Here is a 62379-nt window from a genome sequence, read left to right as displayed (position 1 = left end):
CTGTCTCTCTCTGTCCCAAAAATAAATAAAAAACGTTGAAAAAAAATTAAAAAAAAAATAAAATAGAGGCACAAAGAACTTATTTCTTTTTTTTTTTTTTCAACGTTTTTTATTTATTTTTGGGACAGAGAGAGACAGAGCATGAACGGGGGAGGGGCAGAGAGAGAGGGAGACACAGAATCGGAAACAGGCTCCAGGCTCCGAGCCATCAGCCCAGAGCCTGACTCGGGGCTCGAACTCACGGACCGCGAGATCGTGACCTGGCTGAAGTCGGACGCTTAACCGACTGCGCCACCCAGGCGCCCCTGTGCCTCTATTTTAAACATAACTTATAGATTACTGATTTTAAAGACTTGCTCAGCAAGACAAATTTTAACAAGTTAAAAAAAGATTCTTAATTTTTCTTACTATTTTTTTTTTTTTTAATTTTTTTTTCAACGTTTTTAATTATTTTTGGGACAGAGAGAGACAGAGCATGAACGGGGGAGGGGCAGAGAGAGAGAGGGAGACACAGAATCGGAAACAGGCTCCAGGCTCCGAGCCATCAGCCCAGAGCCTGACTCGGGGCTCGAACTCACGGACCGCGAGACCGTGACCTGGCTGAAGTCGGACGCTTAACCGACTGCGCCACCCAGGCGCCCCTCTTACTATTTTCTTTATGGAAGTGTGATTTCAGTGAAAAGTTTAAAATCTGTTTACTTTTGAAAAGTGAGATAAAGAAATGATTGTATCTAAACTGGAAATAACTTTATCGACTTTCCTAAAATATTTTCCAGTTGAAGTCTGTCTCTTATGGGGAAAAATCATAGATCATAACTTTTATTTATTTTACTTATTTTTAGTGCTCACTTCGACAGCACATATACTATTTATTTTTATTGAGATATAATTGACATATTATATTGTATGAGTTTAAGATGCACAACAGTGTTGACTCTACACCTTTGTATACTGCAAGATGATTACTACTGTATCATTCACTAACACCTCCATGCTGTCACATAATTATTATTTTTTTGTGGTGAGGATAGACTGACATTTTTAAAATGTATTAAATGGAGGGCCACCTGGGTGGCTCAGTCAGTTAAGCACCAACTTTGGCTCAGGTCATGATCTCGCGGTTCATGAATTTGGTTCGTGAGTTCGAGCCCCACATGGGGCTTGCTGCTGTCAGCGCAGAGCCCCCTTAGGATCCTCTGTCCCCTTCTCTCTGCCACTCCCCGGCTTGCACTGTCTCAAAAATAAATAAACAAAAAAAACCCACAATAAAGTGTATTAAATGGAAAGCAGTAGTTACTGCAAAAAAACCCAGTATATTAAACTCTGCTATGAAAGAGGGACAATAGTCATTAAACAATGGTCAGCTTTTGCCAGTGGTATACTCCTTGGGAATTCTCTGGCAATTTAGAGAGAACATTAACTCTCCCAAGCCTGTAGGATCCCATTGGTAAAGAAAACAATGATTGATTTACTGAATGGCACCTAGCTAAATTCTAGGACTTAGGGTAAATATGTAAATGCTTGTGAGTCTAGTGACAGGCAGGGTATTTAGTCTTGACTTAAGCCTTTTCCCCACTGCTTTAAGAAGGCAAAGTACAGTTTCAACAGTTACTCATCTCAGCTGGTCTGAGGACCTGGTCAAGACACTGGCTAAGCCTACTGTTGTATAACCTTCTTTCATTGTCTGTTCTTGACCATGTCCCTCGTTGGGCCTTCCAAGTAGAAAACAGCTTACTGACACTTCTTTACACTTCATATTCAGAAACAGGAAGTGCGTACCTTTTTATGTAATGTAAATAATTATGGCTCCACAACTAAATTAATTTATTAAATAGCGTACACATTTAAGGTGTGCAACATGATGATTTGAGATATATACACAGTGAAATAAATACTACAGTCAAGCTATTTAACACGTCCATCTCCTTACAGTTACCATTTCCACAATTTACTTTAAATCAATTCCAGCTACTTTCAAAGTTCAAGTTTCTAACCGAAACTTTTACAGTTTAAAACCCTTCCTTCAGATACTTCTAGCAATAGGAACAACAACAACAACAAAAACCCACTCCTCATGCACTGTAAGACTTTTCACATACTCCTACAAAAGCTTTTTTTCAAACTGCAAAGAGCTTTCTAGGGCTTTTCCAATTTTATTTTATTTTTATTATTTTTAAAAAAATGTTTATTTTTGAGAGAAAGAGAGAAAGAGTGTGAGCAGGGGGGTTTGCAGAGAGAGAGAGAGGGAGACACAGAATCCGAAGGAGGCTCCAGGCTCTGAGCTGTCAGCACTGAGAATGACACTGGGCTCAAACAAACTGTGAACCACGAGATCATGATCCGAGCGGAAGTCGGATGCTTAACTGACTGGGCCACCCAGGTGCCCCAGGCATTTCCAATTTTAAAAAGGATTTTAAAAATAATAATCTGACAGTATCAAAGGTAAGAAGAAGAAAGTAAAATTCAGAGTATAATGCCTCCACTCAGAAAAAAATCCTATTTACATCTGGGCACATAAATACATCTATTTTTAACTAAGTAAATTCACAGTTTACATGGAGTTTTTACCCTACTTCATATGTCAGGCAATAGGTTTATTAATGACTCATTTTGCACAAAATCAAGTCTCTTTTCCCCACAAGGTCAGTATAATGGGTTGAACGGTGGCCCCAGAAAAGGTATGTCCAAGCCCTAATTCCCATATATGGCCTCATTTGTAAAAACAGGTCTTTGTAGCTACAATTAAGGATCCTGACATGAGATAAACCTGGATTATCTGGGTGGGCACCCAATCCAATGACAAGTATTCTTATAAGACAGAAGAGGAGAAGGTCATGTGAAGATGGAGGCAGAGACTGGAAATATGCAGCCTCAAGCCAAGGAATGCCTGCAGGCACCTGAGACTGACTGGAAGAAGCAAGGAAGGATTCTCCCCTAGAACCTTTAGAGAAAGTGTGGTCCTATTAACACCATGATTTTGCACCTCTGACCTCCAGAACTGTGAGAGAATAAATTTCTCTGTCTTTTTTAAAGATTTTATTTTTAAGTAAATCTCTACACCCAATGTGGGGCTGAACTCACAACCCTGAGATCAAGAGTTGCATGCTCCACCGACTGAGCCAGCCAGATGCCCCATAAATTTCTCTTGTTTTAAACAACTGCATCAGAGGTAACTTGTTATGACAGCCCTAGCAAACCAATATAGTCAGCATTCCAAACTTCCCTACTATAAACCAGGTCTGCTCCCCAGCCTCACTTTCCTGTTCTTCAGCTTTTGGCTCGTTTGCCTCATATCATTCCTATATTGCCTCAAAGTCACTGCATATGCTGTTTTCAGTGCATGGATTGCTCTTCTTCAGTCTTGAAATACCTCCCCAAGACTTCGGGTAAAAATTCAGTAACCCTCTAGCCCTGTTTGCCAACCACTATAAGGCCCCCTCTCCTTCAGCATAGAGCTCTTACCACAGCCCTTGTCATCGTCTATGTCTTTATTAGTTTTTAGATTCTCCCTCCCTACCAAATTGTAAGCTCTATGAGACTAGGAACGCTGACCACACCTCCTCATCCCTTTTATATTCCGTGTAGTCCTGTGCCTACTGTGCCAAAGTAATTCCTTTTTAAACGAATGGCCACTGTTCCAGAAGCGGTTCTAGACCTTGGGAAACTCTCACAGCCTTTGAGTCTGAGCTATGTAGGGTCACCCTATTATTTATCCTCCAAAATCTACCACTTCTGAGAATAAAAAGGAGTGTTATCAATAATTATAAGTTACCTGGGGGTGCCCGGATGGCTCAGTGGGAAGAGTGCATGACTCTTGATCTCGGGGTCATGAGTTCGAGCAACCATGCTGGGTGTAGAGATTACTAAATAAACAGAAACATATAAAAATAATAATTAACAAGTTACCTTGTTACAGTGCTGGGTAATGCCAATGAGAAGAGTAAACCTGAAAGCAGAAGTGTAACTAGAAAGGGCTGGGCTACATTTTGGAGCAAGGTAAGGAGGATACTTTAAATTTGCTTAATCACCAGGGCACCTGGGTGGCTCAGTCGGTTGGGGAACCAACTTCACTCAGGTCATGATCTCACAGATCTTGAGTTCAAGCCCCCTATCGGGCTCTGTGCTGACAGCCTGGAGCCTGCTTCGGATTCTGTCTCTCTCTCTCTCTCTCTGCACACCTCCCCCTCTCACGTTCTGCCTCTCTCCTTCCAGAGCAAATAAAAATTAAAAAAAAATTTTTAATTTGCTTAATTGCCACTGCCTTTTCACTGCTTTCTTCTACATCACGTCCTCATTTGCTCATTCGTTTATTGTTGCACCCTCTCTCTACAATAAGGGTTGGGACTTGGCCTGTAGTGTTGCTATATCCCACACCTAACACATTCCTGGTGCATAGTAGGCACTCAGTAAATATCTAAATGAATGTATCCACAGCTGAATAGTGTGCCCTAAGTGAAGAATCAAAACACAAACAAAACCCCCGAATCCTCACAATTTTAAAGCCTTATTAGGCTCAGGGCTAAAGGAACCGTAGGCGGAACTAGTGCCAAGGTCTTGGGCTGAGGATGTAAGGATGAAGGCCCCACGGGCCATCGGCTGTTCAGCAGTTGAACTCTACCTTCACGACCACCCACTCCGACGACTCCCAACACCCTCTCTCCGGATCCTCTATCCCCCGCCTCAGTTTCAGCTCCTAGGACCCCGCTGGCCTCCGCCCTCCTGACACTCTCTGACCCCAAGCGCCCCCTTTCCAGACCCCTCGGACTCCAGCCTCCAAGCTCCCCTCCTTCCCGGATCCCCGCGTACCTCGGCACCGCCCCATCCCCAGATCTTCTCGGAACCTGGGACCCTTCCACACCGCCCCCTCCCAGATCCTCTCTTGCACCGCCCCTTTCTTCTCAGATTCCCTCGGTCTGCGGGACCCCGCGCCGTCTTCTCCCCGGATCTCTTCGGACCCCGGGACTCCCGCACAGCCCCCTCCCCGGACCTTGGCAGACCCCGGCACCGCCCCCTCCTCGGATTCCCTGGATCTTCAGGACCCCGCGCCTCCCCCTCCCCGGATCCCCTCGGCTCGGGCTCCGCCCCCGCGCGGTCTGCACGGACAAGCTCGCGCCGCGCAGCGCCCCCCCGCCCCGCGCCCGCCTCTGCGGCTGCGCGCTCGCGGGGCCGAGGCCGAGGGGAGGGGGTCGCGCCGGGGGCCGGCGGAGCTGCTGTGGCGGCAGCGGCGACTGAGAGAAACGGAGCGAGCCTGGCGGCCGCGGGCAGGCCCAGAGGCAACGGAGGAAGCGGCCATGTCGCGCTACACGAGGCCCCCCAACACCTCCCTGTTCGTCAGGAACGTCGCAGACGCCACCAGGTGAGCGGCGGCTGCGGCCGCAGGTTGGCGCGCGGGGGAGGGGCCGGGTAACGGCAGCGTCGCGGAGCCGGGTCGCGGCCCCCGGCTGTGCCCGGCGCCTGCCCGGCCTCTGGCTGGGCCTGTGCTTTCCGCGGAGGCGCCCTTCCCGGGAGCGGTGCGAACCCTCGGGCTGCTCCAGGCCGGGGCGGGACTCGCGCCTCCCCTCTCCCGGCCGGCGTTCCGCCCCGGCGCAGCGCACCCCCGGGGCCGGGCCCCGCGCCCGGGAGATCGGTGCCCATCCTCTGCTTGAGGACCCGCGGCGCGCAGGCTTCTGCTTTCCCTGTAGCCAGGGTGCCTCCCCGCCCCTGGCCGAGAGTGTTTTCCCTCGGGCCAGTGCCTGCGATTCGACTCCTTTGTCGCCGTGCCCCGATAAAGCTGCGCGTCTTGTGTCCTAGATGAAGAGGAATTGGGGATGGTGAGAACGTATTATAAAATAATGCGTAGTACCTTGGGCCTTACTCTTCCCGTTCTCTGAGTGTGGTCTACTTACAAGGGATGCTGGTTACATTTTGCTGCACAATACAAAGGATGGCTTCAGTGAAAGAGATTTATGTTTTTCTATAAAGTTCAGAGTGCAGTGTAAACACCCATGATAACGGTTTGGATAGACTTCCCTGGTCCAGTGAGATGCTCTCGGTCCACACATCCCCCTCCCCGCCTTGAGAATTCTTGCCTACATAGTGCTTAAACATAAATATTAAGGAATGACCTCTTCATCATAAAGCACTTTCTCCCTTAACAGGAGCCAGAGGGAATGAATGATAGAGGGTGGGATAGGGGCATAAATAGACGTTTCCATTTCACTGGTTTTACCTAATTTATTCGCCGCTCAACCTTTTTAGGTATGCAATATCATCTTTATAATACACAAGGAAAACCTGAAGCTTAAGAGTTTTAATGATTTAACTGGGGCTTAATGGCTTCAAATATTCAAATATTGGAGCCCTTGACTCCAGAGCCATCTGGAGTTATCATTGTCGTTTACCTTTGAGGAGTAAATGTTCAGTATTTTTTTATTTGATCCCTTCTATTCTGTATGTCACAATTATAGAGTGTGGGTTAATATACCTTAATGACATCTAAAAGATGCGTGTGTTTATATTTCTCCTCTCAACCTGTTTATCAATACATAGAAAACAAATATTTATAATTTGGGTAGAGTAAAAAAAAAAAAAAAAAAAATCCTACAGTTAAAGACCACCTGAATCTAAATAAGCATCTCGTCTCTCTAGTGTGTCTACAAAAAAGAGAGAGAGAGAGGTTTCCAGTTCCAGTAGCCACAGGGGCTAGCCAGGGTAATATGAATGAGTAAAGTTGTTGGGTTATAAGGCACAATAGGATGGTGTGGATTGTAGCAAATAGAAAAGAACTCATGCCATATAAAGGGGATGGCAACTGGTACTACTAGCTGCAGCTAATTACTACATAGACATTTGGACTTGTTGCCACAAAGTCCTAATTTTCTAAAGAAACTGAAACCTGTGTTTGTGTAAACTCTGTTCCAAAATGCTGGCATTTATTTAATTGAATTATATGAGATTCCTGTTTTTGTAGATTTAAAAGCTGTAAAATATTGGCAGTTTTATGTTTCAGCACACCTTGAGGCCAAATAAAACACATCACATGACACATGTTTTCTGATCTAGATAATCCACCATGAGTAATCAAGACTGAAAATTGAGATTTATTGATTTCTTTTTCCAGTTTTTTCACCACTTTTTAGTACTGCCACTGGGGGCAATCATCTAGATTTGTATTAATGGAATAATAATCGCTGACATTTGTTGAGTATTCACTATGTGTTAAACACTGTACTAAACATTTTGCATATATTATCTTACTAGATTTTCCCAATAACCCTGTAATGTATGTTCTTTATTAATCCCATTTCACAGATTAGAAACTGAGGCTTGGAGAAATTAAGTTTCTTATCTAAAATTGCCCAGCTGCTGAATAGTTTTGTGAAGGTAGAATCATTACGTGTAACTTATATTAAAAGCTTTTTTGTACAGGGTGGCATGCAGTGTAAGTTAACTGGTAATATGGCAACTATAACAAAGCCAAATTTTATTTAAAATACTTCTTTGTGCCCCTCCCATGTGCGTGCTCTATCTCTCTCTCTCTCACACACACACACACACATAAAATAAATAATACAAACTTTTAAAAAATTTTAAAAATGGGTACCTACGTGACTCAGTCGGTTAAGCACCCTCTTTTGACTTCAGCTCAGGTCATGATCTCACGGTTCGTGAGTTCAGGCCCCACACTGGGCTCTGTGCTGACAGTGCAAAGCCTGCTTGGGATTGTCTCTCTCTCCCTCTGTCTCCCTCTCCCGTGTGCTCTCTCTCACACAAAATAAATAAACAAAAAAAATTTTTTTTGAATGCTTCTTTGCAGTAGCCATTTTAATATGTGCCATAAAGCACAAGACATTAAAAGGTATTATGGCTTAGCTTAAATTTTTTTTGGAATGAAATTGAGTATCAAAACTAAAGAAAGACTTGGGGCGGTTGGGTGGCTCAGTTGGTTAGGTGACCGACTTCGGCTCAGGTCATGATCTCACAGTTTGTGAGTTCGAGCTCTGTGAGCTCTGTGTCGGGCTCTGTGCTGACAGCTCAGAGCCTGGAGCCTGCTTCGGATTCTGCGTCTCCTTCTCTCTCTGCCCCTCCCCTGCTCACGCTCTGTGTCTGTCTCTCAGTAATAAATAAATGTTTAAAAAAAAAAAAAACTAAAGAAAGACTTAAAAATACATTTTAGGGGTGCCTGGTTAGCATAATCAGTGGAGCATGTGACTCGATCTCACGGTTATAGGTTTGAGTCTCGCGTTGGGTGTAGAGATTACTTTAAAAAATTTTTTGGGGCGCCTGGGTGGCGCAGTCGGTTAAGCGTCCGACTTCAGCCAGGTCACGATCTCGCGGTCCGTGAGTTCGAGCCCCGCGTCAGGCTCTGGGCTGATGGCTCGGAGCCTGGAGCCTGTTTCCGATTCTGTGTCTCCCTCTCGCTCTGCCCCTCCCCCGTTCATGCTCTGTCTCTCTCTGTCCCAAAAATAAATAAAAAACGTTGAAAAAAAATATTAAAAAAAAAAATTTTTTTAAACTTTAAAAAAAATTTTTAAAATACATTTCATGCTGTTTTAATTTGTATTATTTTTCTTTTCACTGGTGAAACAAGATCTGGTTCAGGAAGAATATTACTTTTAATATCTTTGCTTTTGCACTATGTAGAAGAATAATTTTTTTTAAATGTCAGATATAGTTTTCTAAGGGAACAAAGTAATGTCCAAATCCCAAATATAACATTCTCATTTTGATGCATAACATCATGTTAGGTTGGGAAGCAACCGTCAAGTACCTCGTTTGACATAATTAGTAGCATTCTTTGGTTACAGTGTGTATGAGACTATATTGATATTGATGGTGATACGGAAAAAGCATTAAACAGAATTCAGCAAGATTCATGAGAAAAAGTGTCAGCAAACTGGAATAGAAGGGAACTTCCCCAGCCCAATAAAGGGTACCTATGAAAAGCCTATAGCTAACAAGATACTTAATGGTAAAAGCCGAATGCTTTTCCCCTAAGATCAAAACAAGCCAAACATGCCCACTCTTACAACCTCAATTCATCATTTTGTTGCAGGCCCTAACCAGTGTAACAAGGGAAGAAAAATAAATAAAAAACATAAAAATTATAAAGATAGAAGCAAAACTTGTCCCTATTCTTAGGTGACATGTTTATGTAAACCTTAAGTAATGAGTTAGTAAGTTATCAGAATACCAGATAAACTTACAAAAAATCTGTTTCTATATATTAGCAGTAAACAGTTGAAAATGAAAAATTTAAAACAATTTCATTTGCCTTAGTATCAAAAAAACAGAAATAAGTTTAACAAGAACAACAACAAAACATGTAATAAAAACCTTTACACAAAAAACTACAATATAGTGCCAAGAGAAAGAAGACAACATAAATTGATATACCATGTTCTTGGATTCGAAAACAAAATGCTAAGTTATCAGTTCTCCCCAAACTGATTATATTATAGATTCAAGACGTTCCTGATCAGAGGCTGTTAAAAAAATAGAAACTGGGGGCACCTGGCTGGCTCAGTCAGAGTATGCCACTCTTGATGTTGGGGTTGTGAATTCGAGCCCCATGTTGGATGTAGAGATTACTAAAAAAAATAATAAATAAATTTGAAAAATACATGAAATAGGAAGTGACAAGTTAATTCTAAAATATATTGATATGGAAAGGATCTAGACTAGCCAAAATAATCTAGGAAAAGATCACTGAAGTTGGAAGACTCACCTGACATAAGACCTACTAAAAATATATAGTAATCAAGAAAGTGTGATATTGGCCTAAGGATGGACAAATAGATTAATAGAACAGAATAGAGAGTCCATAAATAATCCACACTTACAGAGTCAGCTGATGTTTAACAAAGGTACCAGTGGAAAAAGGAAAAAGGAAAATCTTTTCAACAAATGGACAGTGCATACTGGGGAAAATGAACTGCAGCCTATACTTCACGTCACAATTTGAGCTGGATCATCAATTGAAATGGAAAAGATAACAAAATAAAGCTTTTAGAAGAAAACATAGAAGAATGTCTTTATGACCTGGGGATAGGCAAAGATTTCTTATAGGACAAAGAAAGCAATTACCATAAAAGAAAAAAGAATATTGAAAAATTAGATTTCTCTAATTTAAAATTCTTGTTCATTAAGAAATGCTATTAAGAGAGTAAATAGTCATGCTACAGACTGAGAGAAAATATTCACAAAACATACACAAAGCAATACAAAGGACTTTTTTTCAGAATATGTAAAGAACTTTTACAACTCAGTAGTGAAAGAGACAAACATTAAAAATGGGCAGAAAGCTCCAACAGACACTTCACAAGGAAAATTAGCACATGAAAAAGTGCTTGAGATCATTTGTGATTTGGAAGTGCAAATTAAAACCACAGTGAGAGGGCTCCTGGGTGGCTCAGTTGGTTAAGTATCCAACTTTATTCAGGCTCAGGTCATGATCTCACTGTTAGTGAGATCAAGCCCCATGTAGGGCTCTGTGCTGACAGCGACCAAGTCTGCTTGGGATTCTCTCTCCCTCTCTCTTCCCCTTCCCCTTGTTCTTCTCTCACAAGATAAATAAACATTAAACCAAAAAAAACCACCACAGTGAGATTCCACCTAACTCCCACTTCAATGGCTAAGATAAAAAACAAAAAAACCAAAAATCTGACAACCTAGAAAGTGCTAACAAAGATTAGCCTAACTGAAACTCATACATTGTGGGTGGGAGTATAAAATGGCACAACCACTTTGCAGGACTGTGGCAGTTTCATAAAAATTACAGTATATAAAAATTACACATCTTCTTTAACCCAGAAATACTGCTGGTAGGTATTAACAGGAAACAACTGACCCATAACACATGAAAATATGTTGCACCTAACTGGTTGTTAGGTAAATTAAAATTAAAACATTAAGATACCCATTCACTTTATATGCTTCAGGATGATAAGAATTAAAAGTGTTAATGAGGAGGTGGAGCAGTGGAATTCTTATGTAGGTTTTGAGGAGTATAGGTTGATTTGGTCACTTTGGAGAACATGTAGTTCTCTTCATGTAGTTCAGTAGAAGCTGAAGATCAGCGTGCTCTCCGGCCCACCAGTTGCATTGTGATGCATCCCAGGAATCTAGCAGAGCTCTGCATGGCACTTGTATCATAACATATGCTGCAGCATAGTTTGCAGTTTAAAAAACAGATAGCATCTTAAATGTTTATCCACAGAAAGATGGATAAGTAAATTTTGATTTATTGATAATACCAATACAGAGTTAAAATGAGTGAACTAGGGCTACATAGAGAAATTTCAAGGGAGGAGAAGGAGTAAAATTATATAAATAGTCTGATACCATTTATATGAAGTTTGACATATACAAAAACATGTAATTAGGGATATATTAATTTACAGTAAAAATACAAAATTATGCAGAGGAATAATAAACACCAATGATTGTCTCTAAGGTAGAATAATACATCTTGTTTCTAAAAAAATCACTGAAAATGATGACAAATATTGAGATATACTAAATCTTGGTGGATACATAAGTGTTTATTGTATTCTCTATTTTCTGAATGTCAAAATAGATGACACCAAAAATACAAAAATAAATGAGAGCAAAACAACAGCTAATAGCTGTGGCAGTGGTGACAATGGGAGCCAGCTCTTTTGGAAGTTTGGCTTCTTCAGGTTTCTGTCACCCTTGGCTTCTGGGATTCCAAGCCTCCGTGACACACATTGCCCCAGCCTCCATTACACCATCTAGGATCCTTTTCCTGTCAGACACTCACATTTGTTGAAGGGATTGGTTGCCTCAGAAAATTCATTTGAAGTCTAGCTTTGCTGCTGGCTATATGTACCTCTGGGCAAGGTAACTTCTCTCATTCTCATTCTCCTTGACTCTTAAATGGTAACTCAATATTTTGAGTGCCTACTTTGTGCCAAGCAATGATGCTAAGGTACACTGGTGAAGACACCTGCTTTAAAAGTGATTCTCAACCCTGATTCTCAGAATTGCCTGTGAAACCCTTAAAAAAACTAAACCTACCTGGGGCCCACCAGGGGAAGTACTAATTGGGTCCAAGGTTAATGCATCAGGCTGGAGTACCTGTTTTTATAACATCTCCTTCACAAATGATTCTAATACTCAGGAATGGCTGAGAGTCATTACCCTGTTGTCTTGTGTTCTGTGGTAGCAGGAATGTTGTTCTCCATCACATCGCTACAGGCTGGCCAGAGTAGGTGCTCAGTAAATATTTGTTGAATGAGTAAATGAAAGAAAGACATTGTCACTACCCTCCAAAGATAATAGTTTCAGGGAAGGCAGACAATTAAACATTTTAGATTAAGTATTAAATGAAAAAAAGTACAATAAAGGATGTCATGTCAGTTGCACTGTGTGGTGAATTCACATCTCTAGCTTTAATCACTGACTTTTAGTCTTGAAAGGAAAATAAATTTATTTAATAATAATTTTCAGTTGTTTACATAACTCTTTTTTTTAAAGATTTTATTTTATTTTTTTGAGTGATCTCTGCACCCAACATCGGGCTCGAACTCACAACCCCGAGATCAAGAGTTACATGCTCTACCTACTGAGCCAGCCAGGCCCCCTGTTTACCGAGCTCTTACGGATGTTCAGCCATCACCTCAAATCCAGCATTTCTTTTGCCTCTCTCCTCCCTCATCAATCTAACTTCTCTTTTCCAGCGATCTCATTTTTGTCATGGACACTGTCTTTCTTCCATTTGCCCAAGCTAGCAGCTTTGCAGTCATCTTTGAGTCTTCTTTCTGCATAATATGTTTTGAAGGACTCTTATTTCTTCTGGGCCACGTTTTGTGCTCATAGCTTGATGCTGAATCTCTAAGATCTCCATGAGGCGGTACGGTGCAGTGATTCAGAACACAGACGAGTGTCAGGTTGTGGATGTTTGATTCTAGTTCTATCATATGCTGGCTTGCTGACCTTAGGTGAATTCATCTGTCTGTGCCCTCACCTTTAAACAACCATAAAATTGTTAGCATTAAGGTGAACAGTAGCTGGATTGTAAATGTACTCTAATTGTCAGCTATAAATGCTAAGTATTTTGTCTCTTCAGTTTAAGTTGTTGCTCCATGAAGACAAATAAGCTAAATATTCCTTTGGTGTCCCCTTTTTAGTACCTGTCACAGTAGAAGGCATATAGGAGGCTTAAAAATACTTATCAAATTTAAGAATATGGTAGTTATTTTGCTTTATGTTTAATAGTAAAACAGTTTTCTTTAAAGCCTGAGAAATAATTTTAGGACTTCTTTAGCAGCTAATCCTTGCCATCTGAAAACAAAATTAACATAAACGTGAAATTATAGTGAGGCAAATGAATGTGTTCTTAATGAAATAGTTAACAGAACTTTTTATATTGACAATTGAAATATCTTTTAATAAAAGTCACTTTCAAAGATGGATAATAACTTTCCTTGGTCATTTTTTCCCCAATCCGAACAGCCACCTGGAGTGCTTATAAAAATACAGATTTCCAGCCCCTAATGCAGATCTTTTAAATCAGAATCTCTACAAGTGAGGCCTGAGGATTTGCTTTCTTTTTTCCTCCTTCCTAAACCCTGGGTGATTATTATGACAATTTTAGATAATACTGGTCTAGATAATACTTTCTTTTGAAGGTTTCAACTGGATTTCCGTAGGCAAAATATTTTAATACAGCTATTCATATTTCTTTGCCTTATTTCTAAAACACTTCAGGCCTGAGGACTTGCGCCGTGAGTTTGGTCGCTATGGCCCTATAGTAGACGTTTACATTCCACTTGACTTCTACACCCGCCGCCCAAGAGGATTTGCTTATGTTCAATATCCTTTGTTTTACTGTGTGCATATGAATGTACTGTATATCTGTGCAGATATGCATGTGTATTCAGGAGCATATGTTATGAGATTAATATTGCCTAATTAAATGTGTTTATTTCTCTATCTCAGAAAATCTAAAGCAGTCCACAGTAGCTGGCAAGCACCCCCCAGTTTGAACCAACCTGTTAGCTAGAATCCAAGCATAAACCAAGCAGGCAAGAAAAAAGGCACCTAAAGTTCAAGCATCAAGGAGTAAAGAGGGAGGGTGGACACAGATATAAAGACCTGGAAGAGGGGAAGTCTTTATCAAGCAAAAGACAAAGCCAACACCAGGTTGAGACTTCGGCTTTCCTACATTTATTCAGAGTTCCAGAGTCAAAGCCAAGTCTGATTTTGTTGGTTCTGCGTCTCTTATAAAGTCCATCTTGCAAGCCTTAAAGAGTAAAGGTCAAGGTTCAAGATCAAGTGACATTGAGGTAATTGCCAAAGTCTCATTTTGTATTGCGTTTCTTGAGCTTTTTCTGTTTTCTATTTTTAAAAAATTAAACCCGTGAACAACCTCCTGAAAAACAGCTAGTCATTTTCTATAGTTTATTTCCATTTTAGTCAGGTTTAATATATAATTTACGTAGGTAAGGAAGTTTAGTGGGGTATTACAAACCAATATATGTAACTCCAGATGTTCACAGATTGCTTTTGTGTTTTTTTTATAATTATATCCCAAGTAATAAAAACATAAAAGTATTTTAAAATAGTAGGTTCAAAAGTAAATATCATTTTTAAAGGTGTAATATTTTAAGTTACATGTATCTTTGCAGTTTTGTTTATAGTAAGTAATTTTTCCTAAATGTCATAATCAAAAAGCCTTTTAGTGAAAGAGTAATTATAATTTCAGAATAAAGGCTTCTGTATGATGAAAAACCTGATGAATCTTTTACCTGAAAGAAGGGAGAGCCTAAACAATTTTTTTTTTAATCCTAGCCAGTGTTGGACTTATTTTTTTCTCATAACATGTTCTTTCACATTATAAATGCATACTGCAGCTACACTAATGTGTGCATTAGAAGTGTAGTTACACGTTTGTTTCTGTTCTTACTTTTAGATGGATTCTTCTAAATCATAAGGGGACATTTTGTTTTCATAATAAAAGTGAAATTTCTGATTTTATATATATATGTGTGTGTATATATATATATATGAGCTTAATAACTTGGAGTTGTTTTTTCCTATTAATTTCATGTCACATGTAAATAATTCTATAAAAATAATATTTTTACTTGATATCTGATGTTCAAAGTATCCTTAACAGCTAGTCATATTTGAAGATGTTCGCGATGCTGAAGATGCTCTTTATAACCTCAATAGAAAGTGGGTATGTGGCCGTCAAATTGAAATACAGTTTGCACAAGGTGATCGAAAAAGTAAGTGTGACTAAACATTAGATCTTGTTTATTCAGCAGAATGAGTTTTAGCTCTGACAGATTTTTTTTTTTTAATTTTAAATTCTTTCAGAAAAGAATACTATTTGAATAGCTGTTACTGAGGTTTTCAGGTAATAAATTATTTCATATTCTAGCACCAGGCCAAATGAAATCAAAAGAACGTCACCCTTGTTCTCCAAGTGATCATAGGCGGTCAAGAAGCCCCAGCCAAAGGAGAACTCGAAGTAGAAGCTCTTCATGGGGAAGAAATAGGAGACGATCTGATAGCCTTAAAGAGTGAGTACAAAATACAGGAGGATTGAAAACTTAATTTTCTACTTTTTCTGGAAAACATTTTAAAGGGTTTTCAAAAACAGGCCTCAGAATCATTTTGTTTAATATACATAAAGGTCAACTTTTTTAAAAACGATATGCTCCTCTCTATTTGAAGTGTATTGTTATTTAACTTGAGTATATTGGGTACCTTCCAGTGTTTTTATTTCATGACAGACTTAATTTTAACCTTTTTAAATAGAAAAGTAATATGTACTGAAGAAAAAACAAAAAATTTTAAAATGTATACTTGACATATAAAGTGGAACTAAAAAAAATAAAGTTTTCCTAACTGAACAGAATAATTAAGAATTTAAGTTCGGGATGACTAAAAACTCATAAGAAATATAATCACTTGTGACAGGAGATTGAACTTAAAATTAATGTAAATCAATATATTTATAAAAGGTAAGTTATTTTCAAAAACAAATTATAAGTATGGTACTATTCTAAGAAGACATGAAAATAGTAAGTTTTTTCAGAAAAAAGATATTTGCAGGTTATTTATATTGCTAGCCAGGACTTTGTTTCTGTTAGAATAATAGTAAATCACTAATAATAAAAAATAATTAAAAAAATAGTAAAACACAATGAAAATTAATTAACTTGAAGTTATTTAAATAATAACTGAAATTGTATTAGCATTCTTAAATTCTTAAATAATTGTATTTATCTTGAGTTTTAGTGCTGTAATTTTTTCATAGACATGTAGAATTTTAAGGTAAATTTTCTTTAAGAATGATCAGCTTTGGGGTTCAGTCAGTGGAACATGCAACTCTTGCTCTTGATCTTGGGGTCATAAGTTTGAGCCTCATGTTGGGTGTAGAGTTTACTTTTTTTTTTTTTTTTTAATGTTTATTTATTTTTGGAGGAGAGAGAGACAGAACATGAGTGGGGGAAGAGCAGAAAGAGAGGGAGACACAGAATCCCAAGCAGAGTCCATGTCAGCACAGAGCCTGACATGGGGCTCGAACCCACAAACCATGAGATCATGACCTGAGCCGAAGTCGGATGCTTAATTGACTGAGCCACCCAGGTGCCAAGTGTAGAGTTTACTTTAAAAAAAAAAAAAAAGAGAGGTGCCTGGGTGGCTCAGTCAGTTAAGCATCTGACTTCAGCTTAGGCCATGATCTCATGGTCCATGAGTTTGAGCCCTGCATCCAGCTCTGTGCTGACAGCTCGGAGCCTGGAGTCTGCTTCAGATTCTGTGTCTTCCTCTCTCTCTGCCCCTCCCCTGCTCATCCTTATCTCTCTTTCTCAAAGATAAATAAACATTTAAAAAATGTAAAAAAAATGATCAGCATTTACACGAATATCCTTTTTTCTGTGAGAAATAAGAGCACTCCTGGGCCACATGTAGTACACCTAAACTCTATATAGGCCCATATAACTTAAGATCAAAGATCACCAGGGCTGCTCACTTTCACTCTGATCCCTCCGTTCCTCAACTCCAAGAGCCTAGCCAAGAAAAAGCGCAGTGTATGGTATATGTACCAGAGCTAGAGAGTTAATCTTTGCCCCAGGTTCCCAGATTTAAAAACACGACTGTGGAGTGACCTGACTCCAATCCCTCCAGCCAAGTGGAAGTCAAAGATAGGAAGTGAGAACTACATCTACCTTCTATGAGTTTTTAATATCCAGGAATCCTGATTGCTAGAAAATATGGCCCTGTCAGGGCTCTAGGATCTTACGTAGCAGTTCAGTACTTCTCCTTGTGTGTGAAAAAATATGTTGATTTGGCCCATCCTTAGGGAGGCATGAAGCAGGGAGGAAGCCCTAAGCACCTTTTATAATCCAGGAAAACCCAGTCAGGATTGAGCCATTACCGAGATTGGTGAAGAAATATTTAGAAACAGTCCTATCTGGAACATGATCTCTTTTATCATATTTTCTCTGATAGTATAAGAATATAAAACCTCCTTTGCATCTATGGAGAACAGTCAAGTTTGTCCATGGCTAAGGGAAAGCCATTTTCCCATTGATTCATTATTTGAGATTTAGCTCTGATATATAGTTTCTATATTTAAAATACAAAATTATATTTATAGAACTTAAAACATAGTGAAAGCAAATCAAGATTTTAAAAAACTTTTACATGCCTTATATATAGGAAAGCCACACTGATAACAGTGGTACTGCTTCTGACTTTACGGAGGATATAAGGAAGTAATGTTCAACAGTTTACATTACTATGAATTTTATATTTATATACTATACACATATATATTATATATATGTATACATATAACTATACATATGTAGAAACTATACATATATATTTTAGCATAAGTTTAGAATGATACAGGTGGTATGTATAAAATGAATGAATTATTTATTTATTATTTTTAAATGAATGATGTTTATATCAAAGATTAAAGGAGGTATAATATTGTGCCTAACGCAACAACTGTTGTAACTTAATAATATCCATTGGCCCTTGTGAAGAAGACAAGTTTGTGAAAGAAAAAAGAAAAGTAAATTGCACATTTTATTCATTAGGAATGTCAGTTGTTTCCCAAATGTATTAGAGCCATAGTTAACCAGTTTTTCTCCTGATTAATCAAAAAACGGCAAATATTCACATCATTTTATGCCTCCTAGTAAAAGTAAAGTATAACACTTAGCTGGAGAAAATTTAACAATGTCTATTGGGGCGCCTGGGTGGTTTAGTTGTTTGAGTGTCTGACTTCGGTCAGGTCATGATCTCCCAGTTCGTGGGTTTGAGCCCCACATAGGGCTCACTGCTGTCATTGCAAAGCCTGCTTCAGATCCTTTGTCCCCTTTTTTCTCTGTCCCTCCCGCACTTGTGCTCTCAGTCTTAAATATAAATAAAACATTTAAAAAATAGGTTATAGTATAAAAAAAAATGTCCATAAATTATCCCAAATCATCATGAAGTATCAGGAATAGAAAGAACCACATCTTCTTGTAACAATGCTGTTTTGCTTTGTACTCATCATAAGATCATTGCTTGATCTCTCTGACCTCAGTTTTTTCCATTTGTAAAATTATAGTATAGAGAATGCAAATCTTACCTAGTTCTCATGACATTCATAAGGATCAGATTTTGTGTGTGCATATGTGCATGCGTATGAATGAAGTAGTGTATGTATAAGCCTAACATATACTATAAGTAAATACAGTATAAGTGCTATTATCTTAGACTAAAATGAGGTCTCTTATTTTGTCTTTAGTGGATATGGATAAAAAAACAAACTAGTGGGGCGCCTGGGTGGCTCAGTCACTTGAGTCTTATTCTTGATTTCAGCTCAGGTCTTGATCTCACGATTTGTGAGTTCGAGCCCCACGTTGGGCTCTGCGCTCTCAGCATGGAACCTGCTTTCGATCCTCTGTCTCCCTCTCTCTGCCCTTCCCTTACTCACATTCTTTCTCTCCAAAATAAACACTTAAAGAAAATTATTCTATCAAGAATGTTACTTGTTAAATGCATTAAGAAGCCGACTGGGAAAGCTATCACTTTGTTAACAGTTTTACTTAAAGTAATAAAACCTTTGTTATATAAGCAAAAGAAAAAAAATTACTCTATCATTTCTTGATATTTATAGTCAGCTGTCAGTCTTAATGTTGCTCCTTTACAGGTAATGTATCTTATTCTCCAGGGTTTACTGAGCTGCTTGAAATTGTGAGTTGATGCTTTTCATTAGTTTGGGAAAATGCTAGGCTATTATCTCTTCAAATATGGCTTCTGCCTCGTCCATTTTTTCTTTTTGGCTGTGTGACTGTGTACATATCTCTTAGGCTTTGTTCTGGATTTCTTAAAATTCCTTTTCTCTCATTGTGTTTCAGTATATATGTTTTTCTAATAATCTGTTTTATAGTTCAGTTCACTTTTTCTTCTGTATATTGATTGCTGTTAAATTTATCTAGTGACTTTTACATTTCAGATATATATTTTCAGTTCTTAAAATGTCCATTTGTTTCTTTCTACAGATTCCAATATTCTGTTGAACTTCTCCATTTTTTAATCTGTTTTGCCTGTCTTCTTATTTTCTTGATAGGACATTGGTCGTAGTCATTTTTAAAAATTCCTGTCTGAATAATGCCAATATCCAAATTACTTTGGGTCTGTTTTTTTTTTTTTTTTTTTTTTTTTTGTCTTGTATTTCCTTAGCTTTTAGTCATTTTTATCTATTTTTGACATATTTCATGGATTTCTTTATTGGATGTTGGACATCGTCGATGAAAACTTGCAGTGCTTTGGATGATATCCTCCAAAGGAAGTTTCTTCTAGTAGGTGGAGGAGTATTGGCAGATCACCTTGATCTTTTCAAGGCTTGTTTGAGGCATTGTTAAGACTGATCGGTAGGATATGGCCCTTCTGGGTTCTTAATTGAAAGCCTGGGTTGTTACTCAAGGCTCTTTGACCTTTTGGGGGTTGAACTCCAGCCTCTCTCCCCAGCACTGTGTGTCTGATAGAATTTCATCTTAATTCTTGAATCTTCCATCTGCTCTTTTTCTTGACCTCTAGGAGTCTCATCCTTTATGTGCACAGCTTAAAAGATGGCCAGTGACTTGAAGAGAATTTGTAGGCAAATTTTAGGAGATTTCTTGACTGCCATTTTCTCATCTCTGAGATTTTGCCTCTTTAGTCCCAACCATTTTGGTAGTCCTGAATCCTAATTTGTCTGTTAATATGCTTAGTCAAATAGCCATTTTCTGTTTGGGTTCAGTTCCACCATGCCAACATTTGGAACATGGTCTTTGTAAAAGAGCCATGGTTTGTAACCCCTCAAGTTCTGCTAGGGTTGGTTGGTTATTCTCTAATACCTTTAAACAGTTGTTTTATAAATGTTGTTTAGCTTCTTTATATAGCTGTTTTCCGTGGGAAGATTAGTCTAATACAAGTTGCTCTATCATGGTGGGATTCAAAAGTCCTGCATTTGGTTTTGGTTTTGGTTTTGGTTTTTATAAGCATTATTTAATAAACTTTAAATAGTTACTTTCTCTCTTTTTTTTAATCTTTTTTTCCCTTCAGATTTTCATACCTCTTAGGAGTTGTATAACCCAGATTTATTATGCAGGGCATTTTTCAGAACTGACCTGTATCATAAGATAAATCTAGCAAAGTAAAAATCTTTTGGTCATACATTCTAGTATAACAAATATTACAGACTTGGTACTTACATTTGAACTAAAAGCATGCATAGCAAAATTAAAATTGTTTCTTTTAGTTTATCCAGTGAAATCATAACTAATATTATGTAAAATGTATACATTCCTAAAGTTGCTGTTTCTAAACCTATTAAATGTTTTTGTGTGAAATATATACTGTTAACATTATGGATATTTGCAGGTCTCGACACAGGCGATTTTCTTATAGCCAATCTAAATCTCGCTCCAAATCACTACCAAGGCGGTCTACCTCAGCAAGGCAGTCAAGAACTCCAAGAAGGAATTCTGGTTCTAGAGGACGGTCAAGGTCCAAGTCGTTACCAAAAAGATCCAAGTCAATAGGAAAATCACAATCAAGTTCACCTCAAAAGCAGACTAGCTCAGGAACCAAATCAAGATCACATGGAAGACATTCTGACTCCATAGCAAGATCCCCTTGTAAATCTCCCAAGGGGTATACCAATTCTGAAGCTAAAGCACAAACAGCAAAACACTCTCATTTTCGATCACATTCCAGATCTCGGAGTTATCATCATAAAAACAGCTGGTGAACAGCAGCAGAAGAGTGCTACATAGTCTTGAATATAAGTCATTAAACCTCTCATTATGCTAAATAAAAATTCTTCAAGGCTTATAGAAAATGTGAGTTACTTTGGGCATGTGCAACAAATAAAGTCTCTCTAGCTTTGGGTTAATAAAGATTTGGTCTCAATTTAAAGGGCCCATACCACAAATTATGATGTGTCTGATGTCACCATTTTATGGACCATTTTTTGTTTACCTTGTGGCAGAATGGTACTTTTCAAAAGAAATGGGTAAACTGAAATTAATGTAGAAAATTCTACTTGGATATTAAGTATTAGTAATACTGATACATTTTACATAAAGATTTTTTACTTTAAAGCACTTTTACTTTCATGTAAAAAATAATGACTGTATAATTGCAAAGGGAAGACTTAAACTATTTGACACCTTATGTCTCTGTTGTATCTTCTCTTTAAACTTGGACCAATTCCTAGTGGCTATTAGTTCATATTACAAAATTCTGACATTCCTGAAAGAAGAATCTATATAGAGATCAAGAATTCAAAAGATACATTCTCTCCTGAGCTCAAAAAAGCTTTTATTTTTACCATGTGGAACAGTATAAAGTTGACATTAAATTACATCCTGTACTGTGTTCATTCACTTCAGAAATATCAAAACATATAAAAAATACTGAATTTTGAATGGTTGGAGACTACTCTAAAACTTGTATACAGCACTCATAATCCAAAAATACTCATATTAAGCCTTATACATTTGAAGAGTAGTGGTACATTTTGTATAAAAATCATATTTTATAACATGATTTCTACATACCTACTTTTCATCTACTGAATTCTTCTTAGAGCTCTAGCTCAAGACTTTAAATTGTGTAGAATAAGTCCTATTATTTTTGAAAGTGTTTAGTAACTTGTAGTAAGGAATTCAAGATTGCATCCTCTATAAAGCTTTGTGGTATTCAGATTTACTTTACACTGCCCTTCATTTTTATAAACCAAATAACTTTATTATTGCTTTTGTAGTTGTTAAAACTGAGAATTTCTTTAAAAATGTGTTTGTAGTTTACGTTTTTCAGAGGGTTTTGGTAGTATTTGTGATAAAATGGTTTTGCATATGATTACTATAGGGAATATATTTATAGAGTTCTACTTGTGTACTTTGTTGAATTATATTGAAAATTAAAAGTTCTCAGTCCATACAGTTAATATTTGTATCTAGAGTGCATAAGAAAAATCTGTCTTCTATTTTTGGCGTATAGAAGCCAGTGTTGCTTCTATTTTTTTTTTTAATACAAATTCCATTTTTCTTTGCGTTTTAGACCCTATGTAAGAAACAACTTTACAAAATAATATGCTGGTGATATTTGGACAAGTACCATAAATTCATGTATACTGTACAGTACTTTCTGGATACATTTTCTCTAATCATAGTAGAATTTGTTTCAAAACTGCAACTCTTTGAAGTGTTCAGCTGTAATAAAATTTAGTTATAAAATTACATGGCACTGTTGAAAATCTAAAGGATAGTCCAAAGAAAGAACAAACAAATATTAATAGTAATGTTTTATATTTTCTGAATAAATGTTTGGGTTTATCCACACACATACGCAGTCATTTGAAATGCTAAGTAAGAATTGATTATAGTGTCTTTACTTTTCATTTAATTATATCTTAGTAAAAAGTTAATAACAGCAGTTTCTTTTTTCTTGTTTTTATTTTTTTCATATGGCAGTGTTTCTGAACATGCTTATCCTTTGATTTACCTCTGATTTGGTTTTCCATGGTAATCTTTAGTCTTCTTAGGAGGATCCTATTTGATTTGATGGAAAAACTGGAATAATAGTTCAGACTTTTTTGAGCATTGACTTGACACTGCTTTATAAGTTTTATATGATTCACTCATCATCACAACAGCTGTATGAGATAAATACCACTGCAGATAAGGAAAGAGAGATGCAGAGAGGTTCAGTGATTGCATTAGGTCACACAGCTATTAGATTTTGGGAGTCGTCGGTGGCTGGACTCCACACTGCCTCTCCCTGTTATGCTTTTTGGAAGAAGTCTTTGACAGATAATATGCTAAACTAAGATAATGTTTAGAGGGAAAGGAGAAAATAGAATTAGGAAAATAAATGATTATAAGTGAAAATGGGTCTGTGTCTTAGTGGAAATCGACACTTGTGCTAGTTCCTTGAGAAATTGTCTTCTGGGTATATCTCTATTCAGGATTCACTTTGGTTATAGCATTGTTTCTTGAACCATTTAAGGGAGGATACTTATGGGTGAGATTGTTAATAAAGCAAATGTTTTACACATCTGTGATCATTTTCTTTAACGATAATATATTTACTTAGGTACTTCTCAAGTTTAGCATAGGGGCACTATCTACATTTGTTCAGGATCGGAGGATAAGTTAATGTCAAATAATATAAAAATGGCCACTACAACTGCTTGTTTTCTTTCTCCTCATGAATAATAATTTCCATATAGCAGCTGATATTTTGTAGCTGCAAACAGTGGAATATGGCAGATTTTTTATTTGGACCCTAGGATTTAACCTTTGTCACTGGGCTAGCTTACTTTTAAATGAAAATAAATTCAAGACTTTATTATTTGTAATGTTTACTTGAGATATAACTATTCTAAGACATACCATTATATTACAAATAAGGACGTCTGCCTTTATTCTCATCCCTTTTTTGCAAAAGGCAAAATGAGTAAAAATGTAAAGGAAGTATTTAGAAATACTTTTACACTTCCTCTAAACTATATTAAAATTGTAATTTCTTAGAATTAAAAATTAAGTATTTTCCAAACAGAATACTTGGGAGTATTTGTATGTAGATAAATATATGCTAGTTAGGGGCGCTTGGCTGGGTCAGTTGGTAGAGAATGTGACTCTTGATCTTGGGGTGGTGAGTTCAAGCCCCATGTTTAGGGGCTTGAATATATATGTAAACTCTACCCTCAACATGATACTTAGTAACTTAAGCAGTATGGTCTGGTGCAGAGATGTTAATTTGGCATTGTAGAACCAAAGCTTTAGGTCTATCCCCTGTAGATTTTCAAACAAGTCAATGACTCCCAAGAATTTAAGGACCAGTGGTTCAGTGAGATAGGGATTTTGGACTCATAACTTATCTACAGATAACTAGAAGACACTTTCAAGTATTACATGAGGATTATACACCTTATCATCGAAATCACTCCCTTGATGAATGGGGGTATTTATGATCATATCATGAACTCTGGCATTGGTTTATGAGGTCAGTTTAGGCCCTCTGGAAAATGTATGTCTTGTATACCTATAAAGTTAAGCAAATTGAATATAAAGATAATTGAATCAATAAGCCTTTTTAGAAATGTATTCTCTGACAGAAGTGTTAGATATTCCAGGTTGATTCAGCTTATCTCTAATCAATACAATAATGATGTACCATTTTTTTTTTTTTTTTTTTACTTAAAGGAATCCTGTGGAAAAAAGATTGAAATAGGAAACAGACTATTATACCGCATCAGTAGTATTTTCCCTCCAAAATTATAATGTTTTTATTCTGTTTAGAGTAAAGGGATATAGGAGTCTTACATTCTAGGAATATACTGCAACTGTGAACTTAAGAAATAGTACCAACTTGTGAGTAGATAGATGGTTACTGTTTTATAAAAGTAGGTGATTTTAAGTATATGGTTCATTTAATTTAAAACACCGTATCCAACCTACATGTTTATAGTAAATAGATTACAAGTTAAAATCAAGGATATCTTAGGGTACCTGGGTGGCTCGGTTGGTTGAACATCCAATCTTGATTTCGGCTCAGGTCATGATCCCAGGGTCATGGGATCAAGCCCTGCATTGGGCTCTTTCCTGAGTGTGGAGCCTTAAGATTTTCTCTCTCAAAAAAGAAATTAAAATGTTTAAAAAAGTGTAATTGGGGGGCGCCTGGGTGGCTCAGTTGGTTAAGTGTTCAACTTTGGCTCAGGTCATGATCTCACGGTTTGTGAGTTCGAGCCCCATGTCGGGCTCTGTGTTGACAGCTTGGAGCCTGGAGCCTGCTTCGGATTCTGTGTCTCCCTCTATCTCTGCCCCTCCCCACTCTCGTGCTCTCTCTCTCAAAAATTAACGTTAAAAAAAAAAATTTTTTTTTTAAAGTGTAATTGGAACACAAAGCAAAATTACTACTCTAGTTTATGAGTGTACTTCTATGAACTAAATGCCTAAATCCTATGCACTTTTTAGAAAGGGCATAGTAGAGTTAGATTGAGGAAAACCAGAATTCTTTGCTATGATGATCACTTGTTTCCTAAAGAAATAACTACATTCTAGTTTTCTTAGCTTATCCTAATACTATAGACTTAAAATGCTGTTGACTTTAATTTCAAGAAAAATCTCAGTATAAAATAGTCTTCCAAGCCCCAAGTGATAGCCAACTTCTTTTAATAGTAAGTTAATATTAAGTAAATAAATTTTAATGGCTTTTTTGAGGGGAAGGGATTAAGAATCATTCCTATTACATTGGTGAGGCAGTATCTACTTTGTGAAAATAATACTTTACAAGTTGAGAACAGTCTGTTGAAGACCTTTTCAAAATTGACATAAGCTATAAAACTGGTCAAACTCGTCTGGGCAATATTATATATTTTTAAAATATTTATTTACTTACAGAGTGCATGCAATCAGAGGAGGGGCAGAGAGTGAGAGAGGAGAGAGAAAATCCCAAGCAGGCTCCTCGCTGTTACCACAGAGCCCCACATGGGTCTTGATCGCATGAACTGTGAGATCAAGACCTGAGTTGAAATCAAGAGTTGGATGCTTAATTGACTGAGCCATCCAGGTGCCCTATAGGCAATCTTATTATTTTAAAAATGAGGGGGCGCCTGGGTGGCTTGGTCGGTTAAGCGTCCGACTTCAGCTCAGGTCACGATTTCGCGGTCCGTGAGTTCAAGCCCCGCGTCGGGGTCTGGGCTGATGGCTCAGAGCCTGGAGCCTGCTTCCGATTCTGTGTCTCCCTCTCTCTCTGCCCCTCCCCCGTTCATGCTCTGTCTCTGTCTCAAAAATAAATAAACGTTAAAAAAAAAATTTTTTTTTAAAAAATGAGAAGGATTGTTATTTAAGGTTACTTTAACACATTGTGAAATATTTATATAATTTCAAAAGAACCTTGCAGAAAAGCATTGATACTCCTCATTGTCACTAAACCTTCAAATTTTGGCCTTAAAATATTAAATGTAGCTGAATTAAGAATACTAATGTTCTGGTTTTGTTAGGGTATTCTGTACAATTTTTAATGGGTATATAAAGTCGAACCATTTTTGGCATTGTTTTATACTTTGTAATTCTCTCTTAACATATAATCTACTAAATGAGTTTTTTAAAAAAATACCACTTAAAAACATGAACATTTTTTATTCTAAAATATCTCATGAAAAGTACTTTATACAGAGCTTTAAGCTGCCTGTTAGTAGTCAAATATAACTGATGCTCTTTAAGAGGTTTTGTTTGACTGAAAAGGTGGCAGTTTTTGTCTGAAATAATGTCTGTCATTAAAAGTGGAATTATATCTCTTAAGGAATAATTTTAAATACTTTTAGCTTTCCGTTGGCACCACTGGTATTAATTCAGTTAATTAATTCATTAAAGGTTTAAAGAGTAGGAACCAACCAAGAGTTAAGAGTTTTACACTCCCTTGCCCTCCTACTCCCAAGTCACTTCAATGCTAACCAGACCTTCAGCCATCTCCTTTCTTCTCTTTTGGGAGTTATACATTTTTTCTTAAAGTTGTTACACTGTAGATACTTTCACTTTGCTCTCAAACCATGGACAGTTATAAGTCCCCTTCAGAATCTTTATGTAGTTTCCATCTACCTCTTCATCCTCCCTTAATTAAACTTTCTTCAAGCATTAACATTTATGTCAATATTAACATTAATGTCAACTGTCAGATTTCCCAAATAAGCCAATGCTTAAATACATTATCCTCTCTCTAATCTTTCAGTTCTTATTTACAAAGGCTTTGGTGTTTGTCATTAATTAGAGTTGTTCTTTTAGAAGTGTTATAACCAACTAACCAGACTATTTGAAAGTGCAAAGAAAAAATAACCAGAGATGTACAGTTTACAACCTCAAAGATTATTTGTCCTGTATGGTACGTGTAAGCTTTTAGAATTATTGGCATATTACTCAACTTACATATAATGTTGGAATGAACTAGTAGAGCAGCCTTCATGTTACCCAATTCTATTAACATTTTGTTACAAAACTTAAGTAAAAAAATAATTCTGCAGTGAATACCCGTATACCAACTACCTAAATTCTATAATTAACAGTAGATTGTACTTGCTTGCTATATATATTACATATATACAGTATATCTATCTATTTTCCAATTATGTTGAATTTAACTGTAAAATTTTGAAAACTGGAGTGTTCATAGAGTATTTCAGTTAGCTAAAAAACGATCAGAAAACGGTCGAATAACTTTATAAACCTAATTCTTCTTGGGAAATTCAGGTTGTGGTCTCAAGCATCAGATTACAGGAACTCAATAGACACAGATGATTAAGGAATGCACAATGAGTAGGACCTTTGGAAAGCTAATGGAAAAGGGCAATCCAATCGTTGATATTAACCCTTTCATTCTAAAATTCGAGAGCAGTAAATGATTGCTTAAAGAGTAAGGATAATTTCAACCATTGATAACCCTTATTTTATAGCAAGATGATCCCTTGTAATTGTAGATCTCCAAGGTTTTGATAGGAAGAACCAAAGCTCTCTATGATTCTCTATTGTTAAGTACGGTATATAATAAATGTCTTCCTGTTGAAAGATCTTACTGTTGGGGCACCTGGCTGGCTCAGTCGGAGCACACAACTCTTGGTTTTGGGGTTGAGTTCAAGCCCTATGTTGGGTATGAAGACTACTTAAAAATAAAACCTTAAAAGAAAAAAAAGATCTTACTGTGGAAGGCAATTCTGAGTTCAATTTCAATAAGACATTTGCATGCTGGAAATAATCAAAAGTCATCAAAATGTTTTCTACGTGCCATACCCTCCCCAAGACTCCAGACTGCTAAGAACCCATTTGTAATTTGGTTTTGGCAACTAATCAAGATAATTTCTAATTTTAGAATAAATGAACTAATTGTAATAATTTAGGAGTAGCTATGGAGGAGTTTCATTAGTATCTCTTATCTTTACAACCAGATATAAAATACCACATATTTTCTGCCACTTTATATATTGGACTAGAAAAATTACTTCCCTGAATCCTTTCTTATCCATAAAGGCTATTATTGTGTGAATCACTAAAGAAGTATTTTCATTATTATTATCAATGTCTTTTAAGTTACTACATGTTCAAGATACATGATCTAATTAAATGGAGCTTGAATAGACCATATAGCTTCCTTTGACAAAGGTGCATATAATTTTCCATGAAGGTTGCTTCTGCCAATCCTCCCATTTTTTCTGTTCCTACCATTACTTAATTCAGAGACTGGAATTAATGCTACAATGCATGATAAATTATTCCTTGAACAGAAAGAACTTTACATTTGTGTCACTGATTCTACACTAAGGGAACATTACTATAAATTCTGCTTTAGAAAATGAATTCTAAGGGGAGCCTGGGTGGCTCAGTCGGTTAAGTGTCCAACTCTTGGTTTTGGCTCAGGACATCATCCTGGGGTCATGGGATTGAGGCCCACGTTAGGCATGAAGCCTGCTTAAGATTCTCCCTCTCTCTCTTTCTCTCTCTCTCTCCCTCAAAACAGTCAAACAAAAAAGATAAAATGAATTCTAAGATCTCAACAATGGACCCTCAGTAAATGCAACCAACACCTTTTATAAATCTTAAACTGTAATTCTATTTGAGGTTATAGCACAAGTTTAAACTTGATAAATACAGTTCCTGGGTGTTAGGAACATTACTTCTACATTTCAGCGTATTTAATTTAGAATTCCAAGATAATTGCAAAGGATATGAAAAGTAATCTGAAAACTGTCAGAGATTAATTCAAGACAACCTAATCCAAGAAATTTAAAGAAAAGGGATTTAGTTGAAGCATAAAATAGATTATCCATAACTCTTAAAAATCCACCCCATACCTACAAAGAAGCTTATCTAAAACTTTAAAGAAAGTTTCTTTCAAAGATTAAATTTGTGTTTATAAACAGCATTCTATAAAATGTACTCTCAAATTTCTGATTAAAAAAAAGTAGTTCCTGAATTATACATGATTTGCACGTACACACTTCTGCCATCTCATCTCAAAACATACTCTTTCCATTTGAAAATCATTGTAAAAAAAATTGTATTTGGTGATTTTTGGAAGATTTATGGATTCAGGAGAAAAAGGAGTGCAAAAAAACAACTTTGAGGAGTTAGCTCAGGAATCAGACGCTCAGCAAGACAGGCCCATGATTTTAAAACGTATTTAGTTCAGCAAATGTCTTTCAAAAATTTAATATATGGGAGGATGATGAAACCAACAGCCTTTCCATACCCAAGTATGTGTAGAAGCCATGGAAACTGGGGAGCCTTCCACCCTCTAAAGGACAATGTATTCAGCAATATGATGGAGGGTCATTCTGAGATGGGAGATGCACAAAAAAGGGAAATAGAAGAATAAAATGTTAGGGGTGCCTGGCTGGCTCAGGAGGTAGAGCATGCAACTCTTGACGTTGGGGTCGTGAGTTCTGAGCCCCACTTTGGGCCTAAAGATTACTTTTAAAATAATTTATAAGAGGGGCACGAGGGTGGCTCAGATGGTTAAGCATCAGACTCTTGGTTTCGGCTCAGGTCATGATGTTGCAGTTTGTGAGTTTGAGCCCCATATTGGGCTCTGTGCTGACAGCACAGAACCTGCTTGGGATGCTCTCTCTCCCTCTCTCTCTGCCTTTCCCCTGCTTGCTCTGTCTCTCTCAAAGTAAGTAAACGAAAAAAATAAAATAAAATTATAAGGGGCACCTGGGTGGCTCAGTTGGTTAAGCATCTGATTCTTCTTGATTTCAGCTCAGGTCATGATCTCTGTGAGTTTGAGCCCTGCGTGGGCTCTGTGCTGACAGTGCAGAGCCTCCTTGGGATTCTGTCTCCCTCTCTCTCTGCCTCTCCATGCCCCGCGCCCCCTTGGCTCTCTATCTCTCAAAATAAAAATAAATCTTTAAAAATAAAATAAATTATAAAAGGTTGGTTTTACCCAGCTTGAAATCTGGGACTAACAAAAGAGAAGTAAACTTTATTATTTTCTCCCTGCACCAAGTGGGCCCCCAATATCAGAATTCAGAACTTAAATTGGAAAACGGTTTCCTAACAGACTTTTACAGGTACGTAGAGAACCAACCAGCATTTAACACCATTCAGAGGCAATACCAACAATTTGCTATCATAGGTGAAGTTCAGAGTCCATGGGAGGCAGAAAGGATGGGGTCAAGAGTACTGTTAAGTGTTAAGCCTTGTGAAGGAAAAAGGCTACAGGAAGACAAAATATTTCATATTTCAGTTCCATTTTCATGTTGTAATTAGTGCTTCTGTGCACTTACCAAAGCTATACTTTCTAGGCCTGAGCTATTTTCTACTTGCTGTGTATTTCCATGTGGATATCCTAAGCGCCCCTCAGAATTCAACATGCAAATCAAAATTACCTTCTATAATTCAGATCCCCCTCTAGAGTTCTCTAATTGCTAGTTTTAATCTCCCTAACTGCCCAATTTAAAAACTCTTTTCTGGGGCACCTGGGTGGCTCAGTGGGTTAAGCAACTGACTTAGGCTCAGGTCATGATCTCGCGGTTGGTGAGTTCGAGCCCCGCGTCAGGCTCTGTGCTGACAGCTCAGAGCCTGGAGCCTGCTTCAGATTCTGTGTCTCATTCTCTCTGCCCCTCCCCCACTCTCTTGCTCGCTCTCTCTCAAACATGAATAAACGTTAAAAAAAAAAACAACACCCTGAAATAAATAAAACCTCTTTTCTTACCCTCCATGCAGTTGGTTAAATCTTAATTCTAACTTCAAAACATGTCCCAAGTATAAGTCCATGTCGGGGTACTCCCTCTGATAATGTCCTTAAGCCCATTTCTTTTATTTTAAACTACTGACATATACTTTTTCCTCAAGCTTTTCCTTTCCAAGCTGTTCTCCATATTTTCACCCGTTTTCTTTTTAAAGCAGGAATCTCTTTCCCTTATTTACCTTTGATGGCTCTGCCATGCCTGCAGAATAAAGTTGCAACTCTTTGCCATGACATGCAAGGCCCTTCAGGTTATTACCCCAGCACACCCTTCAATATATTGTATCTCCTTTCTCTGCAAGTCTTCCACATCTTTTTACACCACTGTCCATGCACTTTTACTCTGACAATTATTTTTCTTAACATGTCAAATACTATGTCAAATATCTTAAGGCCCAATTCAGTGCTGCTTCTAAGATACCAGATTCTGAAGTAGACAATCCCTACTCACCAGAATTAGTCACTACCTTCTGGTAATAATGACTTGTTTTCACCCCCTCAGGCATTTGTTGTTGTAGGGAAGGGGAATGCAACTTGTATTTTAGTTACATTTGTCATTTCTTCCCCAGCCACCTGTAGTTAACTTTCTGTTCTGCCATTTATCCTTGTATTTCCTGAACATACTTCACACGTAAGCCCCCACACATTAAACTGTAGACATGCTGCTCAGAAATGTCACAAAGGAACTGAGAAATGTCAAACAAGGGGGGAAGGGGTGTTTTGAGACAGTTTTATTTTCCAAAAGACAGGGACTCTGTATTAGTTTCATTGTTAGAATTTTTATAATCTTATACAGAAATGTGTTATCAAAACTGCAGGAATGAACCATTTTCTGGAATCAGACTGGGAGAGATGTCAGATCTAAGCCAACTCATTGGTTTCAATATTTGTAACACATTGCTAGGAAAAAAAAAACCCTAAAAACTAGTGACTAAATATTGAGAAAATTTTCAAACTATGGTCAGAATTTCTAAAATTGATTTTCCAACTATTTGTGAAGGCATTTGCATCTATTTGAGCAGGAGTGGCAGGAATGGAGATTCACACAAAATGTGAATGTCAAATAGAAGTTCCTTTGCATCTTTAAACCCTTCTTTCCCTTCCTTTCTAGAAGGGATTGCTTGGTGTCCCCATTCACAATTTGCCTGCCTTTATGCTACCACTTGAAGGCCTCCTTAATCTCAAAAGCAGCCCTTTTTTTGATTCTTAAGCCATTTAATATGGTTCTTTCTCCACCTATTCCTCTGGAGGAACCAGGAATAGGGCAGAGGTGGATGGCTTTGAGTCAGGACAACCCAAACCCTCCCTCAGACATCTAAATGCTTTGCTTTTGAGAAGATGGTGGGGGTTGAGGGATGACAAGGCATCCAAGAGTCTAGCCTATCTACCGCAGCAATAGCTCCTCACAATTTCACCCTGACTTGGGTGGGCTGCCAGTTGCCCTCTCCCAGATCCATTCTGGAGCCTGATGCTGAGCAGCACAGCACAGGGATAGGGCCTAGGTTTGTTCCTTCTCATCACCAAAAGTTGAGTTAGGGCTTTGAAAAGAGGGCAAGTAATGTGGGTTTTTTTTAGCTAGCTTGATCATGTTCCAGGGAAAAGAAATACAAGTGGTTTTCCCCAAGTGTGGTATGACCTGACCCCATTTCACTTCCACCTTTGTACCACACACAAGCTTTATACTAAAATAATGCGAAGGAAAGGCGTGATTACATAGTACAGTTGATCCCTGAACAACATGGGGGCTAGGGGTGCCAGCTCCCATGCAGTCAAAAATGCACCTAACTTGGCTCCCCTAAGACTTAACTATTAATGGCCTACTGACCAGAAGCTTGGTAAGTCAGTTAACACATATTTTCTATGTATTACATACTGTATTCTTACAATGAAGTGAGCTCCAGGAAAAAAAAACAAAAACAAAAAAACATGTACAGTACTATATTTACATATGTATTTATAAAAACTCATGGGTAAGTAGACTAGCACAGTTTAAACCCATGTTATTCAAAGGTCAACTGGATGCCTAAAAACCTGAATCCTGGTCCTAATAAAATGTCCATTATTTGCCTGATACATTCTAGTCTTTTAACTCACAAACCACATACACCACCTTAAAATCTGTATTTTAACTTACAAACCACCTTTAAGTTTGAAAACAATGATTCTAGTCAACCTTCTAATGGTGAGATTTGGTCTCTTACCTTCTTTTCCTTTATCTGCCTACAAGGACACTAAAATACTTAGCACCAAGATTAATGCAAATAAAAGTCCTATGGTGTTACTGTATCAGCAGTATGTGCCACTTTATCAGTAGTAGGAGTTTAGTATCAAATTGTATTCTTATCTAAAAGCAACCTCAGCATAAAATACCTCACATCCAGGTATGTTCTATAGTGAAGTGCCACTGCATAGAACAATTTCCACTCACATATAAACCTTTCAGCCCTTTACAATGATGAGCCCCTTTACCAGGCTACTAGATAAAAACTTAGACCTGAAGCTGGTGACTCTGAAGTGTTTGCTTTATATACCCACAAAACCAAACAGGGACAGTAACATTGGAGGAAATGAGAACCCTCATGAATGGGTTTAATATCTCTACAAAAGGAGCCCAAGAAAGCACCCAAGCCCCTAGACTCCCAGCTATGGACCATGAAGTGGGCTCTTAGACATTATCTGCTGGTGCCTTAATCTCAGACTTTCCGGCTAACTGGATTGAGAAGTAACTTTATATAAGCTACCCACACCTTCTACTGTCACAGCAGTCTGAAGAGACTAAGGCTGCGGAATACCATTTTACTATAACGCCAAAATTATTAACTTTTTAAGTTTGCTAATACTTTTTCACAAGGTCAGCTGTAGTGTAATTCAGCCAACTTTATTCACTCTTCAAATTACAAAACCCATTACTTTATAATAACCTATTTCCTTTACCAGTGAACACTTCTTGAAAAAAATCTTAAAAAAACTTTTACAAGATTGACATCTTACTGTTAGTTTTTCTAATGCATTTAATGCTGCTAGCTATATATAACATATATAATAACAAAGTATAGCTTTCTCTACATACATGCAAGAATGAAGCATTTTATAGCCAGGGCCAAAGAATGGTTGGCTGGATTATGTATGAACTGTGTAAACAAGACTGCAGGCACTTCTGTTAACTAGTTCTCAGGTTGTGGTGGCTATGTAACAAGCTACCATACCCTCCTGGCACAGCTCATCAATAACAGTGATTCTCAGGTTGTGTCCACACCACCCACTTTTGTATAGCCAGAAAGTCTCCCCTCCTGCATGAACCAAATGTGCAAGACCTAAGACTTTTCTTGAAAAGATAGTAGCACCTTATCTATTCCACCATATATACCCTCTTAACACTCTTTTCCTGTCTAAATATTGCCTAAAACTCAAAAAAAAGAAAAAAACCCACAACCTTTTTTGTTATTCAAGATAAATTTTAGCTCTGTAGAACTAAAAACCACACAGGGAAAATTCATGCTTTAGAACCTTAGAAAACAAAGTGTGAATTTTAAAGTAAAACTACATAAGCTACTATATTTCTTTCAGCAAACTCTAGAATCCAAATCTCCACCTACTTTAACATCAATTACACTTCCTTTGGTTTAAGTACCACCATTCAATATCATAAACCAAACCAAGTGTCATCTTCTTTCACTGAAATTATATGGTAAGTCAAATGGTACTTTATGAAACAGTTCATATATAAAAATAATCTAAGTTATAAACTAACCAGCTTTACTTTCAACAACAGTTTCCATTGCAAAATGGGGAATTCCTCCCCTTAGAGGTAGTACGGTGAAATTATTGGACCCTCTAAATATCAGAAGGAGGAAGGACAATTAGTAATAATACTAAGACATTTAGCCAGTAAAATGGAAAGTTAAAAATCCATCTCCTAGTCACACATTCAAACATGAAAGTCACACACAAAGAATCAAGACTAGTATAAAAGGGGGGGCCAAATTATATTATTATTTAAAAATTTGATTACAACCAATTTTGTTGGCATTAAAATTAGAGGTATTTTAAATTTGAATGGATAAACCAAAACCCAGAAATTAAGTTTGGTAAAAATGGGAATAGGAGTTTTCCAGTAATTACAGATTAGAAGGCAAAAATCAATTTAGAGAAACAAACAAACCCCATGTTTACAATGATTGTGCCACAGATTTAAACTTCAGTAGTGCATTAGTAAACTGTTCACATTTAGATCTTCACCTTGAGATTAGACAGCTGTTTCTTTAAAAAAAAATCTCAGTACCTTGTGCAAATAAATCGGTCTTCCATGTGCCTTAGCACACTTAAAATTTCTCCACTGTATATATACAAAACACCTACCATTTGGTAGGGCAAAATACATACTTTCATAACAAAACTATAATGTACCTCTCAAGTATGAACAATATACACATAATACATGGTATACAGTATTTACAAAATATAAAATATAATACAAGTTGTTTGTAATTTTTGAAACTCCTTTGCACTTGTATGTTACAAGGCAAATTTCCATTTCTGTACCAATTTTCTTTTCAAGAGTCCAGGGATTTTGGAAAAAAAATGTTTTACAGACATACTGCAATCTGAGATCTAAGTTTGAACTTTTAGGAGAGTTTTTAAGTGTACTGCCATCAACTCCCTATTTTGGTTGGAACTTTCAATAGTGCTTCCCATCCAGTGACTAGGAGGCTTTGGAAGAACACTAGGAGAAGGTGGATCACTAAACTTTGCCCCAGCATAATTTTCCTTTTGGTTCACTTCAGTTAGAAATGCGGATTTCTTCAAATGCATATTTTTAATGTTCTCAGTATTTTTAAAAGGCTTTTTTTCCTGCTTCTGAATTATATCAGATGAAACAGAATCCTGCCAAAAGTTATTTTCATTTCTTTTTGCAGAGGTGATCTTGGTTAGTGGTAAGTTATATTTGCTTTTCTGTCTGTTTATCTTTGGTTGTTCACACAAGTGTATACCATGAACAAGCTGGCCGTGGGGAATGGCAATTTTCTCCGATTTTCCCATCTTTGATTTTAAAACCTACAAAGACAAGGAACATAAAAGTGAATACAGTTCATGATAAAAATTAGTCACGAACCTCACAGCATGTATCTAGTATATTTTCTTCTCCTGGACTTTAGTTTCCTGACCTGACTAAATGTTTATGTGCTCACTGCACTTAAAAATAAGCACACATCTAAGTTTACTACTAAAAATATAATCACCACTGCCACCAATATGGAATGTAGGGAATCAGTTCTAAAATGTCAAAGGGAAAAAAAAACCAGTAACCCAAATTCATCTTTCTGTAACTGTAAGAGTAATGAGGTCCCTTCCAAACATATGCAACCTCCTTTCTTTGACCAAAGTCAGAGGTTTTACAATACGATAATGCCAACAGAAATTTTCACATGCTTTCATTTTGGTTGGCTGAATCTGGTTAAAAATAAAAATTATGTTTATAGATTACTCTTTACCTTTTAGACAAATCCTTTTAAAATTATTGCAGAATAATTTGATTAGTAAGAACTGTATTTTAAGTGATTGTTTTGATAATGGCTAACACAGAAAAATTACCTCCCAACTTCTGAAAACAAAATTTCAAATATTTAAATATAAAAATTTAAATACTAATCACTACCTTTTCCAAGTATACATACTTATAGCAAATACATAATCAGAAAATTGCTTCCGCCTGCCCCCACTTCCTGGTTTAACTGCTTCAAGAAATTTGCGGCACCAGTTCTAGCCGCCAGTTCTAGTCACTTTCGTAACTCAAGTGATCCTTACAGAGAGCCACGACCCAATGGAAAAGTATACGGTAATTCATCAGGATCACTGCCCTTCCAACACTTGGAATATGGTAGGGTAGCGGGACACAAAAATAGAAAGCTGGGGCACCAGGTAACATTCCATGTCAGTAACTGCCAACAGTGTTCCCTGGTTTTAACAGTTCTATAAAAGAATATTACTGGTAACCAGGAAACAAGACGTACAAAAGCTCACTTTTACATTATTACTCATATTTCAGAGCCACAGAATTTTAAAACCGGAATCTAAAATAATTAAGTAATCACGGCGGTCAAATTTGACTTTTTTCCAAGGGGACAGCGAGAGAAACTACAAATCTCTCCAGTATTCTTCTAACAAGAAATGGCTCTAACTTTTGATCCTAACCCAACACTACGGAAATTGGGTGGCATAACGCCAATTCATCTTATAACTTCTAAAATTTCATCATTCTGGACACAATAAAATTACCTTCGATTAATAAAGCCCAGTACAGTATAAAGTATATGTAAACAATTCCACTCATCTAATAGACTAGCAAGCAAATGTTATCGTTTCAAAGAGGCAAGAACTGCCACCGCTCCTGCCAACTTTTAAAGATAAAAGTATAGCTAAGCAGGTCTGCCGGCGAGGGACACAGCCCCAGTTGGGCCGGCGCCGCACACGGGGCACCTCTCATCGCAAAAAAGCAAGCCAAACAGAATGGAGCCGCTTGTGGCCCACCAAGTCCCACAACCGGTCGGTGAAACAGTGCACGCGCACCGCCAACTAGTCTTGGAACTACCGACGGTCTGGGAGCCGAAAGCGGTCGCCCACCCTTTCCCCTACCACTGCCAGCCAGCCTCGCCTCCTTCATGAGCGCCGGAGCGCTGCGCACGTAGCGCGCGCTGACGTCAGCCTCCCGCGGGCCCCTTCCCTCCCCCACCCCACCGCGCGCCCGAATACCGAAACCCCCTGGAATGCAGCCAGCCTTCTAAATCGGGGCTGTTGCTGGGGCGCAGCCGCTCCTCTCATTGGCTGGTTTCCGGGAGCCAATCGGCAGCGCCAGCGCATGCCTCCCCCTCCCCCTTCTTCCCCGGGCTAGAACAGAGCGGGCGTCACGGAAACTTCCCTCCCGAGTAAACAGCCGCCCCTCACCCCGGCCCCCCCCTCTTCCCGACCCCTCGGTGCAGGGCCCCAGATTCCAGAGCTCGGCCGGACCCATCGAAGGGCCGGAACTCCCCAACAGTCCCCAAGTCCCTCTCGCGGCCCTTACCTCTCTTCTAAATGAGGGTTGGCCGGGCACCGCGGGCGGCACCGGGCCAGGGAAAAGGCTCGCTTCCTCAGTTTGGGTTGCGGCCGCAGGACCCGGGGCCAAATTGGCGGCCTGGTCCGGGACTTCCTGCGCTCCGCTCGGGCCCGTCGCGGGGCTCCGACCGCCCTCGAGGCTCGGCCGGTGCTGCTGGTACTGATGGAAGCGGCTGGGCAGCTGCCCCGCCGGGCTGGCCCGCACCCTCTTCTTCCGCCGCTTCTTTGGTGCTGCCCGAGGGGTGCCTCCCGCCGTAGCTAGACTACAGTTGGACAGAGGTGCTGGGGCGCGAGGCTGCGGAGTCAGACAGGGACCGTCTCCCCCTAAGAAGTGAGGGAGGAAAAGGGTGGGAGGAAGTGCCCGGGGGTCCGGGATCCGGGGTAAAGGCGGCGGGGCCGTGGTCACCATCGGCAGGGCCCCGAAGTAACCGCGGGCGGAAAAGCCCAGGGGCGCAAGACGGCCACCCAGGACAAGTGGCTCCCGCTGTGGGACGGAGACGACGGTCATAGCTCTAGGAGGAAAGTGGCTCAGCAAGAAGAGAAGGAGGAAGTGAAGCCAGCGATCACAGGGCGGCGGCGGCGGCGGCTGCTGCTAAAAGAGCCCGAGTGGAGCACGGACCATAGTTCGGGCGGTGGCGGCGCAGCAACAAATAGCCTCAGCCTCAGCGCCGAGTGTTGTTATCAGAAGCTCCGCCCTGTGCCCGCCCACCTTCCTGCGAGAGCCCAATCAGAATGCGACGGAAGAGACCACGCCCCTCCGACTCTCCCTCCACCGCCTCCAACAGACACACACAAACAACCAGCTTGCTGCAGCCCCGCACAAAGAGCGCACATTGCGCAGGCGCTGCCAACGGGCTCTTTCGGGAAGAGTCGGTCCCGCGAACAATGAAGTTCCGTTTCAGCCCCACCTCCCCCACCCTTCTTTCTAGCCCCCGCACCTTGCCCCGAAGGCAGTGGTCGCACTGCTAGGTCTAGGCTGAATTGGGAAATGGGGATGGGGGCGGGAGAAGAGTCGAGAAACATCAAGGCCACTAATGCCTCCTCAGCCACTGACCTTGGGAAGTATTTTTTATTTCAATCCCAAGATTATTACATTTTTTTTTAAGATTTCAAAGAACGTTATAGGTATTTCGTACTTGGCAATCGGTCCACATTTAATTTATATATGGCGAAGTGTGGCTTACGTTTTTTTCATTACTCAGGCTACCAGTGCTGTTCATTAGCCAAGGTAACCAGAGTAAGAATTAAGGGAGTGACTTACTGATTGAAATTGTCCCCTTAGTATATAAAGAATTCCCGCAGGAATACGTAATTGAGCATTGGAAATATTACTGTCTTTATACCTGAAGGTTTGGGATCACGAAACGGTGCCGGACACTGAGGAGGAAGCAAAGAAGGAGGCTTGCGTCTCAAAGGAGAAAGTGAAACAGCTCTGCAACATAACTATTTTGCTAGCTGTGTGTTATGGAAATCTCACGCTCATCATCTCCCCTCACAGAGCTCACACACAAAAATTGTGGCTATTTATCAAGCACTTTTGTGCCAGAAACTGTTCTTTACATAAATTATGTCATTTGAACCTCACGACAACGCTAAGGAATAGGTACTATATTTTAAACCCCTTTGTAGGAGAGGAAACCGGCTTAGAAAGGCAAAAGGTACTTGTCAAACATCATACAGTAAGTTAATAGAATTTGAACTCCAGTCCAGGGATGGCAAGACCAAAGTTTTAACATCATCCATAGACTAGATTGTAGGTTTTTAGACCACCACGATAATCTTACGCATCTCTGTATCCTCACAGCCTCTAGCCAATATTTTTCAGCTTTGTAGTGCTTAATAAATGTTTCGTGGCTGTTAACAAAGTTGGACAGAGGGAATATCAAAAATAATGCATCCAAAACTTTATTCGTATGGTTTAACCCCCTCGTAAATTGAGGAAGATCTGTATAAACTTTTCATATGACATTCCATCATTACTGATTGCTAGGTTTTATCATTTTTTGCTGGATTTTACTCATTTTTGTGTTTCCAACACGATGCATAGTAAGTGCTCATATTCACTGGATGAAAGGAAATAGTGTACTTCCAGAGTTGTAAAAGATCCTACAGAACCTTTAATTCAAATCCACCGGTCTGCAAATTAACAATGGGTTCAAGATCAGGTGAGGAGAATGGCCTGGCAAAATTTGGTGGAGAAGAACAGGCAAAGATTACAGAGACTCTGGAATGATGTAATTTCTTCTTCTGTTTTTGTAAGAGTCTATACTTTTTCAAAGCACTTTTTCATCTAACTCATTTTATTCTTACCCCAATCCTTTAAAGTAGAATAGAGATAAGTTCTATTTTACCTATGATGTAAATGCAGCTCTAAAGATAAAATAAGTTACCTAAGGGTCACAAAATGAGTCAGCAACTAAATCCCTTGAACTCTTAATGCTTAGTCCTCTTTTCACTATATCCCAAGGCCTAAGGTTTGGCTTTATCTGCGGGTAATATCACACGGTCCCAGGGAATAATTTACCCTCCAGGAGGCTGCTAACTGGTAGTCAGTTCATAGGGGCCCTTGATGGAAGACACCTATTTGTGTGTATCTCTTGGGTGAATGGTGGAGTTATTATGTGGTATGTAAGTTTATATTTTTGAGGTCTGAAGGGTAGGCCTCATCTAAGACCCTGGATTCTGTCCTTTAAGAAAGGTAGCCTTGCAGATGCAGCCACATGGGTGATGGGTGTTAAGATGGTGCCCACCATGAAGAGAGAGGGAGCTGGATCACCAGAGAGAGCAATCCAGGTTTTGTAAACCAGATTATCGAATTTCATGTCACTCTTTGTGGATAGTTCCTATAGATCCTTAGCCTTTAGGAAAGCCTATTTTAATACTCAAACCTGTTTTCATCTGTGCTGTATGATATAAAGGAAGAGGTTAGATGCTCTTGTCTGGGCCCAAAGGGCTAATCATGGAGGTAGCAAGACATTCCAAGGATAAAGCAAGTTTTGGGAGGACTCTCAGGGTTCTTGAAGACTTTTGTTCCAGTGCACGTCTTAGTTTTATTTTTAAGTCAACAGTTTCTCTAGAGAAAGTTTTGGGGTTTTTTTTGTTTGTTTGTTTTGGTTTGGTTTTTGTTTTGTTTTGTTTGTTTTTTTAAATAAACGATTGAGGGGTGCCTGGGTGGCTCAGTTGGTTGAGAGTCAGACTCTTGATTTCAGCTCCAGTCTTGATCTCAAGGTCATGAGTTCAAGTTCCACATTGGACTCCACACTGGGTGTAGAGCCTACTTTAAAAAAAAAAAAAAAAAGGTAAGCCAGTTATTAAAGAGCAGGGAAAAGAGTTAAAGCCATATGTGAAATAAGCAGTTTACCTGCATAAACACTTCAGAGCCCTCTGGGTTTCTCTGCTCTCTCTCCTGTCTACCTTTATCTTTTACATTTTATTTCTGTCCTTCTCTCCCTTTCTCTGCCTTGAATATTATTGTTCTCTCCTCCTGCTCTTAGTGTTTTTCTTTCCCCCTTATTGTGGCTTTATTTCCATTTCCTCTACCTATCTATTGCTTAGATCTTAAATGTCTAAGGGACACTTGTGTGAAAAGAGGAACCCTCCAAGTTATACTTTGCATAAGCTCAAATTATTAATCTTTCATATCTGTGAAATAATATTCCTCTAACCACTGAACACAACCAGGAATCAAAACATTTAAACTTAACAAGTGAAAATTTCTCTGACGTTTAAGCATTGATCACAAACCTTCTCAACATACTCTGAAGTTTAACTGGAATTATAAGGTTTAGGGGCACCTCAGTGGCTCACTTAAGCATCCGACTCTTGATTTCAGCTCAGGTCATGATCTCATGGCTCATGAGATAGAGCCAGGTGTAGGGCTCTGTGCTGACAACATGGAGCCTGCTTGGGGTTCTCTCTCTCCCTCTCTCTCTGCCCCTTCCTCTCTCTCTCTCTCTTTTTCTCTCTCTTAAAATAAACAAATAAGCTTTACGAAAAGAGTTATAAGGTTTATATTTAGAAGCAAACAATATGCACAAAATTTCACAATGACAAAATTGATACTTAAATTGCTACTAAAGTACTATTACCACAGGTTGAAATTAATGTCTTTGTTATCCCTATACTTATCCCTTTCTGAGGTGCCATTTTACCACATTCATTTCTTAAACCTTCCTAACAGGGGCAGCAGGCCTATGTGGGTTGTACTTTGCACAGGGTGCCTGGTCAAAGGGGCAAGGGAGTACTGAAATACAGCTGTCACTTTGCTTTTAAAAGCCATCTTTCCAGGAGCTACCTGGAGGATGAGATGTCTTTTCCTTATTGATACAAAGGTCTTAAAAGGGCTAGTGGCAGCCTTGGGGTACAATACTATAGATACGTGATTCTATTTCATTCTACATATAAAACCAAAAGAAAAAGCCTATTATTTAGACCAGATGGGGTTTCAGCCAACTTAATCTTAGTTGGGTCATAGGCTTGGTTGTGCCTCCTGGCTGGTTTTCCTTTCATATAAAACAAAAAAAAAAATTTTTTTTAATGTTTATTTTTGAGAGGGGGGGTAGAGAGGCAGAGAGAGAGAGACACAGAACCCAAGCAGGCTCCAGGCTCTGAGCTGTCAGCACAGAGCCCGACACGGGGCTCAAACTCACGGACCACAAGATCGTGACCTAAGCTGATGTTGGACGCTTTACTGACTGAGCCATCCAGGTGCCCCTCATATAAAACTTTTTAAATCCTTGCCATTCACAGAATGCAACCTAATGCTTCTGAAATGATGCCTTTTTTTTTTTTTAAGTTTCATTCGGCCACCCTTTTTTAAAGCATTTTTAAAAATATTTATTTTGAGAGAGAGAGTGAATGAGTGAGCAGAGGATGTATAGAGAGAGTGAGAGAGAAAATCCCAAGCAGGCTCATCACTGTCAGCACAGAGCCTGATGTGGGGCTTGATCTCATGCACCAGGAGATCATGATCTGTGCAAAGATCAAGAGTCCAGATGCTTAACCGACTGAGCCACCCAAGTGCCCTTATTTGGCCACCTTACAGAACCCAGTTTCTTCTTACTATAATATATTGAGCTGGATTGTTCATTTGTTGCAAATTAATTTCGCCTCATTAATTTGTTATAATTAGTAAGCTCATTGAAAGTTTTCACCTTTCATAAGACAGGGAGGGAGTCTATGCAATTAGTTATCTTTAAGACATTTGGTGAATTATCATCATGAAACACACTATGGAATTCTCTTTCTCCTTGGTCATTTTCCTACCCTAGTGCTGAAAACTGTTGGATCTCTTTTCTACCCAGTTGTTATGTGTGACAAATGATGTGGAGCAGTTCTTTCTGTAGTTGGTATAGTTTATATTTTTTTCCAGGATTTTTTGGCTGATTCCCAATTTATTGTATTCATCCCTCCCTACTGTTGCAATTAGAGAAAAGGAATGCCTGCACTTTATAAACCATTATATGCTTTAGATTTTTTAAAAACCCAATACATCTAACTCTGTATTTATTCAACTTAAGCAACATATCTATATTATCACATTCACTATCTTTTATAGCCAAACTACTTTTTACTAAATTGTAAACTTTTTTCCTTTGCAGAATCATCATGGACTTTCATAGATTAACATAGTTTCAATTATCTAGAATCATTTTCCTTTCCTGATTAAATCTTTAGATCTTGGCCAGTGAAAGTCCTTTTAAGATGGTTCTGTTATCTCTTCAGCACTTCTCCCACGCATATTTGAAAACATTCTTGTTTCATACACACAAGACGATGTTCCAGATTATCTTCAGCTTTCTCTACCCCAAAACACGGAATGAACTGTTTTATAAAGAATCTTAGTTCCTTTATGTGAAGAAAAAGATTAGTGGAAAAATTGGGGTATCAAGGATAAATATGACATTGTTTTTCATGAGCACAGATTGGGATTAGAATAATATCACTGCTAGGCCATTTTTGGACAAAATTGGAAGACATTTCTTTTTCTTTTTCTTTTTCTTTTTTTTTTTTTCTTTTTTCTTTTTTGAGAGAGAGCAAGTCAGGGAAAGGGGCACAGGCAAAGAGAGAGAGTCCCAAGCAGGCTGCTCCACGCTTAGCACGGAGTCTGACTTGGGGCTCGAACCCATGACCTTGGGACCATCACCTAAGCTGAAATCAGGAGTTGGATGCTCAGCCAACGGAGACACCCAGGAGCCCCAGAAGACATTTCTTTTTAAAGTCATGAGTCTACATTGACTTTTTAAAACTCTAACTTAATTCTAACACTACAAAAAACTTTTAAAACATTTATTCCATTATTTAAAAAATTTAGCTTTCTTACCAACATAATTTTAAAAATTTAACCCCTCACCCAAACTGCAATTGTGTCCATGTGTGTAGAATCCTTATATGTCATATCAGTTATCAATTGTATAATCACTTCATTATCCTTGATATCTTAGCCCTTCTACTTTGTCTCTTATCTCTTTCTCCCCTTTTTATCTTTTAATTTTTCCTACCGTTCTTATTGTCACTCTGATTTTATCTCCCCTCCCTTAAATATTGAAAGTGTGGAATTGGAGCATAATTCCTGCCCCATAGTGTTTTGTAACTCTCAAGAGTTATTGTCGTTCTCATGATTTAAACTCCTTGTAAAACTTGGGACATCCAGGGGTGCCTGGGTGGCTCAGTTGGTTAAGCGTCCGACTTCGGCTCAGGTCACGATCTCTCGGTCTGTGAGTTCGAGCCCCGCGTCGGGCTCTGGGCTGATGGCTCAGGGCCTGGAGCCTGCTTCCGATTCTGTGTCTCCCTCTCTCTCTGCCCCTCCCCCGTTCATGCTCTGTCTCTCTCTGTCTCAAAAATAAATAAATGTTAAAAAAAAAAAATTAAAAAAAAAAAACAAAAAACTTGGGACATCCAGGCCCATCCCTACTTGCAACTACTCTCGATCAAGTAATTAAAAATGTAATACCAGTTTTGTGTGTGTGACTTCACTCTGTGGAATATTGGCACATTTTTATTGACTATAGATATATTTTTAGTTAAACAGTGTTCTTATAAGTATTCCAGAATGATGTTCTACATCATAACAAATGGAGAAGGGCAGAGGACCACAGAAAAAAAGCAGTTGGGACAAACGTTTTATAGTTTATCAAGGTTTGAGTAAAATTATACCCCCTTTCCTTTTTTATTTTTTTAAATTATTTTTTAATGTTTATTATTTTGAGCGAGCAGGGGACGGGGGGGGGAGGGGCAGAGAGAGAGGGAGACACAGAATCTGAAGCAGGCTCCAGGCTCTGAGCTGTCAGCACAGAGCCCAACACGGGGTTCAAACCCACGGACCCTGAGATCATGACCTGAGCCAAAGTTGGACACTTACCTGACTGAGCCACCAGGCGCCCCACCCTTTCCTTTTTTAAAGAAAACCTTCATTCCCAGAACTCATAGGAGACACAGGAATAACAATATAGTGCCTAACAGACCAGGAATAAAGTTTGGAAACTCGAAATTTATTCAAGATCCCATGCAACTCTAGTTACTAGGTAATTTTGTCACTCTTTAGCAGATGTTTGTTGATCCTTACTCTAAATGCTCTGGTATTCCCATGAGTCAACTACTCTTTGTTTGTGCTTTTTGTGTATTTCCACATCCACTATCACTACCAATTAACTCACTGTTTATCTAAAGTTCAAATTCCAGAGAGAGAGAAAAACTGATTGGTCCAGTTTGGATTGGTCCAGATTGGATGATTGGATGATTCATTACCATCATCCTGGTTCAAATGAACTTTCTTAGACCTCCTCTTGGTGGCTGTCAGCTAGGATGGTGAGCCAGGAAGATGAGGCACCTATGAATAAGGAACCATTTAGGGCCACTTCAGGGACTGTACACATGACAAGCATTGAGGTTTGGCCAGCCTAGTACATTTCATAACTTACCTTCTAGGTCCCAAACATCTCTCTTCTTGTACCTACAATTCCCAGGAATCCAAGGGAAGTGAGAGAACCTATAGAAACTCTGGGGATCTCTGACTTTTCTTGGAAAGCTGTATTTCTGGTGACACTGTCCCATTATCCCTGGTGAAACAACAGCTGCAATTGAGTGGAGGCTGTCCTTTCAATTAAGGCCTGTGCTTAGCCAACTCATTTCACTCCTTTACTCACCTGACTCTTTAGGCAACTAAGCTTGAAACTCCTCTAAAAAGAGATGGGAGGCAGTGAGATAAATGGCAATAACTTAGCTGTGAGCCACCTGAGGACTCTGGCTAACATAGTCCAAGGAAATGGAATGGTGGACATGGAGATAAAGGCCTGAGCCCTGGTGATTGACAATATGAGTTGAATCCAGAGATCAGGCAGGTGGGATGGATGAGGGTGAGGAGGGGTAGGGAGAAGGGAGAGGAAAATAGATGGCTCCCAAACTCTCAAATCTGATTGATTTGGAAAGAAAAGATAGCCTTAACAAGAACATGAAAACCCAGAGAGGACAGTATGGGGAGAAAATATAATTGCTGTGATTTAATAAAGCTTTTGTTTGTTTGCTTGTTTTTAGTAAGATTTCTGTTTTTGATGTTCTTCATTTTAAAGCCAAGAGAATTAAAATTTTTGTTTTGTCTCTCAAAAATAAAGAACCACCACCCCCAGCAAATTAAGTTTTTATTTGCCTATGAAGCCCCGATAGAAAGTGTTCTTACTCTTATTCAGTGCAAAAACATGAAAATCCATTTGTTTAATAAGTCTGGTTATTTCTGACAATTTCGTTTGACATTTCCAGAAGATAGGAGTTAAACTGTTTCCAGGAAATTTAAGATAAATTAAGGGAAGTAGATTAAAACATATCCTATTAAATCATCTTTATTTTTCAGGTCCCAGAGTAATCAGTTCAATCCTGTCCATCTAAGTAGCTAAAATTCCATGGGGAAAACAGCCTATTTCATTTTTACAAAATACTGCAATGTCCCAATTTTTACTTGAACTTAGGGTGATATGACACAGAATTTCAGATGCTATGGCTCTTTCAACCATGTGATGTAAAAGGTTGCAAAATGAATACTTGTTTTAGAGAAATGCTTGTGATTTTTAAACTTGAGCGAGACTGGGTAGAGTTTGTTTCTTGTTTGTAACCTCAGAGCATAAAAAGCAAAAATGAGATTTGGCCAATGAAGTTCTGCTAATTCTTTCTAAGAAAGAACATTCCCATGTCCTTATAACATCCAGAAAGATTTAAGATTTGTATAAAAACAGTCAAATCCTCATTGTCTGATTTATCTTTACTGTGTCTTTATTTTATCCTTGGAAATTTAAGACTTGTACAAGAAGATAAAACTAACATTCCCCGAGTCATATCATTTTTTAAAAGCCCTGAATGTACAGAGAAAGACCAAAACACTGTTTGGATTGCAGAGCTGAAGAGCAAGCACAACCAACTTCACGGAGAAGCTCAGAATGAAGCTGTGATGTTGATGTTTTGCCAAGTTTTCTCCGAGATATTGATTATGACTCACAGCCAGATATGACTCATTGCTATAAATGCTAGATCTAAAATGATGTCACCAGCTTTTTGGGTTTCAGAGGAGAGAAGAGGGTAATTTTTTGGCCTACCTAGTAAGTTAGCATATTACAGTTATTCTGCGTGTGTGTGTGTGTAAATAATTAGGTTAAATGTATATATATGTACTTAGGTTAAATACTAACACCGGAGGTTCTTTAAGATACAGCTGACCAGATCATCCCATAGCAATGCCCACTAGCCAATAATGTATGCCGTGCACACAGAGCTTACAGTCAACTTCTTATTGCTATACCTTAAAATGTAAGCAGTCAGGCAAGGATCACCAGATTTTTGAGGACCCAAGCAAAGAAACAAGCAGGAAGACAAGGAGAACAAACAGGAATAAAAAGCCCCTCTAATTAATAGCCTCAGAGTGTTAGGAGTATAGTACATCATAAAGCAAAAACAATATGGTATAGGCGCACCTGGGTGGCTCAGTCGGTTAAGTATCTGGGTTTTGGTTTCGACTCAGGTCATGATCTCACAGTTTGTGAGTCCGAACCGCATGTCGGGCTCTGGACTAACAGTGTGGATTGAGATTCTCTCTCCCTCTCTCTGCTCCTCCCCTGCTCTCTCTTTCTCTCTCAAAATAAATACACTTAAAAAAAAAAAGATGGTATAAATATCATGGCAGAGGGGCGCCTGGGTGGCTCAGTCGGTTGGGCATCCGACTTCGGCTCAGGTCACGATCTCACGGTCCATGAGTTCGAGCCCCGCATCGGGCTCTGGGCTGATGGCTCAGAGCCTGGAGCCTGCTTCCAATTCTGTGTCTCCCTCTCTCTCTGCCCTTTCCCCACTCATGCTCTGTCTCTCTCTGTCTCAAAAAAAATAAACGTTAAAAAAAAAAATTTAAAAAAAAATATCATGGCAGAAATAAAAACCCCAGGTGAAAAAAAATAAAAGGTAAATTTAAGGCAATCTCCCAGAAAGTAAAATTTAAAGATGAAGAGTTTGAAAAATAGGACAGAAAAGAGAATTAGAGGATCTGTCCAGGAGACACAATATTCCAAGCAAGAATTTCAGAAAGAGAACACAGGGAAAATGGAGAGGAAGAAGTTTCAAAAGAAATAAACCACACTGATTTCCCAGAACTGAAGAACATGAGTCTGCTGATTGAAATGGCCCACTGAGTGCTCAACATAATGGATGAAAATTGGCCTACACCAAGTAAGGTAATAAGGTAATAATAATAATTTGTTAAAGGACATGATTATTAAAATCTTTTTATGGGAGAAATAGGGCATGTACAAAGCCTCAGAATTGGAACAGTATCTAAAAAATACCAGCTTAAAGTTCGAAGGCAATGGAACAATGACTTCAAAAATCAAGGAAAAATAGGGACACATGGGTGGCTCAGTCAGTTAAGCATCCGACTTTGGCTCAGGTCATGATCTCACAGTTCTTAGGTTCAAGCCCCACATTGGGCTCTCTGCTGACAGCTCAGAGCCTGGAGTCTGCTTCAGATTCTGTCTCTCTCTCTCTCTCTGTGTCCCTCCACCACTCATGCTTTGTCTCTGTCTCTGCCTCTCTCTCAAAAATAAATTAACATTAAAAAAAAATCAAGGATAAATGAATTCCAACCTAGACATCTGTCTCCTATTACGGCCTGAATGTGTGTGTCCCTCCAAAATGCATGTACTGAATCCCTGCCTCCTAAAGAGATGGTATCAGGAGATGAGACCTTTGGGAGGCCCTCCTAAATGGGATAGCGCCCTTCAAATAGTCATAAGAGAGCTTGATTCCTCTCTCAGTTCTTTACCATGTGAAGATACAATGAGAAATCTGTAGTCTGCAACTCAGAAGAACGTTCTCTTCAGAACCCAACCAGGCTGGCACCCTGATTGGACTTCCACTCTCCAGGAAGAAATAAACCTTAGCAAATAACTGTGAGAAATAAATGTCTGTTGCTTATAAGCCACCCAGTCTATGGTACTTCGTTACAGCAGCCTGAACTGGCTAACTGTCAATCAAGTATAAGGGTAGAATAAAGATCTTTCAAATACAGAGCAGCTCAAGAAATGTACTCCCTGTGCACTTTTTCTCAGGAAGCTACTAGAAGACATACTTCATTAAAGAGAAGAAACCCAGGAAGAATAAGACATGGGATCTAGGAAACTCCTCCCACACAAGAGAAGAGAGAAGGGAATTTCAAGAAGGAGGGCAGAGGTAAGCTCAGGGTGGTATGGGAAGCAGCCAGCCCAGACTGATGCAGGAGGACAAAAGATTCTGGGGGAGGATTTCTAAGAAAAAGACAAAAACTGATAGAATCCTCAATATGTTTGAAGGAATTGAAAAGAGATGTGCTTCTGGCAGAGAGAACTTGGGGATGAATAAATGCTAGGTAAATGGAAAATGAAGCAAAGAAAATGAAGTCAAGGAAAGAACAAGACAATGATTAATTCCAAAGAAGAACAAAAGTACAAGAAAGAATATATTCATAGTAGAACCAATCACATGCAAACCACCAAATACCAATAGACTCCAAACTCAAGCTATAACTACATTAGGAGGATGGGGAAGGGGAATGTACATATATAATATTTGCATAAATATGTATATAGGTAGGATCTGGATAATAATAGAGCTAAAATCTCATCTTCATAGTAAAAAGTCATCAGTTTATATCTTAAGCCAAAAACTAAATATACTGCTATTAGCATTTTGTTTTAAAGTATGAAGGTCAATACTAAATACCAGGTAAGAGGGCTGAAAGAGTTTTCCTGGGGGATGGAGAGAGTGGACAGGAAGCAAGGGTGGTCAGAGGGAGTCCAGGAGCCCTCTGGTTTTGTTTTGGGCCTTGTAGTACTTATTTTACTTTAAAAATAATGCATAGATTTTTAAAAAGCAGAACTGACAGGATGTTAAAGTTAAAGTGGAGGCATAAAGGCATGAATGTGCAAGGTAAGCAGGGGTAGGAAACAGAAATTAATTCAGACAAGTTGTAAAATTAGACAGAGGTCATACTGAGAGGGCCACTCAGGGCCCTGTTGAGCAACTTACGATTTCTTGTCTGTGTTGTGGGGACCCTGGAAGGTATGTATGTGAGTAGGGCCAACATCTGTAGGTGAGTATACTTTGGAGGGCATAGAAAGAGAGGGGCAAGACACTCAAAGCTGAAAGGCAAGGAGACAAGTTAGAAAATATTTTACTGGTTCAGATAAGGAGGGTCTGAGGCAACTAAGGCATAGTCAGTGGGAGTAGAAGGAATCAGATATATGAGAAATATTCCAGATGGAACGGTAGGATTTGGTTTATTGGTAGACATGATGTGGAGTGAGGAGGAAGAGAGAGTTAAGAATGCCTTGGACTTTTCCAACCATACCATCTGGGGCATTCTGATGCCAAAATTTAGTTTGCCCAGTTTCAGTGGCCCTCCTCTTTCCCAGAGTTTGCTCCAAATGCTATTTGGTCTTCAGGAAAATAAAGGCACTGAGTTTGTTGAGAAGAAAACAAAACCCTCTACCAGTTGGATCTGCCTCCACTATTTCAGGGTAATTCTAGGTCCCAAGGATGTGAAAGTGCTTGTTACACTGTACAAATATATGGTGATTCGACCATGGCCATTATAGTTTTCAAAGATCATGACTAAATTTCGGAGGGCAACACCAAATAAAAAATTTCAAAACATGTTTTGAGCAATGTCAGCAATATCGAACACTGATACATATTGCCAACATGAATCAGCAGACTTTAAAATGGGCATATGTTTCACTGTGACATTATTATATTATATTATATTATATTATATTATATTATATTATATATTACATTATATACTGGTGGAATGTGTTGAATGGTGTCCCATGCCCCAAGATATGTCCATACTCTAATCCCTACAACCTGTAAGTGTTACCTTATTTGGGAAAAGAATTTTTACAGATGTTACTAGGTTACAGAACTGGAGATGAGGACATCATCCTGAATTATGTGGGTGGGTCTTAAATCCAATGATAAGTGTCCTTGTAAGAGACATACAGAAGACAGACACACAGAAGAAGAGGAGGCAATGTGACCACAGAGACAGAGATTATGATATGGCCACAAGCCAAGGAACACCTGCAAACACCAGAAGCTGGAAGAGACAAGGAACTGATTCTCCCTGAGAGCTTTCAGAGGGAGCACGATCCTTCTCTTTGAACTTCTGGTCCCCAGAACTGTGAGAGAATAAATTACTGTTGTTTTAAGCCACTAAATTTATAGTAATTTGTTATAGCAGCAGTAGGAACCTAATACAATTGGTAATATTACATTACCTAAATGTCCTAAAATACCTAAAAAATACCTAAAAACTTAAATATCTCCTGTATGAGGATTAGGAGTTTGGTTTTAAGGCAAAGGAACCACACAAAATAACTCAGGCAAAATGGTATTTTTTAAAATGAGAGTTATTGTAAGAATGCCAAGCTCAAGGAATCTATGGGAAACAAACCAAGCATGAGGAGAGCTCTGGGACATACCAGTAATTCATACTGGTAACTGTTACAGTGAGGCTTCTTCCCATCCCGTGACCAAGTCAAACATAGGAATTCCTCTTCTAAATCCCCAAGAAAAGCCTCTGAATGACCCAGCTTGTGTTTGGTATCCACTTTGGGCCCAATCAATTGTGAGGGGAGCTTCAAGCAATTTGTAATTTGCTTGTTTGTGCTTTCAACTAAATAGCCCCTTGCTATGGATTTTTATTTCAAGAAATTAATGTACATTTCCTTGAAAATTTGCATTATTTTTTTAATGTTTATTTATTTTTGAGTGGGGGGGAGGGGCAGAGAGAGAGGGAGACACAGAATCCAAAAGCAGGCTCCAGGCTCTGAGCTGGCAGCACAGAGCCCGACACAGGGCTCAAACTCACAAACCATGAGAGCATCACCTGAGCTGAAGTCAGATGCTTAACTGACTGTGCCCACCCAGGTGCCTGAAAGTTTGAATTATTTCTAATTTTTATTTCTTTATTCCCTCCCCCACTCCTGTGTTATTTTTTAAATTGTGGCAAAATTGGGGCGCCTGGGTGGCTCAGTCGGTTGAGCGTCCACCTTCGGTTCAGGTCATGATCTCACAGTCCATGAGTTTGAGCCCCACGTCAGGCTCTGCGCTGACAGCTCAGAGCCTGGAGACCGCTTCGGATTCTGTGTCTCCCTCTCTCTCTGCCCCTCCCCTGCTCGAGGTCTGTCTCTCTGTCCCAAAAATAAATAAAAACAAAAAAAATTAAAAAAAAAGAAAGTAAAATAAATTGTGGCAAAATAGACATAACACAATATTTGCCATTTAAATTTTTTCTCATAATTATTTATTTTGAAAGAGAGAGAGAATCCCAAGCAGGCCCTGCATTTTGCAGGGCTCAGTACCATGAACCGTAAGCTCATGACCTCAGCCAAAATCAAGAATCAGATGCTAACCAACTGAGCCACCCAGGCGCTCCAACATTTTAACCATTTTAAAGCATACAATTCAGAAACAGTATATTTATTCATGGTCTTGTGAAACCATTATCACTACCTAGTTCCAGAACATTTTGACCAGTTTGGGAGAAAATCCTTACCCGTTAAGTAGTCTCTCTCCATTTCCTGCTTCCATCGCTCCTGGTAACCACTGAACTGCTTTCTGTCTCTATAGACTTGGCTTTTCTAGACATTTCATTAAATGTAATCATATAGTATGTGGCCTATTGTGGCTGGCTTCTTTTACTAAGCGTGTTTTCAAGGTTTATCCATATCATAACATGTTTCAGTATTTCATTCTTTTTATGGCCAAATACTATTCCATTGTATGGATATACCACATCTTGTTGGTCTATCCATTTATTGATGGACATTTGGATTACTACTTCCCACATTTTGGCTATTGTGAATAGTGATGCTATGAACATTGGTGTACAAGTTTTTGTTCTTTTGGGTATATACCTAGGAGTGGAATTACTGAGTCATATGGTAATCAGATGTTTATTGGAGAATCACCAAACTTTTCCAGAGTGAATGCACCATTCTACATTCCTACCAGCAATGTATGAGGCTTCCAATTTCTCTTCATCATCACCAACACTTTGTTTTCTGGTTGTTGTTTGTTTGCTTGTTTGTTTTTGTGATTATGGCCATCCTAGTGGGTATGAAGTGGTATCATATGGTTTAGTTTTTAGAATTTTATTTATTTATTTTTTAGTAATCTCTACACCCAACAAGATGGTCAAACTTATGACCTTGAGATCAAGAATCACATGCTTTTTTGGCTGGGCCAGCCGGGCACCCCCAATGTCTCATGGTTTTGATTTACATTTTCCTAATGACTATTGATGCTGAGCATCTTTTCATATGCTTATTAGCCATATGTATATCTTCTTTGGATAAATGTCCATTTAAGGCCTTTGTCTGGTTTTTAATTAAGCTGTTTATCTTTTGCTGTTGTTGAGTTGTGAGTGTTCTTTCTATATTTTGGATGCTAGGCCCATATCAGATATACATTTTTGGGTTTTAAATATGGCTGCAGAAGCTAAATCTCTTCCCATTTTTTGGTCAGGGGCTTCTCAAACAGGAAAAGCACGAGGTTTTGGTTTGTGTACATTCACCACAGACTAGAACCGATATTTTAAATAAGCATCTAAGAACATCCGATGCTCCTTCCTAATGACTCAAAACGTGTAGTTGTAGAAGTGCTATTTGTCATCTTCTGTCCTCTCAAATTCATCTTGGAGGTTCCCAGGGACAATCAATGACCTGTTTGTTTCAACCTTTGGTGATTTCAAGTTATTCTCAATTTCCCTTATTATTTTGCCCTTATTTTTTTCCTTCTAACCATTTAAAAATTATACTTCCAAGTTCCTGTCTGTAAACACCTATCTATGTTTGGTGTGGAAAATATAGTTTTCCAAAAGTACTACACTCTAAACAGGAAGATCAAAAACTAACACTAAAAATCAAGAAAATCAAGGATGTGATGTTTTTGTATTTTTTTTGAAACTGACTATAGTGAGAAGTAGAACTAGATACCATCTAGTAAATAAAATAGAAATAAAAGTAAATAAAATAAAATAATGACAGAAGATGAGCTGATTTGTGTGAGTTAATGGTTTTTAAGTGATCTAAAGTTAAAAGCCACAAAATAACATTGTTTTTCCAAAAAGATAGCTCTGGAGGCATGCTGCAATGTCACATGCTCAGCTCCTTCATTCTGATGGGCAGGCAGGCATAATTTATCTCTCCAGAGTCCACTCATCCTGATTACTTTGACACAACTGTGATACTGTTGCCACCAGTTTCTCAACAGAGTCAAAATTTCCATTTTCTCAGCACGTACTGTTTTTCTTTCCTCTGGACTTTTAAGATTCTGCTTATCCCCAAATTTTTAATAATGTTGGTATTTCAGAAGAAGAATCACATGGAAACTCTTGGTGTCTTATACTTCTGGGTCACCGGCCCTGCTCCCAGTGATATGCAAGCTAATTCTAAAGTGAGTCTTTTGAATTCTCTTACTTTCTAGATGAGGAAAGTGAAGTTATTTGCCCAGAGTTTAGAGTTAAGGACAGAACATAATGCACAGAATGGGAGAAATTATTTCCTAATCATATATCTGATAAGGGACTTGTATCCAGAATATGTGAAGGACTCTTACAACTCAACAATAAGAAGACAGATAACCCAATGTAAAAATGGACAAAGGATTTGAATAGACAATTCTCCAAAGAAGATATATAAGTGGCCAATAAGCACATGAAAAGATGTTAAAATTAGTAATTATTAGTGAAATGCAAATTAAAAACCACAATGAGATACCATTTTACATCCACTAGGCTTGCTATAATAATAATAATAATAATAAAAAGACAGATGTTGGTGAGGATATAGAGAAATTAGGACCCTCATACATTACTGGTAGGATTGTAAAATGGTGCAGCTGCTTTGGAAAACAGCTTGTCAATTCCTCAAAATGTTAAACATGGTTATTGATAACCTAGCAATTTCACTCTTAAGTATATACCCAAGAGAACTGAAATAAAATATATAGTTATATACACACATACAAATGCTTGTACATAAATGTTCATAGCAACATTATTTATAATAGCCAAAAAGTGAAAACAACCCAAATGTCTGTCAGTTAATGGATGGCTGTTGATTAATGGGATGGACCAACAAAATGTGGTATATCCATACAATGGAATAGTATTTGGCCATAAAAAGGAATGAAATACAGATACATGGTTCAACATGGGTGAACTTTGAAAACATGTTCAGTGAAAGAAACCAGACACAAAAGGTCCCATAGTTTAATATTTCTTTTATATGAAATGTCCAGAAAAGGGAAATCCATAGAGACAAAAAGTAGATTAGCAGTTGCTAGGGGCTGAGGGAAGAGGGAATGGGGGGGAGGGGTGGAGGGCCCACTAATGGGTATGGGGTTTCTTTTTAGAAACAAAAAACTTTTGTTTTATTTTTTATTTAAAAGAAAATTTTAAGTTTATTTATTTATTTTAGGAAGGAAGGGGCAGAGAGAGAGGGAGAGAGAAAATCCCAAGCAGGTTCTGTGCTCAGCATGGAGCCTGATGTAGGGCTCAATCTCATGAATTGTGAGATCATGACCTGAGCTGAAATCAAGAGTTGGATGCTCAACTGACTGAGTCACCCAGGCCACTAAAATTTTTGTTTTAATAAAAATGTTTTAAAAAATTGTTTTACATAGTAGTGATGGTTGCACAATTTTATAAATGTGCTTAAATCCATTGAATTGTAAACTTTGAAAGTGTGAATTTTATGGTATGCGAATTTATCTCAATAAAACTGTTGCATTATAAAACAACATCAATAACAAAAATCCCAATCCTTGTTAATACTTATTCATTGAGCTAATAGGTAGAGTGAGTTTTTGGAGAGACACAGAAATCTCTTTCCACGTGGGAAATTTCTCTATTTGGTCTATTAATTTATTCATCTTGGTTTTTTAATGTCTGTCAAACTTTTCATCGAAATATTGTATATTCCTTCCCAGGAACTGCTATCCCACTTTAGGTAAAAAAAAAAAAAAAAAAAAAAAAATCTATGGAAGCTTTTCCATTTTAAACAGATAAAAGCAGAGCTGGTATGTTAAACATATGCTTTCATGTTTAGTCTGATTTTGTTACATTATGGATAGTAAAACAAGCCTTTAGCTGACATTTTTTCTGAATAACAAGGAATATTATTAGAACATAAACTAATAATGTTCTCTATCTAAAACCATTAGTGAGACTGAGAAAAAAAATAAGCAGGTCCTACTCTGTAGCAAAATGATACATAAATATAGCTTTTAACATTATATAAAAGATGTGCCTTTTAGAAGGATCTGGGGAACACTCCCCTAAGATAGGTGGATATAGGTTGCTATGCAAAACATCTAAAAACCCTCACAAACAGGGGCGCCTGGGTGATTCGGTTGGTTGAGTGTCTGACTCTTGATTTCGGCTCAGGTCATGATCCCAGGATTATGGGATCGAGTCCCATATCAAGCCCTGTGTCAGGCTCCACACTCACCGTGTCCCTCCACACCCTGCCTGCCCCCCTTCCAAAAAAAAAAAACCAAACAAAAACCTCACAAATATACATTTCCTGCTTTCAAAGAACTTATACCTTCTTAAGAAGATAAGCTTTACAAGATAATCTTAATTAAACGGCATAATGTGTGGAAAGCACACACTTTTGGTACACATTATAGTAAGATCTTCAGAATTAATGTACTTACCTTTCATTAACTAAAAACTTTTAAGTGCTTTCTGTGTACCAAAGACTGTATGAGATTTGGGGATTACTGTGCTAAACAGTCCAGTCATGCTCCTGGGCCACCTAAACAGCCACATAGAGCAATAATGCAAAAGATGTCACAAGCCAGGATAGAAGTAAGTGCAGCACAGATGGTAAGTTTATTTCATAGTATTTAAGAAAAATCCTTGAAAATTTCCAGATACAAAGTTTGGACTTGGGTGGCTCCGTCAGAAGGGCATCCAACTCTTGATTTCAGTTCAGGTCACGATCCCAGGATTGTAGGACTGGGCCCTGCATTGGGCTCCATGCTGAGCATGGAGCCTGCTTGAGAGTCTCTCTCTCTCTCTCTCTCTCTCTCTCTCTCTCTCTCTTTCTCTCCCTCTGCCTCCCCCTTTGCTCATTCTCTCTCTAAAAAAACAAAAGATGGGGTGCCTGTGTGGCTTAGTTGGGTAAGTGTCCGACTCTTGATCTCAGCTCAGGTCATGATCTCACAGTTTGTGAGTTCAAGCCCCACATCAGGCTTGACACTGCTTGAGATTCTCTCTCTGCCCCTCCCCTGCTCTCTCTCTCTCTCTCTCTCTCTCTCTGAAAAATAAACATTAAAAAAAAATAAAAAATAAAAAAACAAATGACAAAGTTTGGACCTGTCATCTGTTTATTAAAAGGCTCCAGTGGGGGCGCCTGGGTGGCTCAGTCGGTTAAGCGTCCGACTTCAGCTCAGGTCACGATCTCGCGGTCCGCGAGTTCGAGCCCCGCGTCGGGCTCTGGGCTGATGGCTCAGAGCCTGGAGCTTGCTTCCGATTCTGTGTCTCCCTCTCTCTCTGCCCCTCCCCAGTTCATGCTGTGTCTCTCTCTGTCTCAAAAATAAATAAACGTTAAAAAAAAATTAAAAAAAAAAAAAAAAGGCTCCAGGGTGTGGCTTTTGCCTCTAGGCACAGTAGTACAGAGTCACTCACATTCATACATACATCCTTCCAGGTAGAGCTGGGCCACTTGCAGTATTTGGAGGCTGCGAGGGCGAGTGACAGCTGTTGGCTGTGCCTTCCCTCTGTAAAGCAGGTAAGCAAGATACACAGTGAAGGTGGTGGTTGCTGGTATTAGCCTGGGAGGAAGGGTTTATAAACAGAAAGTGTTACTTGAAGCCTTCCCACCAGTGGTAGCAAGGCCACTCCACCGTGTTGAGAATTGACTGGTCTTAGAACTGTACCTGGTAGAGTCTACTATCTTTCCATGAGATCCTCAACCAATGGGGATAAAGCTGTGGCCCTCCAGCAAGTCCTGAGAAGATACTGAAGTAGAATGTAATTGCAGCTCCTCCCCCTCTGAGAACCAGCTCCTTCCACACACACCCAGCAGGCTGAGCTTTATTGTTTGTTTCCTTTTTTCAGCCCAGGCACTGGGTGCAAATATGAAACATACTTGCTTGCAAATGCGCCTGAACTTCATAACCTCTTTTCTCTCCTTACTAAGAATGCATGTGTTCTTTCCTTCATCCCCTTTCTGAGATGCCTGTTATGCTTCCTTCTACCCAAGACCAGCATACTCCAAGAACTTATATCTTATCTAATTTTGCTGCTCAAGGCTGTCAGCTATTTTATACATTATTAAAGAATTGTGCAATCCTAAGCAGAGAGGCTGGTGGGAGGAGGGTGAGAAACAGGGATTCTGTTCTAATAGCAGGGTCTGGACTCCCTGGAGGGCTGGAGGCTCTGTAGCGGAGATCATCATTATTGCTATAGCACCTTTCGTTTTAGGACAGCAGTTTTCAGAATGTGGTCAGAGAACCCCTGCAGTCCCCAAGATCCTTCCTTTTCCCACTGTGTGTCTGTATGAGGCCGAATTTCAACTAAAACATATCACAGCAGATTGAATACAGAGGCAGACATGAAATCCAGCTGCCTTCTATTAAGCCAGACATAGGCATCGCTTCTCGGCCTTTTGGCTAAGATCAAGTGAAGCCAGACATAGGCAATTTGCCAAAAAAGAACTGCCCCTCCTCTCAGTGACTTTTGCTTTGGAAAAGATAGCTTTATTTTATTTTATTTTATTTTATTTTATTTTATTTTATTTCATTTGTTTTGTTTTGTTTTGTTTTAGAGAGCACTCATGAGTAGGGGAGAGGGGCAGAGGAGAGAGAGAATATTAAGCATGGAGCCCTACATAGGGCTCCATAACATGATGCTGAAATCATGATCTGAGTCGAAATTAAGAGTTGGATGCTCAACTGACTGAGCCACCCAGGTGCCCCAAAAATAGTTATGTTGTAAATGAAAATGAAATGAAATGAAAATTTATCCTAACACATAATGTGGGTTTTTTTGTTAAACAAATTAATAAATATTTAAAAGTTTTGTTTCAATTTTAATACAATAAATATTGATACAACCCATGAGAGCTTCTGGGAGCCCTCAACAATTTTTTTTTTTTTTTTTAACGTTTACTTATTTTTGAGACAGAGAGAGACAGAGCGTGAACGGGGAGGGTCAGAGAGAGGGAGACACAGAATCTGAAACAGGCTCCAGGCTCTGAGCTGTCAGCACAGAGCCCGACGCGGGGCTCGAACTCACGGACTGCAAGATCATGACCTGAGCCGAAGTCGGCCGCCCAACCGACTGAGCCACCCAGGCGCCCCAACAATTTTTAAAACTATAAAGGGGCTCTGAGATTTAAAAGTTTGAGAACTGCTCCTTTTGGGCTACTCTTGGCCCCATTTGTCCTCCCTCTTGCTCTTCCTGAGGGACCTCACCAAGCCCCACTGCTTCAGCTACTACGTCTGAGCTGGCGCGCGCTGTGGACAACACATCAGCTTCCGTGTACTGTGTACTGCTCTGCGACCACCTGGAGGTAAGGGAAATAAGATCCCCTCTGAGAGCTGACCTGGATAAATCCACCACAGCAGATGTGATCAACCCTTCACTCATCCCACAAATATTTATTGAACACCTACTCTGTGCCATGTACTACTTAGACATTGGGGTTATAGCAGCAAGCAAAACAGAAAATCCCTGAACGTTTTCCTGGGGTACATGAGGAGAGTATAAGAGTATAATGAGAAAGAATGCCATATGTAGAAGTAATACTAGAAATTACCTGTTAAGAGCATGACCTTATGAAGTATTTGGGATAACCCCAAATTCCAGACTCTTTCCCCCTCAGGGTTCCCAGAGTGATAATCAGACAACAGACAATGATGAGGCAACATAAAGTGACAAAGGGTATGTTGGGGGTGCATATATGTGTTTTTGTCTCTCCCATAAATTATGTTTCCCAGTGGCCATTCTGCTAGTAGGGCTCTGGGAAGTAGGTGTTGACAAATTTCATTTTGGGAAGGAGGGAGATGATGCAAGAAAAGTTCCTGCCAGCCATCAGAGCTGGGAGCCAGGAGAGCAGCCCTTCTGACTGGCAGTTCAGGGACAAGACCAGACTAGCACTCTTGCGGCACAGGCTGGTGATGATCCAAAGAGCAAGGCTCTGGGCAAGCATGAGGTCACCTAAGCACCGCCCTCCAGACACCTACTTAAGGAGAAAAAGAAAAAAGGAGAGAAACAGCTCTTAGTGGAAGTTATTACCTGGAAGGAGACTACGTTAAATTAGAAAAGTAAAATACTTTAATTGGTGATTTTAAAGTTCCATCTCCAACATTTTCTTTGCACCTCTGAGATGTAGTGTTTAGATTTCAATCCGGGCTGCATTAATTTATTGTTGCTGGGCTTGTGTGCGAAACCCTGAGGCAGGGAGCTCTGGCAAGGATGACCCTTCCTTCTCCTTAACCCTAAACCCAAATATTACTACCAAATTGGTCACATGGAAGACAGGAAGTTGAAGAGATACCAGAGGAAAAGAGAACAGGATGGACAGGTCTTTTCCCTAGAAGGAATTGGTTCCCACCTTCTTTGCCACTTACGCCACCTGGAAAGGAAAAACACAGAGATCCGCCACTATGCACTTACAACTCGCACCGTATACCAGAAAGTGAGGGCTGAGGAGGAAAACAATGGGAGGGGAGGGGTCTTCTTCCATCTTGGAAAACTTCTGGCCCTCTGACAAGATAAGAAAGAGAGCCCCAATCTCATGCGGCAATGACTGTCCAGAAATGACCCATCAGTGTAGCCGGGGTACAGGGGTGCAAGAGCACCTAGCTCTGGGGGTCCTAAACAGACCAGGTTCGGCCAGTCACTGCTCACAAAATCCAAAGGCAGAGAAATGAGTGGTGGTGAAACAAGACAGGAATTTATTTCAGTGAGGCCAACACTGAGAAGACAGGGGACTCATGCATCTCAAAGACTGTCTCCAAAGTGCTGAAAATACTCCCAGGTTTATATGAGGAAAATGTGGGACAAAAGTCAGTGGGTACATGCATGGGTGGGCAGTAAAGGTCTGGTTGATCACTGTCATGGCCCAAGTCTTGCTGGCTCAGGGTAGTCCTTATTGCTTGAGGGGATAGTTTCAGTTCCCATTAGAAAATGCTTTGCCTGCAGGGTCTTTTGCCAGAGTTAAGAGTCAAGCTGGAAAGAAGAACTTAATCACTTACCAAGTACAGATGGAGGTCAAAATGGAGGTAGTTGATCTCTTTCGCTCTGCTGAACTCCTTTACCCTCCTCAGTCAGAACCTAATTTGGTTAGTGTAGGTAACCTCTCTTACAGCTTGCAGTTCTGTGGCCTTTCCTTCCCTGAGATATTAGGCAGATTGCTTGTCCAGAGGACCATACCTATAGTAATTATTCAGTCATTCAGCTAATATTTGAGCTTGAGTCCTCTGCTCACTTATAAGTCCTGAAATCACTTCTGTGACCCA

General features: G+C 39.0%; 2 protein-coding genes across 5 annotated transcripts; one reads left to right on the top strand and one right to left on the bottom strand.

Moving 5' to 3' along the window:
* Positions 1-5147: 5147 nt before the first annotated feature.
* On the top strand, positions 5148-21436 carry SRSF12 (serine and arginine rich splicing factor 12). 4 transcript variants are annotated; one of them, XM_049652923.1, is made up of 5 exons: positions 5148-5356; positions 14178-14288; positions 15122-15233; positions 15389-15530; positions 20881-21436. In XM_049652923.1, exons 4-5 carry the CDS (start codon positions 15400-15402, stop codon positions 21248-21250), a joined length of 501 nt encoding a protein of 166 aa, XP_049508880.1. In that variant the 5' UTR covers positions 5148-5356; positions 14178-14288; positions 15122-15233; positions 15389-15399; the 3' UTR covers positions 21251-21436. The 4 variants fall into 4 exon arrangements, with proteins under 4 accessions (XP_049508880.1, XP_049508877.1, XP_049508881.1 ...); XM_049652920.1 differs by lacking the exon at positions 14178-14288 and adding an exon at positions 13711-13817 and having other exon boundaries at positions 5202-5356; positions 15132-15233; XM_049652922.1 differs by lacking the exons at positions 5148-5356; positions 14178-14288 and adding exons at positions 5409-5810; positions 13711-13817 and having other exon boundaries at positions 15132-15233.
* Positions 21437-35209: 13773 nt separating this feature from the next.
* PNRC1 (proline rich nuclear receptor coactivator 1) lies at positions 35210-39001 on the bottom strand. The gene is made up of 2 exons (XM_049652916.1): positions 38303-39001; positions 35210-36297 (listed from the first exon to the last, which is right to left on the bottom strand). The coding sequence occupies exons 1-2, from the start codon at positions 38840-38842 to the stop codon at positions 35854-35856; spliced, it is 984 nt and encodes a 327-aa protein (XP_049508873.1). The 5' UTR covers positions 38843-39001; the 3' UTR covers positions 35210-35853.
* Positions 39002-62379: the final 23378 nt, after the last annotated feature.

The sequence above is a fragment of the Panthera uncia genome (assembly GCF_023721935.1).
Source record: "Panthera uncia isolate 11264 chromosome B2 unlocalized genomic scaffold, Puncia_PCG_1.0 HiC_scaffold_24, whole genome shotgun sequence".
In the NCBI taxonomy this organism is placed as follows: domain Eukaryota; kingdom Metazoa; phylum Chordata; class Mammalia; order Carnivora; family Felidae; genus Panthera; species Panthera uncia.
Note: the sequence above shows the minus strand (reverse complement) of the source record. Positions and strands in the feature narration are given on the sequence as shown.

Coding starts and splice junctions, on each gene's coding strand:
- SRSF12 (XM_049652920.1), top strand. CDS start 5,292: ATGTCGCGCTACACGAGGCCCCCCAACACCTCCCTGTTCGTCAGGAAC. Junction 5,357..13,710: donor AACGTCGCAGACGCCACCAG/GTGAGCGGCGGC, acceptor AAAACACTTCAG/GCCTGAGGACTTGCGCCGTG. Junction 15,531..20,880: donor CGATCTGATAGCCTTAAAGA/GTGAGTACAAAA, acceptor GGATATTTGCAG/GTCTCGACACAGGCGATTTT.
- PNRC1 (XM_049652916.1), bottom strand. CDS start 38,842: ATGACCGTCGTCTCCGTCCCACAGCGGGAGCCACTTGTCCTGGGTGGC. Junction 36,298..38,302: donor AACCCTCATTTAGAAGAGAG/GTAAGGGCCGCG, acceptor TTGTCTTTGTAG/GTTTTAAAATCAAAGATGGG.